The sequence below is a fragment of the Pseudophryne corroboree genome, chromosome 1 (genome assembly GCF_028390025.1).
Source record: "Pseudophryne corroboree isolate aPseCor3 chromosome 1, aPseCor3.hap2, whole genome shotgun sequence".
Lineage (NCBI taxonomy): Eukaryota > Metazoa > Chordata > Amphibia > Anura > Myobatrachidae > Pseudophryne > Pseudophryne corroboree.
Genome location: NC_086444.1, coordinates 577,669,123 through 577,741,211, shown reverse-complemented (window position 1 = coordinate 577,741,211; position 72,089 = coordinate 577,669,123). Strand labels below are relative to the sequence as shown.

Genomic DNA, 72,089 nt, shown 5'->3' with positions numbered 1-72,089 from the left:
ACAGGTAAGCACGGTACAGTACATTATGCAGAGACAATTGCACCTCACATTGTAGAAGCAACCCAGAATTATGTAATTGAACTAAATCCTGTCAGGGTGATCGCAGTCCCCAATGGGAAGACTGACGCTCAGGGAATCACTCCCGTCAGGAACATTGCTATGCATTGTCCTTGGTCCCGGACAGAATTGAGGACAATTATGTCTGAATTTCCCGATCCCAGAAAGGATCTAGTCACATGCCAGAGGTTTATTAAAGAATTAGGTAATGCCACCGAACCCACAAACAAAGATTGTCGAACAGTGCTACGAGTATGTCTACCTTCCAATATTGACCCTGCGAAATTTATTACTGATTGTAGTGTGAGAGGTGCGGCTGCGGTGCGTGTGGTGCCTGCTGCCGTGCAGGTGTAGACTCGGTACTCACCAGGCGCCGCTCTCTCTCACCTTCAGGTACCGGAACCTTCAACGGACCCGGCAACTCTTCCATCGGACCCGGACACGACGACCTAGGAGGAAGGAGATTTCTGAGTGCTGTCCTCCGGACTGTGGACCGAAACGCCCTCCGACCTAAAGAAGAATAGTGCTTTCGGGCTAGGTGAGGGTCATCCCAGGCGTCCGCCTCAGAGCCCGAATTTCACCTATTGGCACTCTCGCGCCAGGTGGAAATTCTACCTTGCACCGGCGTGCAAGGCTCACCGTTGCCCTGAAGGAAGGGAGATAGATAAGGACACACAGAAGGAACACACAGACAGATGTTACTCACCGTCCTACGTCTTGTACTCCGATCTTCTCCACTTACAGGTCCCTGTAAGGAGGCAAGGAGAGAAACAGCCGTGCAGGGCCTAACTTTAATCTAGTGTGCGTCCGCTACACTAACTGCATAACAAAGCCCTCAAACTGGCATAAGTGTAAGTGGTGCAACACAACTATGCACAAACTCTATAACAACATTTTGCCCTGCACGGTAACAACACACACATCGGAAATACAACATAAAACGGTGCTGTCCCTTTTTAATCCCTACCTACCGTTGGAAGGGGGTGGGCACCGCACGGCCTACCCACCTCCTGTGCCTTCCCTTATGTGGGCCTCAGGCCTGACTGCCTAAATACCGCAGGGTGGCCCGAGCCTAGTGCCCAGTGCCACCTTTATTCACCTTGGGGGGGTACTTACTCGCTGGGCCTAGCGCCCCCTGACTGCGCCCAGGCCGGAGGCCTGACTTCACCCATGGGCCTAGCGCCCGCCTAACTTATTGCCCGTTGGGTGACCTGGGCCTTGTGCCCAGGGTCACCTTAATATTCCCTAATTGCCAAAAATACACTAGGGCCTAACGCCCTCTGATGCCCCGCAGGCCTATTGCCTGATTTGCCCCCGGGCCTAGTGCCCGCCTAACTGGTGCCACAGGGGTAGGGTGGCTTGGGCCTAATGCCCAAACCACCTAATCAAATATTGGCCCCCAAACTCCTAGCTGCGCCACAGGCCTAGTGCCTGAATTGTGCCCTCGGGCCTAATGCCCGTCCCTGGTGGTCGAGGGAGGAAGAGGGGAGGGGGTGAAGGTTGCCTCACCGAGGCCTCACCTGCTCCAGGGAACTCCAGCGTCCTCTTCTGCCGCTGACCCGTCCTGGCCAGCGGCGTCGCCTCCGCTGCTCCGCGTCCAGCCGCCGCTGGACATCTTCTTCCCGGAGCCCGACCGCTGACCTCCTCCTCGCGCTCTTCCGCGCACGCGCAGCCCTCTCCTTCCGCCCGTCGCGTCTTCTTCTCTTCCCGCTCCTCCGCGCCGTCCTGTCTTCAGGCTCCCGCCCGGCGTCTGACGTCAGACGCCGGGGGCGGGGCCTATGACGCGGCGAGCACCGATTGGCTCGCCGCGCCCCTCTGTGATTGGCCGGCGCCCCGCGAGCCGCGATTGGCTCGCTGGAGGCGCCGGATTCAAAAAGCCGCGGGCGGCGCTTCTGATTGGCGGCCCGAGCGGCGCCAAGTTTAAAGCGCCGCCGCGCCGCTCCCCGCCGCCGACAGCCTGGTGCAGGGAAACATCCGATCCCTGCACCAGACACCCGCCGCCGCACACTCAGCGCTGGGGACAGACAAGCTGCCCCAGCGCTGCCCCCAGCTAGGGACAGCAACACGGATGTGCCCACAGGGCACATCTTTACATTTCCCCCCCCTTTTTCCTTTGTAGTCCCTACAAAGTTCCTCACGACTTCCATTGTCCGCGGGTCAGGGAATTCCGAGGTCCCTCCGGCGAGGTTGTGTTCGAGGGCCCAGCCTGGACCGGCCGTGACCCCACACCCTTCCTCCTCCAGCTCCGGGTTCCTCTTACGTCTTGACCTCCATCGGCGGATCCTCTGGGGGAGTGGCATCTCCTCACGGTCGCTCGACGTTGGCCACCAAGGGGAATCTTCCTCCACGGGGACAACAGTCACCCACTCTTGACCTTCGATATTGTCTGTGGCTTCGTCCCTGTCTTCCGGGTGTGGTATCGACCACCACCCAACAGCGGAATCCTCCGGGGCATCCGTTTCCTCCCGGGCAACAGCCACCACATGTCGCATTTCCTCGTGGGGCATCTCCAAAGGTCCTGTGTCATCCTCTGGAACGGGTCCTCCCACGGCATCGCGATCCTCTCCCCGTACGTCCGTCCATTTCGGCACTCCCGGCAGGTATTCTTGCTCCAGGACTATCTCCTCCTCTTCACGGAGGGCATTCAACTGGGAGCATGACTCCACCCGATCCTGCCAGTCACTCTCGTCGGCGCTTCCGATGCCAGAGTCGTCCTCCATCTGTCCTGGGAGAGATTCGTCGGCGGACAGCTCACCGTAGTCCGAGTCCTCCTCCGATATCTGTACTGGGGTATCGTTTTCCTCCTCAGCGTACTTAGTCTCTTCCGCTGGTACCTCTGCTTCCTCAGCGTACTCCTTCGCTTCCGCTGGCATCTTTACTTCCTCAGCGTACTCCTTCGCTTCCGCTGGCATCGTTACTTCCTCAGCGTACTCCTTCGCTTCCGCTGGCACCTCTGCTTCCTCAGCGTACTCCTTCGCTTCCGCTGGCATCGTGACTTCCTCAGCGTACTCCTTCGCTTCCGCTGGCATCTTTTGGTACCCAGGACACTCCTGTTCCGCACGTCCTGGACGTGGCCGGTTCCATCGCGGGGAGATCCCGGACGTCTCAGTCACTGGGTCTTCACGCTTTTCTTCGCAGCGTGGTCTCTTCTCCTCCCAGTCGTCCACCTCCGCCTGCTGCGGGAAAGGATCCTTCGTTACTGGGGTCACTTTCTTGGGACAGAGTAGGTCCGCGGCATCTTCCCAGGGGCACTCACTGGCCGCATGTCCTGGTCGCCGACACTTCCAACAAGGGAGGGCCACTGCCACCTTCTCCAAGACGTGTCCCTTGTCCACCTCATTCACTGGGGAATCTTCACCCGTTTGTTCCGGCTCAGAGGAAATGGGCACCTGCGAACTAACTTCCAGCAGGGTCTTCCGCTCCATTTCCCTGGTTTCCTCCTCCCATCTCTGGGCGCGACCATCCGCAATCATCCGGTCTTCATTCCACGGACAATCGGGAAGCGCATGTCCTCTCGCCTCGCAGAGCGCACACACAGGCTCTGCAGCCACCCGGTCCCAAAGCTGCTGACGAGACTCCGTCATCTGCTTCACCGTGGCCTCGTAGTCCGTCCTGTCTTCCGTCCATGGACATTCCAGGAGCCGATGTCGGGGATCTCCACAGTTTTCACACCAGGAATCAACCTCGTCTTGGCTCAACTCTTCGTCCCAGGGACAACTGTTGTGCTCATGCCCGTAGTTTCCGCAGAGCAAACACCAGGACTCCTTCTTCGCTTGGCCCTTCTGACGTCTTCGGTCCGCTTCCTGGACCACCTTCTTTGGGGACGTCTCTCGCCAAGTACACTCGCTGGCAAAGTGCCCTGTTTGCCGACATTTCTTGCAGGGCGTCACAGCGGCCTTCTTGCGCCCCTTCTCCCGGCGCTCTTCTTTTCCACGCTGGATCGACCGCTGCACCATCTTCAGGATGTCTGCCCCAGACACCGTCACCCAGTCGCTCTGGTCCGCACACATCCGGGGGTGAGTCTTCTCCGGAGCCGTCCGCAGGGAGGTCTTCTTGGTGGCGTTCCACATCGTGTCCGTGATCCGGTCTTTTTGATCCTGCCGACTACGCCAAGTGTGAGAGGTGCGGCTGCGGTGCGTGTGGTGCCTGCTGCCGTGCAGGTGTAGACTCGGTACTCACCAGGCGCCGCTCTCTCTCACCTTCAGGTACCGGAACCTTCAACGGACCCGGCAACTCTTCCGTCGGACCCGGACACGACGACCTAGGAGGAAGGAGATTTCTGAGTGCTGTCCTCCGGACTGTGGACCGAAACGCCCTCCGACCTAAAGAAGAATAGTGCTTTCGGGCTAGGTGAGGGTCATCCCAGGCGTCCGCCTCAGAGCCCGAATTTCACCTATTGGCACTCTCGCGCCAGGTGGAAATTCTACCTTGCACCGGCGTGCAAGGCTCACCGTTGCCCTGAAGGAAGGGAGATAGATAGGGACACACAGAAGGAACACACAGACAGATGTTACTCACCGTCCTACGTCTTGTACTCCGATCTTCTCCACTTACAGGTCCCTGTAAGGAGGCAAGGAGAGAAACAGCCGTGCAGGGCCTAACTCTAATCTAGTGTGCGTCCGCTACACTAACTGCATAACAAAGCCCTCAAACTGGCATAAGTGTAAGTGGTGCAACACAACTATGCACAAACTCTATAACAACATTTTGCCCTGCACGGTAACAACACACACATCGGAAATACAACATAAAACGGTGCTGTCCCTTTTTAATCCCTACCTACCGTTGGAAGGGGGTGGGCACCGCACGGCCTACCCACCTCCTGTGCCTTCCCTTATGTGGGCCTCAGGCCTGACTGCCTAAATACCGCAGGGTGGCCCGAGCCTAGTGCCCAGTGCCACCTTTATTCACCTTGGGGGGGTACTTACTCGCTGGGCCTAGCGCCCCCTGACTGCGCCCAGGCCGGAGGCCTGACTTCACCCACGGGCCTAGCGCCCGCCTAACTTATTGCCCGTTGGGTGACCTGGGCCTTGTGCCCAGGGTCACCTTAATATTCCCTAATTGCCAAAAATACACTAGGGCCTAACGCCCTCTAATGCCCCGCAGGCCTATTGCCTGATTTGCCCCCGGGCCTAGTGCCCGCCTAACTGGTGCCACAGGGGTAGGGTGGCTTGGGCCTAATGCCCAAACCACCTAATCAAATATTGGCCCCCAAACTCCTAGCTGCGCCACAGGCCTAGTGCCTGAATTGTGCCCTCGGGCCTAATGCCCGTCCCTGGTGGTCGAGGGAGGAAGAGGGGAGGGGGTGAAGGTTGCCCCACCGAGGCCTCACCTGCTCCAGGGAACTCCAGCGTCCTCTTCTGCCGCTGACCCGTCCTGGCCAGCGGCGTCGCCTCCGCTGCTCCGCGTCCAGCCGCCGCTGGACATCTTCTTCCCGGTGCCCGACCGCTGACCTCCTCCTCGCGCTCTTCCGCGCGCGCGCAGCCCTCTCCTTCCGCCCGTCGCGTCTTCTTCTCTTCCCGCTCCTCCGCGCCGTCCTGTCTTCAGGCTCCCGCCCGGCGTCTGACGTCAGACGCCGGGGGCGGGGCCTATGACGCGGCGAGCACCGATTGACTCGCCTCGCCCCTCTGTGATTGGCCGGCGCCCCGCGAGCCGCGATTGGCTCGCTGGAGGCGCCGGATTCAAAAAGCCGCGGGCGGCGCTTCTGATTGGCGGCCCGAGCGGCGCCAAGTTTAAAGCGCCGCCGCGCCGCTCCCCGCCGCCGACAGCCTGGTGCAGGGAAACATCCGATCCCTGCACCAGACACCCGCCGCCGCACACTCAGCGCTGGGGACAGACAAGCTGCCCCAGCGCTGCCCCCAGCTAGGGACAGCAACACGGATGTGCCCACAGGGCACATCTTTACATTAAATTAGAGGCAGAAGTACCTCTCACCAGGGCCGGATTAACAATGGGGCGGGTGGAGCCGCAGCTCCAGGCCCCCCATCACAATAGGCCCACTGCATCTGCATTGCTGCTGCAGCAGCAAGGAAATAAATTTCCCTGCTACAGCAGCTTGCCAGTGACAGTGTGAAGCACCGCCCCTGTAGCTGGTACTAGTAGTACATTGAATCATACTGCCGACCGAGTGGCTCCAAATGCCAGCGGCAAGCGGGTACTCACAGGGAATAAAGGAACTCGGTAGGGGGCGGGGCTACACGGACCCAGGGGGCGGAGCTATGCGGGACTCAGGCTGCCACTGCCAGGGCTTGCTGCTGCACATGGCTGGAGAAGAGGAGATCTGCCTGCTGCACACGGTGCACAACATCCAGGTCTGACCCAGCCATTGACACTGCATTGGTCTCTGCTGTAGTGTAAGGTAAAGAGTGAGTGGAAGGAATTGTATGTGACTTGTGTATCTGTGTGAGCCTCTTTTTGTTTGTGTGTGTGTGTTACTTCCATGTTAACTTCTATAGTGTGTGTCTTGCATATGAGCTTCTGCAGGGGATAGAGTTTAATATAGAGCATGAGTGAGGAAGTGTGTGAGAGTGATACAGTGCAGGGGGAGGGAGTGTGTGAGTGTGATACAGGGCAGGCTGCGGGGGTGGAGGGAGTGTGTGAGTGTGATACAGAGCAAGCCTCGGAGGGAGGGAGTGTGTGAGTGTGATACAGGGCAGGCTGCCGGGTGAGGGAGTGTGTGAGTGTGATACAGGGAAGGCTACGGGGGGGGGGAGGAGGAGGAGTGTGTGAGTGTGATACAGGGCAGGCCGCAGGGGGAGGGAGTGTGTGAGTGTGATACAGGGCAGGCTGCCGGGGGAGGGAGTGTGTGAGTGTGATACAGGGAAGGCTGCGGGGGAATGGAGTGTGTGAGTGTGATACAGGGCAGGCTGCCGGGAGAGGGAGTGTGTGTGTGATACAGGGAAGGCTGCGGGGGAATGGAGTGTGTGAGTGTGATACAGGGCAGGCCGCGGGGGGGGGGGGGGGGGGGAGGGAGTGTGTGAGTGTGATACAGGGCAGGCTGCGGGGGGAGGGAGGGAGTGTGTGTGTGTGATACAGGGAAGGCTGCGGGGGAATGGAGTGTGTGAGTGTGATACAGGGCAGGCTGCCGGGAGAGGGAGTGTGTGAGTGTGATACAGGGCAGGCCGCGGGAGGAGGGAGTGTGTGAGTGAGATACAGAGCAGGCCTCGGGGGGAGGGAGTGTGTGATACATGGCAGACTGCGGGGGGAGGGAGTGTGCGAGTGTGATACAGGGCAGGCTGCGGGGGGAGGTAGTTTGTGAGTGTGATACAGAGCAGGCCTTGGGGGGAGGGAGTGTGTGACTGTGATACAGGGCAGACTGCGGGGGGAGGGAGAGTGTGAGTGTTATGCAGGGCACAGGACAGGCTGCGGGGGGAGGGAGTGTGTGAGTGTGATACAGGGCAGGCTGCGGGGGGAGGGAGTGTATGAGTGTAATACAGAGCAGGCCTCGGGCGGAGGGAGTGTGTGAGTGTGATACAGCGCAGGCCACGGGGGCAAAGAGTGTGATAGACCGCAGGCCGCGGGGGAATGGAGTGCGTCAGTGTGATAGAACGCAGGCTGCGGGAGGAGGGAGTGTGGGGCCAATGTGTTTATTCTATTGAGACCATTAAGTTTACCCCCCCGTCCCCTTTGGGTCCAGTGTGTTTGTATTTTCCTGTCGGGTTCCAATGTGTCTTGAGAATGACGACCAGCTCAGTGGTATGAATATGAAAGTCCGCTGTTTTCTCATAACTGGAGATTCCTTATGGAGATGTAAAATTAAACAGTGGTTATACCATTTGTGTATTGGTGAGTGCCCTGTTTTTTTTAAAACGGACTGCATGTGGTCACTGTTGGTGACATTACAGATGAGTCTTTGGGAGGAGTGCATATTGCTTTAATTAACTTTATTTCTCTTACGTCCTAGAGGATGCTGGGGACTCCGTAAGGACCATGGGGGTATAGACGGGCTCCGCAGGAGACATGGGCACGCTAAAGAACTTTTAGTATGGGTGTGCACTATGGCCCTCATTCCGAGTTGTTCGCTCGGTAAAATTCTTCGCATCGCAGCGATTTTCCGCTTAATGCGCATGCGCAATGTCCGCACTGCGACTGCGCCAAGTAAATTTGCTATGCACTTAGGATTTTTACTCACGGCTTTTTCATCGTTCTGGCGATCGTAATGTGATTGACAGGAAATGGGTGTTACTGGGCGGAAACAGGCCGTTTTATGGGCGTGTGGGAAAAAACGCTACCGTTTCCGGAAAAAACGCAGGAGTGGCCGGAGAAACGGAGGAGTGTCTGGGCGAACGCTGGGTGTGTTTGTGACGTCAAACCAGGAACGACAAGCACTGAACTGATCGCAGATGCCGAGTAAGTCTGGAGCTACTCAGAAACTGCTACGAGGTGTGTAATCGCAATATTGCGAATACATCGTTCGCAATTTTAAGATGCTAAGATTCACTCCCAGTAGGCGGCGGCTTAGCATGAGCAAATCTGCTAAAATCCGCTTGCGAGCGATCAACTCGGAATGAGGGCCTATCTCCTCCCTCTATGCCCCTCCTCCAGACCTCAGTTAGATCTTGTGCCCAGAGGAGATAGGGTGCATTACAGGGAGCTCTCCTGAGTTTTCTGTGTAAAAGAATTTTGTTAGGTTTTTTATTTTCAGGGAGCTCTGCTGGCAACAGACTCCCTGCATCGTGGGACTGAGGAGAGAGAAGCAGACCTACTTAAATGATAGGCTCTGCTTCTTAGGCTACTGGACACCATTAGCTCCAGAGGGAGTCGGAACACAGGTCTCACCATGGGGTTCGTCCCGGAGCCGCGCGGCCGTCCTCCTCGCAGAGACGGAAAAAAGAAGCCGGGTGAGTATGAGAAGAAAAGAAGGCTTCAAGGCGGCAGAAGACTTCAGATATTCCTGAGGTTAGCACGCAGCAGTAACGCTGCGCGCCATTGCTCCCACACAACACACACACATGGCACAGATGGGTGCAGGGCGCAGGGGGGGCGCGCTGGGTAGCAATAAACCTAATTTCTCTAACGTCCTAGTGGATGCTGGGGACTCCGAAAGGACCATGGGGAATAGCGGCTCCGCAGGAGACTGGGCACAAAGTAAAAGCTTTAGGACTAGCTGGTGTGCACTGGCTCCTCCCCCTATGACCCTCCTCCAAGCCTCAGTTAAGATTTTGTGCCCAAACGAGAAGGGTGCAATCTAGGTGGCTCTCCTGAGCTGCTTAGAGTAAAAGTTTAAATAGGTTTTTTATTTTCAGTGAGACCTGCTGGCAACAGGCTCACTGCATCGAGGGACTAAGGGGAGAAGAAGCGAACTCACCTGCGTGCAGAGTGGATTGGGCTTCTTAGGCTACTGGACATTAGCTCCAGAGGGACGATCACAGGCCCAGCCATGGATGGGTCCCGGAGCCGCGCCGCCGGCCCCCTTACAGATGCTGAAGCAAGAAGAGGTCCATAAATCGGCGGCAGAAGACTTTCCTGTCTTCATAAGGTAGCGCACAGCACTGCAGCTGTGCGCCATTGCTCTCAGCACACTTCACACTTCGGTCACTGAGGGTGCAGGACGCTGGGGGGGGCGCCCTGGGAAGCAATGAATTTACCTTATTTGGCAAAAAATACATCACATATAGCTCCTGGGCTATATGGATGTATTTAACCCCTGCCAGTTTTCCAGAAAAAAGCGGGAGAAGAGCCCGCCGTGAAAGGGGCGGGGCCTATCTCCTCAGCACACAGCGCCATTTTTCCCACACAGCTCCGCTGGTAGGAAGGCTCCCAGAATCTCCCCTGCATCCTGCAACTACAGAAACAGGGTAAAAAAGAGAGGGGGGCACTTATTTGGCAAAATAACAGATATAAGCAGCTATAAGGGATAGACACTTATTGTAAGGTTGTCCCTATACATATATAGCGCTCTGGTGTGTGCTGGCAAACTCTCCCTCTGTCTCCCCAAGGGGCTAAGTGGGTCCTGTCCTCTATCAGAGCATTCCCTGTGTGTGTGCTGGGTGTCGGTACGTGTGTGTCGACATGTATGAGGAGGAAAATGATGTGGAGGCGGAGCAATTGCCTATAATGGTGATGTCACCCCCTAGGGAGTCGACACCTGAATGGATGGCCGTAATTAAGGAATTACGTGACAGTGTCGGCACGTTACAGAAAACTGTTGACGACATGAGACAGCCGGCAGCTCAGTTAGTGCCTGTCCAGGCGTCTCAAACACCGTCAGGGGCTATTAAACGCCCGTTACCTCAGTGGGTCGACACGGACCCAGACACTGACTCCAGTGTCGACGGTGAAGAAACAAACGTATTTTCCAGTAGGGCCACACGTTACATGATCACGGCAATGAAGGAGGTTTTGCACATCTCTGATACTGCAAGTACCACAAAAAGGGGTATTATGTGGGGTGTGAAAAAACTACCCGTAGTTTTTCCTGAATCAGATGAATTGAATGAAGTGTGTGATGAAGCGTGGGTTACCCCCGACAAAAAACTGCTAATTTCTAAAAAAAATATTGGCACTATATCCCTTCCCACCAGAGGTTAGGGCTCGTTGGGAAACACCCCCTAGGGTGGATAAGGCGCTCAAACGCTTATCAAAACAAGTGGCGTTACCGTCTCCAGAAACGGCCGCCCTTAAGGAGCCAGCAGATAGGAGGCTGGAAAATATCCTTAAAAGTATATACACACATACTGGTGTTATACTGCGACCAGCAATCGCCTCAGCCTGGATGTGCAGTGCTGGGGTGGCTTGGTCGGATTCCCTGACTGAAAATATTGATACCCTGGACAGGGACAATATATTATTGACTATAGAGCATTTAAAGGATGCATTCCTATATATGCGAGATGCACAGAGAGACATTTGCACTCTGGCATCAAGAGTAAGTGCGATGTCCATTTCTGCCAGAAGAGGATTATGGACGCGACAGTGGTCAGGGGATGCGGATTCCAAACGGCATATGGAAGTATTGCCGTATAAAGGGGAGGAGTTATTTGGGGGCGGTCTATCGGACCTGGTGGCAACGGCTGGGAAATCCACCTTTTTACCCCAAGTCACCTCGCAGCAGAAAAAGATACCGCCTTTTCAGGCTCAGTCCTTTCGTCCCCATAAGGGCAAGCAGGCAAAAGGCCACTCATATCTGCCCCGGGGCAGAGGAAGGGGAAAAAGACTGCAACAGACAGCTTCTTCCCACGACCAGAAGCCCTCCCCCGCTTCTGCCAAGTCCTCAGCATGACGCTGGGGCCTTACAAGCGGTCTCAGGCACGGTGGGGGCCCGTCTCAAGAATTTCAGCGCGCAGTGGGCTCACTCGCAAGTGGACCCCTGGATCCTGCAGGTAGTATCTCAGGGGTACAAATTGGAATTCGAGACGTCTCCCCCTCGCCGGTTCCTGAAGTCTGCTTTACCAACGTCTACCCCCGACAGGGAGGCGGTATTGGAAGCCATTCACAAGCTGTATTCCCAGCAAGTGATAATCAAGGTACCCCTCCTACAACAGGGAAAGGGGTATTACTCCACGCTGTTTGTGGTACCGAAGCCGGACGGCTCGGTGAGACCCATTTTAAATCTGAAAGCCTTGAACACTTACATAAAAAGGTTCAAGTTCAAGATGGAGTCACTCAGAGCAGTGATAGCGAACCTGGAAGAAGGGGACTACATGGTGTCTCTGGACATCAAGGATGCTTACCTCCATGTCCCAATTTGCCCTTCTCACCAAGGGTACCTCAGGTTTGTGGTACAGAACTGTCACTATCAGTTTCAGACGCTGCCGTTTGGATTGTCCACGGCACCCCGGGTCTTTACCAAGGTAATGGCCGAAATGATGATTCTTCTTCGAAGAAAAGGCGTCTTAATTATCCCTTACTTGGACGATCTCCTGATAAGGGCACGGTCCAGAGAACAGTTAGAGGTCGGAGTAGCACTATCTCAAATAGTACTACGACAGCACGGATGGATTCTAAATATTCCAAAATCACAGCTGATTCCGACGACACGTCTGCTGTTCCTAGGGATGATTCTGGACACAGTACAGAAAAAGGTGTTTCTCCCGGAAGAGAAAGCCAGGGAGTTATCCGACCAAGTCAGGAAACTCCTAAGACCAGGCCAGGTGTCAGTGCATCAGTGCACAAGGGTCCTGGGAAAGATGGTGGCTTCTTACGAAGCGATTCCATTCGGCAGATTCCACGCAAGAACTTTTCAGTTGGATCTGCTAGACAAATGGTCCGGATCGCATCTTCAAATGCATCAGCGGATAACCCTGTCTCCAAGGACAAGGGTGTCTCTCCTGTGGTGGTTACAGAGTGCTCATCTCCTAGAGGGCCGCAGATTCAGCATTCAGGATTGGGTCCTGGTGACCACGGATGCCAGCCTGAGAGGCTGGGGAGCAGTCACACAGGGAAAAAATTTCCAGGGCTTGTGGTCAAGCATGGAAACGTCACTTCACATAAATATCCTGGAACTAAGGGCCATTTACAATGCCCTAAGTCAGGCAAGGCCTCTGCTTCAGGGTCAGCCAGTATTGATCCAGTCGGACAACATCACGGCAGTCGCCCACGTAAACAGACAGGGCGGCACAAGAAGCAGGAGGGCAATGACGGAAGTGACAAGGATTCTTCGCTGGGCGGAAAATCATGTGATAGCACTGTCAGCAGTGTTCATTCCGGGAGTGGACAACTGGGAAGCAGACTTCCTCAGCAAAAAACTGGACAGATATTGCTCCAGGTCAAGGGACCCTCAGGCAATAGCTGTGGACGCTCTGGTAACACCGTGGGTGTACCGGTCAGTGTATGTGTTCCCTCCTCTTCCTCTCATACCAAAAGTACTGAGAATCATAAGAAGGAGAGGAGTAAAGACTATACTCGTGGCTCCGGATTGGCCAAGAAGGACTTGGTACCCGGAAATTCAAGAGATGCTCACGGAAGACCCGTGGCCTCTACCTCTAAGACAGGACCTGCTCCAGCAGGGACCATGTCTGTTCCAAGACTTACCGCGGCTGCGTTTGACGGCATGGCGGTGGAACGCCGGATCCTGAAGGAAAAAGGCATTCCGGATGAAGTCATCCCTACCCTGATCAAAGCCAGGAAGGATGTAACCGCAAAACATTATCACCGTATTTGGCGTAAATATGTTGCGTGGTGCGAGGCCAGGAAGGCCCCTACGGAGGAATTTCAACTGGGTCGATTCCTGCATTTCCTGCAAACAGGACTGTCTATGGGCCTCAAATTAGGGTCCATTAAGATTCAAATTTCGGCCCTGTCGATATTCTTCCAAAAAGAACTAGCTTCTGTTCCTGAAGTTCAGACGTTTGTCAAGGGAGTACTGCATATACAGCCTCCTTTTGTGCCTCCAGTGGCACCTTGGGATCTCAATGTAGTGTTGGGATTCCTAAAATCACATTGGTTTGAACCACTCACCACTGTGGACTTGAAATATCTCACATGGAAAGTGGTAATGCTGTTAGCCCTGGCTTCAGCCAGGCGTGTATCAGAATTGGCGGCTTTATCCTATAAAAGCCCTTACCTAATTTTTCATACGGACAGGGCAGAATTGAGGACTCGTCCTCAATTTCTCCCTAAGGTGGTTTCAGCATTTCACTTAAACCAACCTATTGTGGTGCCTGCGGCTACTAGGGACTTGGAGGATTCCAAGTTGCTGGACGTAGTCAGGGCCCTGAAAATATATGTTTCCAGGACGGCTGGAGTCAGAAAACCTGACTCGCTGTTTATCCTGTATGCACCCAACAAACTGGGTGCTCCTGCTTCTAAGCAGACGATTGCTCGTTGGATTTGTAGTACAATTCAGCTTGCACATTCTGTGGCAGGCCTGCCACAGCCAAAATCTGTAAAAGCCCATTCCACACGGAAAGTGGGCTCATCTTGGGCGGCTGCCCGAGGGGTCTCGGCTTTACAACTTTGCCGAGCTGCTACTTGGTCAGGGGCAAACACGTTTGCTAAATTCTACAAATTTGATACCCTAGCTGAGGAGGACCTGGAGTTCTCTCATTCGGTGCTGCAGAGTCATCCGCACTCTCCCGCCCGTTTGGGAGCTTTGGTATAATCCCCATGGTCCTTTCGGAGTCCCCAGCATCCACTAGGACGTTAGAGAAAATAAGAATTTACTTACCGATAATTCTATTTCTCATAGTCCGTAGTGGATGCTGGGCGCCCATCCCAAGTGCGGATTGTCTGCAATACTTGTACATAGTTACAAAAATCGGGTTATTATTGTTGTGAGCCATCTTTTCAGAGGCTCCTTCTGTTATCATGCTGTTAACTGGGTTCAGATCACAAGTTGTACGGTGTGATTGGTGTGGCTGGTATGAGTCTTACCCGGGATTCAAAATCCTTCCTTATTGTGTACGCTCGTCCGGGCACAGTATCCTAACTGAGGCTTGGAGGAGGGTCATAGGGGGAGGAGCCAGTGCACACCAGCTAGTCCTAAAGCTTTTACTTTGTGCCCAGTCTCCTGCGGAGCCGCTATTCCCCATGGTCCTTTCGGAGTCCCCAGCATCCACTACGGACTATGAGAAATAGAATTATCGGTAAGTAAATTCTTATTTACTGGCAATAAATATGTTTATTAGGCTGCGGAGGCAGCAAATAAATGATCCCCCGCCATTTTTTGATTATTGAAGCGGGACCGAAGCCCGCCGCTGGCTCCCCGGACTCTCCCCTGCTGAACGAGCTCAGAGGGCTGGAAAAAGAGGAGGGGGGCACATTACAGGCGCAGTGAGTGGAAATCAGTGTAATTTCATATAAAAGCGCTATCTGGGTTTATTCCAGTGTCAGTTTGGCGCTGGGTGTGTGCTGGCATACTCTCTCTCTGTCTCTCCAAAGGGCCTGCTTTGGGGAATTGTCCCCTTATAGCTATATCCCGGTGTGTGGGGGGTGTCGGTACGTGTGTGTCGGCATGTCTGAAGCGGAAGGCTTATCCAAAGAGGAGGTGGAGCAGATGAGTGGTGTGTCCCCGTCGGTGGTGCCGACTCAGGATTGGATGGATATGTGGCATATGTTAAATGCAAGTGTAGCATCATTACATAAGAGACTGGACAAAGCAGAGTCCAGGGTGTCGACAGGGGGTCAATCTACGGATTACACCGACTCACAGGGCCCGTCGGGGTCTCAGAAACGTCCCTTGTCACAAATAGTGGACACAGATACCGACACGGACTCTGATTCCAGTGTCGACTATGAGGAAGCGAGATTGCACCCTAGGGTGACAAAAAGTATTCAGTGCGTGATTATTGCAATAAAAGATGTTTTGCATATCACTGATGAACCCTCAGTGCCCGACACGAGGGTGCACATGTTTAAGGAGAAGAAACAGGTAGTAAACTTTCCTCCATCTCATGAACTTAACGAGTTATGTGAAAAAGCTTGGGAAACTCCAGATAAGAAACTGCAGATTCCCAAAAGGATTCTTATGGCATACCCTTTCCCTACACAGGACAGGGTACGTTGGGAATCCTCTCCCACAGTGGACAAGGCTTTAACTCGCCTGTCCAAGAAGGTGGCGCGGCCGTCTCCTGACACTGCGGCCCTCAAGGATCCTGCGGACCGCAGGCAAAAGACTACATTAAAGTCAATTTATACACATACTGGTACTTTACTTAGACCGGCAATTGCGTCGGCATGGGTATGTAGTGCAGTAGCAGCTTGGACAGATACCCTGTCAGCTGACCTTGATACCCTTGATAGGGATACCAGTTTGTTAACATTAGCTCATATTAAGGACGCAGTCTTATATATGAGGGACGCTCGAAGAGACATTGGATTACTCGGTTCAAGAGCCAATGCCATGGCTATTTCGGCGAGAAGATCCTTATGGATCCACCAATGGACGGGTGATGCGGACTCAAAAAAGCATATGGAGGTCTTACCTTACAAGGGTGATGTATTGTTTGGGGACGGTCTCGCGGACCTGGTTTCCACAGCTACCGTGGGTAAATCTACCTTTTACCTTTTGTTCCCCAACAGCAAAAGAAACCTCCACAGTATCAGATGCAGTCCTTTCGGTCGCATAAGTCCAGAAGAGGTCGGGGCTCCTCTTTCCTCGCCAGAGGTAAGGGTAGAGGTAAGAGAACACCTGCTTCGGCTAGTTCCCAAGAGCAGAAGTCCTCCCCGGCTTCCGCTAAGTCCACCGCATGACGCTGGGGCTCCCCTACGGGAGTCCGCACCGGTGGGGGCACGCCTTCGACTCTTCAGCCAAGTCTGGGTTCAGTCGGACGTGGACCCTTGGGCGAGGAAAATTGTTTCCCAGGGCTACAAGCTGGAATTTGAGGAAGTTCCCCCGCACCGGTTTTTCAAGTCGGCCATACCAGCTTCCTCCCCAGAGAGGGAGGTAGTATTAGCTGCAATTCAAACCCTGTGTCAACAGCAAGTGATTGTCAGGGTTCCCCTGCACCACCAGGGAAAAGGATATTATTCGACCCTGTTTGTGGTCCCGAAGCCGGATGGTACGGTCAGACCCATTTTAAATTTAAAATCCCTAAACCTGTACTTGAAACGGTTCAAATTCAAGATGGAATCGCTCAGAGCTGTAATTTCCAGCCTGGAAGGAGGGGATTTTATGGTGTCGCTAGACATAAAGGATGCTTACCTTCATGTCCCCATATATTCCACTCATCAGCAGTACCTGAGATTCGCTGTACAGGATTGTCATTACCAGTTTCAGACGTTGCCGTTTGGGCTTTCCACGGCCCCGAGGCTTTTCACCAAGGTAATGGCAGAAATGATGGTGATCCTGCGTAGGCAGGGTGTCACAATTATCCCATACTTGGACGATCTCCTGATAAAAGCGAGTTCAAGAGATCAATTGCTGAAGAACGTGTCGCTCTCCCTGAGGGTGCTCCAACAACACGGTTGGATTCTCAATCTGCCAAAGTCGCAATTGGTTCCAACGACTCGACTATCGTTCCTAGGAATGATACTGGACACGGAACGAAAGAAGGTTTTTCTACCGTCGGAAAACGCCCAGGACCTCCAGAACATGGTCAGAGACCTGCTAAAGCCAAAAACAGTGTCAGTTCATCAATGCACTCGAGTTCTGGGAAAAATGGTGACCTCATACGAGGCCATTCCTTTCGGCAGGTTTCATGCAAGGCCATTTCAGTGGAATCTTCTGGGTCAGTGGTCCTGGTCCCATCTACAAATACTTCAGAAAATAACACTGTCCCCCAGGGCCAGGGTGTCTCTCCTATGGTGGCTGCAAAGTGCTCACCTTCTAGAGGGTCGCAGATTCGGCATTCAAGACTGGGTTCTGGTGACCACGGACGTGAGCCTCCAAGGATGGGGAGCAGTCACCCAAGGAAGAAATTTTCAGGGACTATGGTCAAACCAGGAGTCCTGTCTGCACATCAATGTGCTGGAATTAAGGGCCATATACAACGGCCTTCGACAAGCGGAGGGTCTTCTTCGCAACCTACCGGTTCTGATTCAATCAGACAATGTCACAGCAGTGGCACATGTGAACCACCAAGTCGGGACAAGCAGCAGAGTCGCAATGGCGGAAGCCACCAGGATTCTTCGCTGGGCGGAAAATCACGTAAGCGCTCTGTCAGCTGTCTTCATTCCTGGAGTAGACAACTGGGAAGCGGACTTCCTCAGCAGACACGATCTCCATCCAGGAGAGTGGGGACTTCATCAAGAAGTCTTTGCAGAGATAACGAGTCTCTGGGGAATTCCTCAAATAGACATGATGGCGTCACGCCTCAACAAAAAGCTTCCGAGGTACTGTGCCAGGTCTCGGGACCCTCAGGCAGTAGCAGTAGACGCCCTGGTGACACCATGGGTGTTTCAGTCGGTCTATGTGTTTCCTCCTCTTCCTCTCATCGCAAAGATTTTGAGGATTATAAGACAGAAAAGAGTACAGTCGATACTCATTGTTCCAGGCTGGCCTCGAAGGGCCTGGTACTCAGATCTTCAGGAAATGCTCACAGAAGATCCTTGGCCCCTTCCTCGCAGGGAGGACCTGTTGCAGCAGGGGCCCTGCGTATTCCAAGACTTACCGCGGTTGCGGTTGACGGCATGGCGGTTGAACGCCAAATCCTAGCTGAAAAAGGTATTCCGGAGGAGGTCATACCTACTCTGATAAAGGCTAGGAAGGAGGTGACGGCGAAACATTATCACCGTATCTGGCGGAAATATGTCTCTTGGTGTGAAACCAAGAATGCTCCTATGGAAGATTTCCATCTTGGCCGTTTTCTCCACTTCCTACAGACAGGAGTGGATATGGGCCTAAAGTTAGGCTCTGTTAAGGTACAGATTTCGGCCCTATCTATATTCTTTCAGAAGGAATTGGCTTCTTTACCAGATATCCAGACTTTTGTGAAAGGAGTGCTGCACATCCAGCCTCCTTTTGTGCCCCCAGTGGCACCCTGGGACCTTAACATGGTGTAACGGTTCCTTAAATATCACTGGTTTGAGCCCCTTCAAACGGTTGAATTAAAATGTATCACCTGGAAGGTGGTCATGTTATTGGCCTTGGCATCTGCAAGGCGTGTGTCAGAATTGGCGGCCTTGTCTCACAAGAGCCCCTATTTGATTTTTCATGTGGATAGAGCGGAATTGGGGACTCGTCCTCAATTTCTACCTAAGGTGGTGTCTTCATTTCATATGAACCAACCATGTATTTTACCCTGAAATTAGGATTGAGAATTTGCTTTTTAAAACAAGAGGGTCTCAGGAGATACGCCAATCACTGCGTGACTGTCTGCCTGGGACTGTGGCCAATCTCTATCACCCCACGACGCACTGCAGCTTATACTAACATGCTGCTCTATGCTATGGCCAATAGATTTCCACCACGTCTCCCTCCCTCCGTAGCTGCCAGTAAGTCAGCAGCTGCAGAGGCGTCTCTTCACATCATCTGTGCGAGGGATCGGTAATGACATCACCAACACAAAGAGCAGGTGAAAAGGTGTCCAGCTCTAGCATGCGCACAGCGTCTATTCACCTAAGCAAAGCAGCGAGTGACAGGAGCCTCCCAACTACCCCCCACTGCGGGATACTGCGACCTGTGGGTGGGACAGCAGTGCGGTCCCCAAAAAAGGGACTGTCCACAAAAATAGGGACAGTTGAGAGGTATGCTATATGCTGGGTCACCTTAGAGTTACCCCTGTTCTACCCTGTCCAGATGACACCCTTTCTCCAACCCTACCCCCTCTAACTACCATTCCTGATATATCTTCTCCGTACAGCTAATGTTAAAAAAAAAAAGTAAAGTCTTTTTCTTTATTTTTTTTACATACAGAATTAGTTAACATTTGACATCAATATGCGACCTGGACCTGTAGCTTCTTTCGTTGAGAGGTTTCAGATTGACGTCATCACTAAGCGTCATTTTTCATAATACGGTTATGTTAACAAGAGATGTTTCCCTTTGTTCATTACACTATTGATATAAGTGAAGAAGGTAGGGAGATTGAGGTTTTTCAAGGTAGGCATTAGTCACAAACAACATGGCACAGGCCACACCCCCTGTGCAGACCACACCCTCACAACATCAACCACACACCCCACATTACTAGTCACATCCCCACTGCGTTTTCATATACCCTGCAGCACCATAAAATAGGCCCTTCATAAATTTCAGCTCCAGGCCCATGTGAACCTTAATCTGGCACTGCCTCTCACTGAGGAGTACACTCAGGAGAATGTACGACAAATCAATCTGCAATTAGGAGTATATTTCCCTACTGTTGTCAAATGGAACAAAATCTTTTCAATAAGACAAAAAGAAGGTGAAACGGCATCTGAATATTTCCACCGAGCACTGCAGGAAATGTCTAGATACACTGGGATCGAGGACATTAAGGAAAATATACATCACAGGGAGGTTGCTGTGTCAGTATTAATGGACGGGTTAAAAGACACACTAAGAACCAGGGTACAAACCTCTCTACCTAACTGGAGAGGTATCTCGGTGGCTGCATTAAGAGAGTCCGCTATCGAGCATGACCGTAATATCCAAAGAACCAGGGAAGCACAGGGAGAGCGGTTGATGGTGATTAGCATCCAAGCACTGGAAGAAGCATCAACTCGACCAAAACCCCAGGCCCCTGGCACATGGAGGAAGCCAAGAGTTTGTTATCTGTGTAAAAGGGAAGGGCATTATGCCAGCAACTGTAACAGCACACATAAATTCAGACCCCCTAGACAAGAACACGAGCAAAGTTATGATACACGTAATTGGGATCAGGGATCACATAGGAAAAATTTTGGGCCGCACCTGTAGTCTGCAGCCAGTGAAGTTGATTGCTAGCCTTGGTAGTAAACCTGAGGTCACAGTTGATGTAGCTGGTAGATCATTCCTTGTAGATGCAGGGGTGGTCAGGTAAACTCTGTGATTTATCTTTAAAGTTTCCTCTTCATCTCTGACGTTCACCGACAGAACTACAGCTCAAACGTCACATGTCTACTTGGTCTTTTCAGAGGTCTGCTCAACCCAAGTATATCTCACCAGCATCATTGTGCCTGGCCATGCACAGAGTGTGGAGAGTGGAAATACTGGTGAAGGGAGACTGTGCAGAGATACCGATAGACATGATGGTGTGACAGCCTGATGGTGAACGCAAATCTGACAAATTTTCTTTTTATTATTCTCTCTCTCTTTTTTCATTTTCTACGGATGGTTTATTTCACAGAACAGTTAAACACATTGTAATACAGGATTTATGTTCCCTACAGAAAGGTCGCTGACTCAGAAAGAATAGCGTATCACTAGAGTGTCTGTTCCGGGAAGACTGAGAGGCAGCACTATTGAGACGGCACCTGAGCACGGAGAACAACAAGACTAGAGGCGGTTGTCGTACCAGTTTTCTTTTTCTTTTTTATTATTTTCTCCATCTCCCATTACCCTCCTTTCCCCCCTTCCTTGCTCCTTTTTCTCTCCCCTTAACAAGATGGACTTACCCCAAGAGACTGCATTCCGGGTTTTCCTGTTGACCCTGTTGTTGACCAGAGCAGTCTATTTCGGTGAGAGTACCAGAGAGGTCGAGAAAGGATCTGGAATGGGTTCTGATGGCAAGGACGGATTTGTAGAATTCCAAGAGCAACACATCCATCGAGCAAAGGCGAGTATCAGAAAACGATCTGGTAGTCAAGAAACTAGGAGGCACTGTGAAGGGTTATTGGCTGAGGAAAATTGTATTTGTAGAAACTGAAAACATAGTTGAGGACGGGTGCATCCAGAGATGTCAGTCCAGCCTTAATATCAACATGGACCGTCATCCATTGAGTGATTATCACTCATTAGTGGGTAAGATTTTAAACCAAACAGAATGCTGGGTGTGCTCACAAGTACCTCAAGGTCAGAGCAAGTCAGGACTAGTACCGTATCCTTTAACAATAGATGAATTACTTGAATTAAGGGGTGGGAGACCGGTGGACAAGAAATTTTATATTTCTAGGCCCCCTAGTTTGAAGCTCCACCAATATCATGTGGATAGATCCTTAGTATGTTTCAACGTTTCCAATTCCCGAAAGCCGGGAAATTGGGAAGTGACATGGAATAACCAAACCATGGCATTTTCACACAGAGCCGAAATAATGCCCGTAGACTCAGAACTTATACGCCAAATAGCCGACGGTGGAAGGTATTTTCGGTACAGGTATACTCTAGGAAGTAGGACCATGCGGGTTGGAGAAGTATCACCAGGATACTGTGCGCATATCATACAGCCTGATACGTGTACTGAACAGATGAGAGAGTTAGGGATAGGATTTTTCACTTGGAAGGTTTGCAATATGGTAATGTCATATTCTGTCCCATATGTTCTCCCCGATGATGCTTATTTCATATGCGGGAGGAAGGCGTATAAGTGGCTTGCCCCAAACTCAGAGGGATTGTGTTACATTGGAAGAGTGTTGCCAGAAGTTATGACCATAACCCATAATAAGATGAAAGACGTTCACCGCAATGCTCAAGCTCCTTACACATACTCACTATGAACACATCGTTAAGAGACACCTTATAGATAGGACAGAGCACGCAGCCTCTGATTTGATCCACGAATCCACCGGGATTCAATTCCTACTCGCGTTAGATATCACCCGTACCGCCAGAGGAATTATAAATTATAGGTATATTCAAGCGCTAGCGAACCTGATAGATAATATCACCGAGATGTATGATGACACCTTCAGGTATACAGGGAGGGAGTTGCAAGCTTACAAAACGGAACTGATCCAGCACAGGATGGTCCTCAATTACATCACAGCGGTGACAGGCGGGTACTGTGTCACCTTGGCAACTCAGTATGGTGTGAAGTGCTGTACGTACATCACAAACAGCACTGATGACCCAACCGAGGTCATAGATCAAAAGATGGATGATATCTTACAGTTGAAGTGGGAGTTCCGAAGGAGACACAACCTTACCCTTACTGCTGTGAGTAATGAACTGACCGGCTCGATCTCATGGTTGAACCCACGCAATTGGTTCTCAGGTTTAGGAGGATGGGCTCAAAATGTTATCGTGAGTGTAGAAAAGTTTCTCCTTTGTATCCTGGGAGTTGTCATAATGATTGGTTTGATATTTAGATGTGTTCGAATTTTAACGCGGTGCAAGCGCAGTACCAAAGTGATGAGTTTAAGGAGCGGGGGCATTGTTACAGCAACTGATTTAATTTAATTCAATAGAGACAATGTTGTGATAAGACGTGATTCCACGGTCCGTTTCTTTCACCCGTTTTTCCTCTGTTTTCTCTTAGCAAAAATACACCCATCCAGAAAAGACTTTGATGAACACTCTCAGCAAAAATACACCCATCCGGACAAGACTTCGATCAACATCCAAGAACGATTGCACAAATGTTATGTGATTGTATTTGTGATACGTGTCTTATCTTCATCTCTACAACCTTCAGGTAGTGACACACATAGTCGACAGGTGATATATATACATATATTAGCATTCACATGTGTTTCCCCCTCCATGTATCATCAACTAAATGTGCACCCCATTTGTTGGAACAGGAAGCCAAAAAGAGCTCGGTAGTGTTTGTTGGCCCACTTACAGACCCTTAATACGGGATGAGAAGGATTTAATGTATACTTCGCAATACCTCGAAACTTATCTAGAACATATACGGCACGATGATACATGCCCCTCAGACATGGATTTCATACATACATGCTTTTACTATCCCTCTAGGTCATACATTTCCCGCCTACACCTCTCCTCCTACCATCCAATCATTTATGGATAATGTATTGTATATTTTTATCCAACCATATGTAGATATTGTAATATATATTTTTCTGTTTAATGTTTAGATAGTGGCAGTTATTGTTGACTGCCAAAGGGTGGACTGTCAAAGTTGAAAAATATTGTAATGCATATGCCTTGTACTAACCCCATGCACATGCCCGCTGCTCGTGCACTCAGTCCTCCGTGCGTGCACATATCCGCAATTTGCGTAGGATCGCTCCGGCGATCATGCCCGTGATATGGGTATTTACGGCGGAGTTTGTGAGTGCGTAGAGGGTTATTAGAACATTACATATTTAACCCAAATAGTGCATTTTGTACCCATAGTTCCCTTGCACCACATCAGCGAGTATTAATAGTTTAAACAGTTCTTGGACTAAGAGATTCGCCTTTGCATGATAGGAAGGGTCAGATAAAGGTTGGAAGGTGATGTCTAGTATCCAGCTGTAGGGTATTTTGAGGGTAACATTCCGGTGTTGGTTAGAGAAAGATCGCATGTTCCAGCGTATAGTTATGTGCAGAAGCAGAATATAGATATTAGCTGTATTTACTGTATATTATGTATGCGGCGGGAATCCAGAGGATACCACCCACAAGAGCAGTTGGGGAAAGACATCGCCCATCTATTCAAATCCACCTATGACCTCTTCTGTAATGTAAAGACACATCCCTGTGTCCAATGGACAATAAGATTACAGTGACCATTGTATTTGTGTATGCATGTTGTGTATAAAAAGCCCATTGTTGCCTGGCCGGTCAGAAGACTCTGAACGCTTTCTATCTGACTAGCGGAGGACCGGCCAGGTTGCGCTTGCGAACATTCTCACGTATGTACATTCTCTGTAGCCATTATTCTGTTTAGATTTATCTTGTTAGCCTGTAGTGTATGATTTGTACTGTTTACCTTTTGGAATTAATCCACGGTGGCCTTAGAACCCTGTGGTTTCAACTACAAATCAGTGTTGTGTCTTCACTTTCCTGCAAGGGTTTTAAAGTGTATTTATCTGTAAAATGTGTATAGGTATTGATAAGGTGTACGCACTGCGGGTACTTTATACCGTCAGTGCTACTTAAGGTTTAAGATATAACATTGTTGCAGTACTTTGCTGCTAAGGGTTTAAAGTGTAATCAAATCATTACATTGTATCATTAACAAGGTTTAAAGGTTATCAATTGTGTGTGCGCTCGCTGTGTGTACTCTGTACACTCAGCGCGGCGTGTGTACACCAAGTACGTACCACGTGCAGGACTCTGTACGCAAATAGCGTACAAAGTGCATAGCGCGTGTATTCAGTCTAGCGGCCATAGCGGCTCCACGGTAATAGTGTATCTAGAGGTATAGCTTTTCGGTCTAAGATAATATCGACATTATCAGTCGACTTGGTCATTAGGTCGACATGTGCTAGGTCAACTTGGAAAAAAGATTACATGAGTTTTTGTAAAAAAATTTGGTGTCGTTTTCTTCAAAAAGTGACTGGAAACCCCAATTAGTGCACCATGTCCACTCGCCATGCTTCAGGCAAGGTGCCGTGCTCCACTACCGCTGCGCTTAGCACAGGTTACCATTCCCAATTAGAGTGCACGTGGATCGTTAAGTATGAAAAAGGTCAAAAAATGAAATAAATTGTGAAATTCTCATGTCGACCTTTTTCTGTGTCGACCTAGTACATGTCGACCTAATGACCATGTTGACCTAGTGATCATGTCGACCTAATGCATGTCAACCAAATGTGGTCAACCCTATGTATGTCGACCTAATTCATGTTGACCTATTGACCACCATCCCATCAAAAGCTCCCCCCTCCGGCAATGTCCCCCTGAGCACACAGTGCAGCAGCTCAGACGCGCTGTGTCTCCCCGTCTGGCCGACTCCTCTGCGCATGCACGGAATCTCACTACTCACGCAAGATCCAGCGCCCACCAGGGACAATAATCAGCACATGTTTCTGCTTGCAGACTCAGTGGGGGAATTGAAAAGACAGTTGGAAATTTTGAAAACCACACGGCACAGATTTTTTAATTGGATACTGCGGGTATCGGGAACACCCATACCCATGGTAATCCAAAATTGAGCTACCCTATTCCCTCCTTTTCCCTTAACCTTGATTCATCTCCCCTGACCTTTTTCCCTCTCATTCACTACACACATCATTTCTGTTCCCCCCTTTTTTTGCTTCTATCACACAGTCATTTCTAGTGATCCACATCACATCTTGTCATTTTGGATTTTTCACACATCATTTTTGTTTTAATTCCCACATACACTACCTCACCTATGTTTCATTGTTATAGTTATTCGTCAGTGATTTTTTTATCGCAATCCTCATCAAGGGCTGTATGTCCTCCACTTACTACTATCATTACTAATATCTTTTAATCATTACTACCATTAAATAATTTTTTCACCTTTGTTAAATGATTTTTTTGTTAGCTTTTACCATAATATTCAATTATAGATTATCACCCAGAGGGTTACCAATAATTATCAATTTCATGAGTCATTGTCTCATTTACATTTATATCTTCTTAATCCTCATATTTATTCCACTCTCATTTATCTGATATTATGTTTCATTTTCTGTCACTTTTATTTAGGTATGTCAGACTGCACACAGATATGACATACTTTTATATTATATTTATTTATTTTTTCTATAGAGTGTGAATTAATGTCATTGGGACTACATCTCCCACAGATAGCGTCTGTCCGGCATAATTGTTAAGCACCGGTAGCCTAGTGTTTTCCCGGACTTAACATCCCAGGCCATCGGTTTAGAATCTCTGAATTTTAATACCTACATGGATATTACTTATTATTTAGTAACACGAATAAGCCACTTGTGGCCTTACCATACAAATCATGGAAAAGTTATGTTTTATCAAACATTTATTGTATACTCTTTTTTGGCTGTGTTTTTAAACCAAATTTCTTTGCTTTTGTGTTTGTTTTTAATCATATATCTCCTTTTTATGTGGCATCATCTGAGGGCTTTCCTTGCCGAATCCAATCTATCTCTGAATATAATGATGAGTGCAGCTGACAAGGACCTAATCCGTTTATTCACCTCAGCTGCTTTGAAATACACTCGTCCAATGATTGGTCAGAGAACCGGCTCCGACCATGTTAAAAAACCTGCAGGGACGCAGCCCACAACAGGAAGTGATCAAGCCCGGCTTATGGGTGAAACGCATCTTCCGATCTTCCACCGACTGCCTTTCTGAAGTGCCGTACATCCATCGACACCTGCCGCTGCCCTGCGCCCTTCCAGCCATGCTGAATCATCCTGCTTATCCACCGAGACTGTTTCTGACGTTGGAGTGTCCATCTCTCTCCTGCCTGCAGCACCCGCTCTCACCCGATCCGTGCAGCTGCATGAACTTCACCGATCACCTGCGGCTGTCCACTCGCCACTCCAGAGACTGACTGCCGTACGAGGACACAGACTCCCGTCTGCGCCGCACATCCCTCCATCCTAGCCGCACCTCTCGTTTTTTATCAACAGGGATCCACTGCTGCAGGACTTCAACCGGCGATTGTCATTTACAGACACGGGACGTTGGCAGTTACCTGCATTTGGTGCTTTCCCGTACGGCCACCACGGGCATCCCCTTCAGTGACGGAGATTCCATACATCAGGATCGAGATTCTTCAATTAATATTCACTGGGGTAATATCGGTTCATTGACTTACTCACCCCCAGCATTGCAATTTCTATCCCTTCTTGTGCGGTTTTTCTCCCCTGTGAAACCCCAACATAATTAATCTTTATTTTCCCAGAATAAGTTGTGGGTAGCATCAGCCTATACGTTTATCTAATTTTTCTATTGCATTGCTTATCCTTAATTTGACTGTGTTTAAACTTGCATCATATTCTTGCATACTGTCTATATGTACTCACAGTCTGAGTATCAGTTACATTGTCATCTCCCCTTTTTTGGGCTCAATTACTGAGACTTGTCTGTATCTGGTACTAGAGACATATTTGCTACATTACAGTCCTGATACTTTGTTATCTTTATCACTGTTGTGCAGAATCTGACCATAATCCATCTGATTTATTTACAGTCAGTATAGGTGCCTGTTAATCTCCATTATATGCCATTAACTGGTAACAATTATTCAGAAAAGTGAATTGATTTTCTAAAGGTCAGTAAGGGCATCCTTTGGCACGTTTACTTGCTCTCCATCTTCTTCTTATTTATTTTTTTCTTATTCTCATCTATCTATTTTCGTGGACTCTCACCACTGATTCAGGGTTCACCCCTGTCTAACGTTGGCAGCAGATCCATCTTTCTCCCTTATACTACTTATTTCGTGAACTCTCATCAGTGATTCCAGAGTTTCTGCTGTCGTTCGTATCTCTCTACTACCATACCACACTGGAAACGCCCAAAGCCGTCTGATCTTGGAAGCTAATCAGTGTTGGGCTTGGTCAGTACTCCAGTGGGCGACCCTTGAGGAAGACCCAGTGTAGTAGAGCTCATATTGGTCCATCATGCTCAGAGTCTAACACTGACAGCAGATTCACCTTGCTATCTTATCTCTTACTGTTTTTTCTCTTATCAAAATTGGCAAAATTGCAATCTTCAGTCTCCAACATCCCAGCCTTACAACTGTTTCATTTTGGATGAATACGGGGGCAATACATATTGGCAGCTTACGTGTCTTTAGAACAATTTATGTTAACTCCTTAAAGCACTCTTATTGCATTTTGGCAGCTGGTAACTTATTATGCTATTATCAGCATTTAATTGTTATTAATTGAATTATTATCCAGTTTATTTCAATTTTTCTTGTGTTATCAAGTATCAGCATTTACTTGCTAGTTACTTCCTCGCATTATCTGATTGTTACCTTATTGACCACTGACTATTTTTATTCTATGATATTAATAAAAGTTATATTTTACATCTATATTGATATTTATCTGTAATATTTCATATATTATATCATTTAAAAGTAAAGAGTGCGCCCACAAAAGAGTCTCTTTTTTTCTCCATACTGTTGTTGTTAGCAGCCCCATTGACTCAGGGTGCACCACCAAATTATGATTAGAAAACCATGTTTTCTTTGTATCCTTCATTTTGGTAATACAAATTGATACTCTATACCTATTATACACCGGTGCGGTACTCCTCCAAATATAATCCAAAATTGGGTGCAAGGTCTGCAAGGTTTTTTTACCTCGCTAAACCTTGCACCAAGTTGAATCCCCCCCTTAGTGGATGATTTGACAATTAAGATTATAACATGCAATGAGTTTAAAAACTCACTGTTGCAATGGAGCTCCAGCCAATTAGCTCCTGTCATCTGTTTGAAAAATGAAAAAAAGTTGGGAGCTGATTGGATGAAACAACATTTATCATACGCAACAAGTTTAAAAACTCATTACATATGATAAAACTCTGATAAATGAACCCCTTAATGAGGTATTTTTTACATAATACAGTAGATGATTTCAAAAATTTTCAAGTTAACATGTCTACAGGGTTCTGCTGAAGAATTTCGCAATTACAACAAACATGTTATATTTGCAAGTAATATTTAATGGAAAATATAATTTTCCAAACCAATGTACTGTACCGTTACACCTACTGTATGATGGTATTTTTACAAATTACTCTTTTTCTTGTGAATCTTGCACGAGCTGGGTGTAGTTAATGTTTTTCCATTGTTAATTCATTTGTATAGATTACACATAAATTTTGATGATTTGGGCAATAACCTACTGGACAATTCCATAGGCAATACTGACCACACATGCACACAAGCAGGAAACATGTTAATGACTAGTATAATAATTCTGGCTACTGGTCGAGCTTCTTCTGCCAAAATTCCAGTGAATCATAATCGGGTGGAAGTACAGGTACAGTTCTTCGTCTGTCCAATAGCTGCCAAATTGCATAGCTCCTCCTCTTTTTCTAACAACGTCATTCCCACCAAACACAGTTTTTATTTGAAAGCGTTCTTCTTTCTTTATGAGGAAGCTTCGGTAACAATTTGCCATAATGCACTTTTTCCCTCGCAATTTTTGTTCCCTTTAATTAATGTCTGAGTGACCAAATGTTTTGTTTGACTCCCTATCTGATGCAGCAAAAATGTGTTTTCATATACTGGTTGATGATATAATGACTTGCCTGGTCATTTCTACAGCTAGATAGGTAATGGAACTAATATAAGTACAGAATAAGTAAAAATGTTTTATTGTATGTCAGGCACTGCTTCGTAACAATTGCATTAACTGACATAACTAGTGTATGGGGAAGCGATTCCAACACTAATCAGGAAATTTGCTCTGGAAAACGTAGCTTTCTCCACGTAAACTACTAGGAAAAAGAGGTGAAAAATTATCTGTGAAACAGAACTTTTCACGTCTTCATGAATAGAGCCCTTAATCTTTTGTTATCAATAACACAAGTGTATTTTTGAATAGTTTAAGCTGAAGTAAATATTTGAATTTTTTAGATGTTTTTAACAAGACCTCACACATGTATAATGTTCTATATTTAATTCTCATTTCCTGCCAGGCCAGAGCAGGTAGATCACTACTTCCCCTCACGGCCATTACACTGCGCATCATATCAGTCATACTGTCCTAACTTCAGTTGTAAAATGGCGGGGCAGGCGGAAATACTGTTAAACATTGAAGTGCATAGAACTTTTGCGTCTAAAGGGCACATCAGCAGCCTAAATTCATTGCCAACTTGTCGATGAGTACCATAATAATGTCATGTCACGGCCACAGGTTTGGGTTTGGTGCACTGCCTTTGATAATGGCAAGTCAGATGTTCAAGATGAGAAGTGATCCAGCCGCCCAAACATGTCCACCACAGGCAGTGCACCAAACCCAAACCTGTTTCCGTGACAAGACATTATCACTGTATACCTTGACAAGTTGGTGATAAATTTCAACTGCTGATGTGCTGTTTTGAGTATTAATAATATAAAATCATACTTGTTTGCATTGCTGCAATGTACCCATTTAGTAGGTCCGTGATGGCTGTAATTGTCTGAGCTTGATGTAAATGTCTCTTCTTTGGGGTTAAATAGCAATGCTTTATATAACATTCTTGGATGTCCAGCTATGTGTAGTACAGTACTGATGGTGTAATGGTTAGCGTTACCGCCTCACAGCACTGGTTAATTGGCTCCCAACAAAATTAACCCTAGTGTGAATGTGTACCTGTGGTAGGGAATATAGATTGTAAGCTCCACTGGGGCAGGGACTGATGTGAATGGCCAAATATTCTCTGTACAGCGCTGCGGAATATGTGTGCGCTATATAAATAACTGATAATAAAGAAATAAATGTGTACTGAGGATCTTCTTTTTCCATCTGCTGCCAGTATGCTACATAATAGCAATTCCATGCTCAGTACTATTGGGCTAACCTTGGCCATGGAAGTCAGCCAGAATCTATGGTTATCTGAGAGGTTTTTATCTAAGCATATGTGGTGAACTATAACTGACCACACTAGTGTTTTCCAAAAAATGCTATTTACATGCCACAATACTACGTCAGTATGCCACAATTTTGACAAGTGGTTAACCAAAGTTGGCTCTCAGACTACATGCATCTCCCTTGTACATTCTATTGCTGAACTTTTTTAACTTGGACAATATTTTAATTGTATTCATTTAACAAAGATTTTAAGCTGTGATTGTCTGCAGAGCTGAAGTACAAGTCTTTCATTTCCTGTTTCATTGAGTTAGGGAAAAGTTTAGGGAAAGTGTTCTCAATAAAATGTTCCACCACTCTACAGGCCAGTACACACATCCAGAGATGTGTGATGAGCGATCTAACCGTGACCACTCATCACACATCTCTCCCTCCGCTCAGCACAGCGCGATGTGTGCTGAGCGAGAAGGGGGGGGGGGGGGGGGAGACGAGGGGCGGCTCATTTCACCCAGCGGGTGAATTGAGAGATGTGCTAGATTGTACATCATTTATCCTGGTTTGTGCAATTTGGCTTCATTTATCACAATTTTTATAGTAGCATATTTTAACTTTAAATCAGTCTCAAAGCACAGGCATTCACTTAAGCCTAACCTTAAATACGGGTGTAGTATGGTATGCCGGCTATCAGGGTCCCGGCGCGCAGCATACCGGCGCCGGAATCCCAACCGCCGGCATACCAAAAGCGTGGCGAGCGCAAATGAGCCCCTTGCGGGCTCGCTGCACTCACCATGCTGTGGGCACGCCGGTATACTGTGCGCCGGGACCCCTTAAATACCCCTGAAGACCACCCCTTAAATACCATTACATTTACTGTATTTTAATCATTAAAACGTCATGGGCTATATTCAGTTAGCCCTGGTAATTAACTGCTGGCTAATTGATTAGCCGGGGGTATTTAATTACAGCCCGCAATAAGCCGACAGGCTGCACTTAACCTGGATTTCTTTTCTGGCCTGAGGGAAGCTCGAACAGAAATCTACAGTGAGTGCCCTTATGCCGCGAACACATTAACCCATAGCTCCAGGTACTTTTCCCAGAACCTATGTGTTAACCCTCTTTGGGCCTAATTCAGGTTGGATCACAAATCGCGATACAACCAAAATTTTTATGATCGGCTTGCGGGCACATGCGCAGCGCCCATCCTGTGCATGCACCCGTCCTGCGAACATGCCCGCCCTTTTTGCGGGGGAGCCGCGGAAAATGTGATTGTCTCTACCTGTCAATCAGGCAGAGGCGGTCACGGGGAGTGGGGGGTGGGCACCGCTCCATTTCCAGGAAGGAGACGGAGTGTTGCGGGGGCGGTGCGGCGCAAATGGGGGGCTGAGGCGGACGAACGGAGGAGTGTCGGGGACTTGATCAAGGAGACTGCGTAGCATCACATGGAGCTGCTGCGATCAAGAATGTGGGAGCAGGACTCCTGCGCCGGCAAGAGCCGTCCTCTGTTTCTGCTAATAAGCAGAAATTGTGATATGATTGCAATTTCCGTTTGTCGAAGGGGGGGGCGGCGTTCAGCATGCTAGGAAAAGGATTGCAGAATTTGCTGACCATACTGAATTAGGCCCATTAGCCGCAACTTTACAGTGCAAAGTAGAGGGATTGTAATTGAATGGCCTTGGGCATAAAAGTCGGAGGCTACCACCATTTTCTTTGCTCAGTAACTTAATGAGGCTAATTGAATTTGAAGTCTTTCTTCAAAAGTAAGAAATTAGAAAATGACTTAATTCATTAAGCACAGTGACATTGAACATGATTATTTTTGCTCCTAAATCATGATTTAAGAATCAGAGTCCTAAACCTTATGCTAAACGTGTTTGTGTGCCTAACTGTGGGATTGTTACAATAGTTACATTATATTCTCTCTGCAATGCATCTGTCTCCTTAAGGTGGGTACACACTGGCCGATATATCGGCTGTTCTATTGAACGGCCGATATATTGCTGGTCCGTCGGTCAGTGTGTACGGGCGATATGTCTGTGAACTCCATCGTTCACAGACATATCGCGTCAGCCCCGCAGCACAGCCGAAGGCCAATATATCTACCGATATATTGGCACATCACTGTGTGTGTACGGGCGACCAGCCGGCCGCCCGTGCACATGCTGCGGTGGCTGGCGGTGATTGACAGCTGAACTGGGCGTGCGTGTGTACACGCCCGCCCAGTTCATGACGTCAGTCCCCGATGGATCGGGCAGTGTGTATGCACAGCACACTGCCTGATCCTTCCATAGATATATCTGCAGATCAATTGATATGCAGATATATCTATCAGTGTGTACCCACCTTTAGTCTCCATATTTAAAAAAAAAACTTAAAACTTGCAAATAATTAAGAGGACTTCCAAAAAGTGATAGTATGAAGATACTTGTAATGAAATAAGCCCACTTGTGGAAAATTAAATGCGCAGAACACTTTGTATAATTTTGGTGTTGCTTATTTGGGGCTATTTATTAAAATTTGTGTTTTTATGATATCAATTTGAAAATTAGGGCTAGGCTGCGGCAGATGTGTGTTAGAGTAGGGTTAGCCTTAGAATACAAAAAATTGCCAGCATTTTGACCATCAGGATCCTGCTGCCGACATACTGACAGTCAGGATTTTTACCATCAGGATGCCGTACCCAAGCTTTGCCACCAAATGCCCTATCACTCCTGGATGTTGTAAGTATTTTATTATTAGTTTTAGATATTTTCACTGATATGGGGGGTTACAGATTTAAGTGGTAAATCTACTTTCTGCAGCAGGTTACATTGGTTTCCACAGGGAAACATTGAGGTAGAGTGATCCAGAGGCACCAACAGGCTAAAGTTTTAGGCTGTCCCAAGATGCATTAGGGCCTTCTCTATAACCCCGCCTCCAGGCACTGTGAGGTCAGTTTCAGTTGGTGTCTGCAGCAGCAGGTCACTTAACAGGTAGGCTGCACTGGGCAGCCCTAAAAAAAAGCTTTTTCTGACAGAAAATTTATTGAAACTGGGCTGTCAGTGCTGTACTGTATGTCATTTTTACACTTCAGCTCTGCAGCTCCATCACCTCCCAAGCGGCGTTGCATACTCCTGTGGCTCAGTTCCCGGGTACTTGCGGCGAAGACGCTATAGCATTAGGCACATGGTCACAGACGCTCTCCTGGTTCGCGTGGCGGCTACGGGGAGGTGGTAAGAGGGTTCCCCAGGCAGAACTCCGCCACTAAGTCGCGTTCTGTCTGCAACCTAGGGAGACGGGTCACGGAGCTGGCATGGACACTGTCACCAAGCAGGTACCCCACTAGACCGCCAGGGCAATAGATCACAGGTTGGGTGTACTAACTCCCCATTTAATAAGGCTCTCTAGTACCTGGGGTGGAAGTCCAGCATAGGGGAGTCGGCGCTTGACCTGTAGCTTCTCCCCAGCCCAGGACGTAATCTACTGCAGATTTTCCCACACTGGAGCTGCCTCACACTCTTCTTCACTCCCTGACTGAGACGCTGGGTGCCATTTTCTAAGCATAGTTGAGGCTGGTCTCTGGGACTGCAGGGCAAGGTCTCCCTTGTAAAGCACCTGTATACAGTGCTGTGTCTTTACAAACACTTGAGTATTCTACATGTCTTTATACAGACAGCGTTAGTTAAGAAAAAAGTGTACCTATTGCAGGATATATTGTCCGAGTATTCTGATATACAGTATACCTCTGGTCTAGGACCATGCCATGTTTATATATATATATATATATAATCTGTACATATACTAGTCGAGTTCAGTTTTATTGTCGTAACAATTATCTGCATTGCCTGTGACTGTGTGTGCCTGTATCTGCTGTGTGGTTTCACTTTCAGTGTTTCACAGATATATCTATCACTACATTCTGTACCCTAAAGCAGTGGTTCTCAAACTGTGTGCCGTGGCTCCCTGGGGTGCCTCGGGACACTTTCAGGGGTGCCCTGGATTGGTGGTCCAGGACTAATTAAAATTATTTATGTCTATGTAATAGGAAAAACCAGTGCTGGTGGCTGCCAATCAAAAAATATGTGGATAAACAGAAGCAAATCTGTCCTTCACCACATAACTGAACCTAAGGATGACATAAAGGGCCTATTTCAAAGTTGATCACAGCAGCAAATTTATTAGCAGTTGGGCAAATGCATGTTGCACTGGGGGGGGGGGGGATATAACATTTGCAGAGAGAGTTAGATTTGGGTGGGTTATTTTGTTTCTGTGCAAGGTAAATAATGGCTGCTTTATTTTTACACTGCAGTTTAGATTTCAGTTTGGACACACCCCACCCAAATGTGGGTGTGGGTTGATAGATAGACAGTGTCTAGTTAGACAGTCAATAGATAGACACCATGGCCAAAATTTACTAAAAATCCGAGTTTGTCCGATTTGTGTTTTTTTTCTAAGTCCCAGCACGGGAACTCAATAAGCACAAATCTCGGCAGTGTTTGGGCTATTCGTAATGGTTTGATTTGCAAAGTTCAGAAATACGAATGAATAGACCATCGGTCAAACGCGGCTGTTATTTCATACAACACGGGTATTCACTATTCATTCGTATTTGGGTGTTAGTCTCTGAGTGGTCAAGTGCGGGTGTATTTTTTTGCGAATCGTTAAAAAAAGCAGCAAAAACATAGACCTGCTTTTTCCAGTCGAGTTTGGATAACCATGCATGGATCAGTGAGATCTATGCATGGTTATCTATGGGAAAGGGTCTGTTTACTGTAAAAACTTGGAAACATTTTTGCGTGGGGTCCCCCTCCTAAGCATAACCAGCCTCGGGCTCTTTGAGCCGGTACTGGTCGAAAAAATATGGGGGGGAAAATGACAGGGGTTCCCCCATATTTGATCAACTAGCACCAGGCTCTGCGCCTGGTTCTGGTGCCAAAAATACGGGGGACAAAAAGCGTAGGGGTCCCCCGTATTTTTGAAACCAGCACCGGGCTCCACTAGTCAGAGAGATAATGCCACAGCCGGTGGACACTTTTATATAGGTCCCTGCGGCCCTGGCATTAAATTACTAACTAGTCACCCCTGGCTGGGGTACCCTGGAGGAGTGGGAACCCCTTAAATCAAGGGGTCCCCCCCTCCAGCCACCCAAGGGCCAGGGGTGAAGCCCGAGGCTGTCCCCCCCCATCCAAGGGCGGCGGATGGGGGGCTGATAGCCAAGTGTTAAAAATCAGAATATTGTTTTTAGTAGCAGTACTACAAGTCCCAGCAAGCCTACCCCGCAAGCTGGTACTATGAGAACCACAAGTACCAGCATGCGGTGGAAAACCGGGCCCGCTGGTACCTGCAATACTACTACTAAAAAAATACCCAACAAAAAACATGACACACACACCGTGACAGTAAAAGTTTATTACATACATGCACACCTCCATACATACATACTTACCTATGTTGTCAAAGAGGGTCCCTTCAGCCAATCAGTGAGCGCCACGTCGTGGCACTCTCCTGATTGGCTGTGTGCTCCTTTAGTGTCAGTGAGGCTGCACACGGCAGAGATACAATGTTGCGCCTATGCGCTCCATTGTATCCAATGGTGGGAACTTTGCGGTCAGCGCTTGACCGAAAGTAACCTCACCGCTGACCACAAAGTTCCCACCATTGGATACAAAGGAGCGCATAGGCGCAACATTGTATCTCTGCCGTGTGCAGCCTCATTGACACTAAAGGAGCGCACAGCCAATCAGGAGAGTGTCACGACGTGGCACTCCCTGATTGGCTGAATGGACCCTCTTTGACAGGAGTCAGTGGGGGTCCTGGCAGTCGGGGAAAGGGGTCCCATGTGTAAACATGGGTCCCCTTTCAGTGCGTGGTCAGTTTCCGGTTTGTTTTTTTGCCAAGTACGTGGATTAGACAAAGAACAGAAGATACACTGGATTATGTGAGTATAATTTTTTTCACAGGTACCCCGAGGATTCTACATGAATAGGACCGAGCCTCGTGTGAACATAGGTAAGTATGTATGTATGGAGGTGTGCATGTATGTAATAAACTTTTACTGTCACGGTGTGTGTGTCCTGTTATTTGTTGGGTATTTTTTTAGTAGTAGTACTACAGGTACCAGCGGGCCCGGTTTTCCACCGCATGCTGGTACATGTGGTTCTACAAGTACAAGCTTGCGGGGGAGGCTTGCTGGGACTTGTAGTACAGCTACTAAAAACAATATTCAGATTTTTTACACTCGGCTATCAGGATGGGGGATCCGCCGCCCTTGGATGGGGGGGGGGACAGCCTCGGGCTTCACCCCTGGCCCTTGGGTGGCTGGAGGGGGGGACCCCTTGATTTAAGGGGTCCCCACTCCTCCAGGGTACCCCAGCCAGGGGTGACTAGTTAGTGATTTAATGCAAGGGCTGCAGGGACCTATATAAAAGTGTCCCCCGGCTGTGGCATTATCTCTCTGACTAGTGGAGCCCGGTGCTGGTTTCAAAAATACGGGGGACCCCTACGCTATTTGTCCCCCATATTTTTGGCACCAGGACCAGGCGCAGAGCCCGGTGCTGGTTGATCAAATATGGGGGAACCCCTGTCATTTTCCCCCCCATATTTTTTCAACCAGGACCGGCTCAAAGAGCCTGAGGCTGGTTATGCTTAGGAGGGGGGACCCCACGCACTTTTTTCAGATTTAAAAACAATTAAAACACCTTTTTAAGGTACACAATGAAGCCCTGCACGGATCTCACAGATCCGACCGGGATTCCTTGTGTTTTGTCAGGCAGTGTTTTACTCATCACTCCCGTAAAACACTGCCTGACATTACGAATCACATCGACATCGGAAAAGACAAATGTTGCAAACTCGGCAGATTAGTAAATGACCGTATCAGGATTCAAAAAGTTGCAGTAAAATGCACCCGATACCATTCAAGTTCAAACACCCTTAAAAACGGCAAAAACATGAATATTAGTAAATATACCCCCATATGTTAGACAGACATTAGGTCAACAGGGTCAAAAGGTCGACATGAAAAAGATAGACAGTACAAAAGGTCGACAGGGTCAAAAGGTCGACATGAAAATGGACGACACGAAAAAGGTAGACACCATGTTTTTTTACATTTTTGTGGTTTGTGTGGATAGTTTTCTCATCTGGGACACTAAATTGTAGATAGGCATCCCCTTGTGGGGCTCACTTCGCTCGCCATGCTTCGGGCTCGGTGGCTCGCCACAAGGTTTATATCCAACTCTATGCCAACATGGATAGAGATGGTATGAAATAGTCCAAAAACATGTAACATTTTTAAAGAAACGTGTCTATCTTTTTTTATGTCGACCATTTTCATGTCGACCTTTTGACCCTGGCAATATTTTTCATGTCGACATTTTCATGTCGACCTTTTGACTCTGTCGACCTAATGTCTGTCTAACATATGGTGTCTATCTTTTGACTGTCTAACTAGACACTATCTATCAACCAGATACCCCAAATGTAACTCTCTTTGCACATGTTATATCTGCCCCCCCTGCAGTGCACAGTGGGGGCAATTCTGAGTTGTTCGCTCGTTGCTGATTTTCGCTATACTGCGATTAGTCGCTAACTGCGCATGGTATGCAGAGTGCATGCGCTTAGTTATTTTACACAAAACTTTGCTATTTTGCTGTAGCATCTGCGGCGCTTTTCAGTCGCACTGGTGTTCGGTAAATGATTGACAGGCGGCAACTCAGCGTTTTCCCGGCGTTGGGTTAAAAACGCAGGCGTGTCAAGGAAAACGCGGGAGTGTCTGCAGAAACGGGGTAGTGGCTGGCCGAACGCAGGGCGTGTTTGTGACGTCAAACCAGGAACGAAACGGGCTGAGCTGATCGCAGTGTAGGAGTAAGTCTCGCGCTACTCAGAAGCTATTTATTCGCAATTCTGCTAATCTTTCATTCTCAATTCTGCTATGCTAAGATGCACTCCCAGAGGGCGGCGGCCTAGCGTGTGCAATGCTGCTAAAATCTGCTAGCGAGCGAAAAACTCGGAATAACCCCCATGGTTTTGCTCAACTGCTAACAAGTTTGCTGCTGCGATCAACTATGAATTACCCCCTAGGTGCATCAGGGTCATATATATATATATATATATAGGGGGTCATTCCGAGTTGATCGCACGTAGCAACTTTTTGCTGCTCGTGCGATTAACCTGACGCTGCCTATGGGGGAGTGTATTTTAGCATAGCAGGGCTGCGAACGCTTGTGCAGCCCTGCTATGCTAAAAAAGTTTCAAGTAAAACAAGACCAGGGCTGCAGTTGCTCACCCAGTGTGACGGATCTAGCGATAAAGGTCCCGGTCCAGACGTCAGACACCCACCCCCCAAATGCCTCAACACGCCTGCGTTGGACTCACCACGCCTGGAAAACGGTGAGTATCCGCCCCGGAACGCCTCCCGCCTGTCCATCTTCTTGTGATTGCTGCTGCGATCACATTTCTCGCTGGCGTCGTCGTTGCCCGGCGACGGTCGTCGCCAGGCAACGATGCGCGTGCGCAATGTGTCTGCCGTGCATGCGCATTTCTGACCCCCGAAGAACCACTGCATGCGAACGGGTTGGACTGACCCCCATAGTGCGTTACAGTATTTACTTATTACTTGTATTCTACTGTGTACTCAGTCACATAATACCGCATTTATTCGCTGGTGCTGTGTACTGTGTCTACAGTCACATACTAACAGATTTATTCACAGGTATTGTACTCTGTCTGGCTTTATCGTACTAATTCGCTCTGTTGTTGCATTTGTGTACCATGTCTAACAAGAAGGGCAGTAAGTCTGTGGATGCTCCTGTATCATGCAGAGTATGCACCAAAGATTTACCAGAGGGGTAAGCTGTGTATGATGGTCTGTGTACTATGTATCATACATCTCCCAATCAGCCCGCAGCTCCTGTAACCAATCAGGAGCCACCCATGGCTGCGTTCACAAACCTACTGGGTACTCTGGTGGAATGCCTTACGCCCCTTATGGGACCACCTGTGCCATTACAGCTACAACTTGTCCCTATGGTTAATCTCCCTTGGGCGGAAAATTTGTCTAACCAGTTGCAGCAATTAAATCATTCCTTGGTCAGACAAAAATCCACTCCAGGTCACTCTAGTATCTCTGGGTCATCTAAGCGGGCTGCTTTCTCCTTACAATCCACAAATCTCTCAGATGTTCCATCTGAAGAGGAGGGGGAGCATACTGTCCTATCAGACACTGAATCAGGTGTTTCTGATGAGGATTCTCCATTGCAAATTGATGTCCCTGCCCTTGTGGTTGCTATTAAGCAAATCGTACAAATCACTGATGATGAGGAATCCACTACTGTGGCTAAGAAAACTGATATGTTTAAACGGCAGAAGGTGAATAAAAATCTATTACCCATTCTGACCATTTGGTGGACATCATGAAGGAGCCCTGGTCCAATCCAGGGAAGAAATTTCCTCTGTCTAAACAGGCCTTGGCTCGCTATCCTCTCGCTGCAGAGTTATGTAACAAGTGGGAAAATTCACCGCCGGTGGATTCTCATGTCACCCGCCTAGTGGTGTCATCCACTCTGCCTATCACCACTGTCACTTCACTGAAGGAATAGACAGATAAGCGTGTGGAGGGATGCCTGAAATCTATTTACTCCCTTACAGGTGCTGTACATAGACTCACTTTTGTGGCCTCTTGGGCTGCAAAAATAATTGAAGCATGGGTTCAGGCATTAGGGGAAGAGCTGCCTGAGGATATATCTGACAATGCAAGACAATACCTGTTTCACATTACCACTGCCGTCTATTACATTCAGGAGGCGTCCACTGAGGCGGGTGTGTGGGCAGCCGAGGCGTTGACTACATCTGTCCTGGCTCGCCATAGTCTGTGGTTGAGGTCATGGAAGGTGGACCTAGACTCCAAAAAGACCTTGGAGGTACTCCCCTTTAAGGTGGACATTTTTGTTTGGGTGAAGACCTAAATAAAATTGTGTCTGAATTGGCAGCTGCTAAGACTGCTTTTCTCCCAAATACTAATCCTGCACAGAAGGCTAAAGGTACCACTTTGCAAAAGGTTGTGATTTATCTTCTGAAAACGGGAGTGGTAGTGCTGGTTCCTCTGGCCCAGAGAGGCAGAAGTTACTACTCAACCCTGTTTCTAGTTCCCAAACTCAATGGGTCTTTCCGTCTTATCCTCAACCTCAAATCACTGAACAAGTTTGTGAGAGTGTCCAAGTTCTGTATGGAAACACTGCACTCAATTATACTGGCTATGGAACCCGGAGACTATATGGTATTCCTGGATATACAGTATGCATACCTGCATATACCTATTGCCATGTCGCATCAGCAGTATCTGTGGTTTGCTATTGGCAACCTCAACTATGAGTTCCAGGCTCTGCCATTTGGACTGGCTATGGCTCCTCGGATCTTCACCAAGGTCATGGCCGTAATGAAGGCCCATTTCCGTCTCCAGGGAGTCAGGATTCTGTTGTATCTGGATGAATTGCTGATTCTGGCAAACTCCCACGATGTCCTCCTCAGTCATCTACAACTGATGGTAAGCTTCCTACAAGCCCACGGGTGGCTCATCAATTGAAAGAAATCCTCGCTGGTCCCAGCTCAGAGCATGGTGCACCTGGGGGCACTCCTGGACACACACATTCAAAAACTCATTCTGTCACCAGAAAAAGTCCTGACACTTCAAGACAGGATAAGATGCTTCCTTTGTCACACCAGAGTGTCGATACACTCGGCGAAGCAAGTACTTGGCCTAATGGTATCGGCATTCAACATAGTAGAGTACGCTCAATTTCATTCTCGCCCTCTGCAAAGGTTAATCATTTCCAAGTGGGATGACCTATTTCATTGGATCAGATCTCAAATGACCACTTTGACTCCGAAAATTCGTCTGTCGCTGACCTGGTGGCTACAGGACCAGCAATTGAGCAGGGTCCATCCCTTCTGGATACCCGGACGCCAGTCTGAAGGGATGGGGTGCGGTGTTGGAGCAACACCCTTTTCAGGGTCGCTGGACCAAGGAGGAGTCACTCCTCCCAATAAACATTCTGGAGTTGCGGGCAGTGTTCAATGCATTGACTCTTGCCCTGCCTCTGGTACAGAAAAGGCCGGTTAAGTACGGTCAGACAATGCCACTACGGTGTCATACATAAACCATCAAGGCGGCACTCGAAGGTGCATGGCTATGATGGAAGTGTCAAAAATCCTTTGTTGGGTGGAATGCCATCTGCCAGTAATATCAGCAGTGTTCATTCCGGGCATCCTAAACTGGGAAGCAGACTTTCTCAGTTGCCAGGACGTGCACGCCGGAGGGTGGAGTCTTTATCCAGCAGTCTTTCAACTCCTAGTGGACAAGTGGGGCCTACCAGATGTAGATCTGATGGCGTCTCAACACAATCACAAGGTTCTGGTGTTCGGATCAAGAGCCAAGGATCCTCAAGCAGCATTCATGGACGCACTGGCAATTCCATGGAACTTTCAGCTGCCATACGTGTTCCCTCCAGTGTCACTCCTGCCCAAACAAGAAGGAGGATTTCTACTTCTAGTTGCTCCAGCGTGGCCTAGACGGCATTGGTTCTCAGACCTGCAGGGTCTATCGAAAGAGAGTCCTCTTCTAAATCTTTGGCGCCCAGACCTAGTACAGGGCCGTTGTCTTTATCCGGGCCTGGCCAGGCTGGCTTTGACGGCGTGGCTCTTGAGGCATCACTCCTGAGAGCCAAAGGATTCTCTGAGGAGTTTATCCAAACTATGTTAAAAGCCCGTAAACCGGCATCTGCTCAGATTTATTACAAGGTCTGGAATTCTCACTTCACCTGGTATGCTGATAAGAATTACAATGCATACAGATTCAGAACTTCCTGAATTCTGGCTTTTTTTGCAAAGAGGCCAGGACTTAGGCCTTTGTCTGGCCTCCCTCAAGGGTCACATATCTGCCATGTCGGTATGGTTTCAGGGAAAAATTGCGTCTATACCTGACGTTCATACATTCACTCAGGGTGTCTTATGGATTCAGCCTCACTATGTCCTTTCTGTGGCTCTATGGGATCTGTCTGTTATTCTGAATGCCCTGCAAGAGTCTCCATTTGAACCTCTTTAGATGGTGGACCTTAAATGGCTCACAGCCAAGGTCTTTTTTTTACTGGCTATTGCCTCTGCAAGAAGGGTGTTGGACTTAGGTGCATTGCCCTATTGTCCACCCTTTTTAATATTTCATTGTGACTGGGCAGTTCTTAGAACTCGCCCAGGTTATTTACTTAAGGGGGTATCATCTTTTCACCTTAACCAAGAGATTGTGGTTCTGGCCTTTATCTCTTCTGATTTGTCCTCCAAAGATCAGACTTTGGATGTGGTACGGGGTCTCCGTATATATGTGGAGAGGACTGGCTCTATCAGGAGGTCAGATTCCCTTTTTGTTTTGTTTGGTTTTCACAAACATGGCTGGCCTGCGGTAATTGCACAAGCTTATGCGCAGGATGGTCTCCCAGTTTCTGCTGTTATTAATGCCCATTCTACTCGGTCTGTTGGACCTTCCTGTGCGGCCCGCCGTGGCGCGTCCACTGAACAATTGTGCAAGGCTGCTACGTGGTTCTCTGTGAACACGTTTATTAGGTTCTATGCCTTTGATAATTCCAACTGCCAGGATGCTTCCTTTGGATGCCGGGTTCTCATACCCACCCCTTGAGGAGCTGCTTTAAGACATCCCCTATGTTTCCCTGTGGAAATCAATGTAACCTGCTGCAGAAAAGGAGAGTTATGGTAGACTTACCATTGTTAACTCTCCACCCTGATGCACCTAGCTTCTATGGGTTTGTATGTCATTAGCTGCTGGTCCCTTCTCCTGTCGTAAGAATGTGGTTCTATGTGACTAACATCTACCTTCTCTCTTACCTGCTCCTGCATTGGACTGGTTGATGAAACTAAGCTCATAGGGCCTGGAGGCGGGGTTATAGATGAGATCCCAATGCATCCTGGGACAGCCTAAAGCTTTAGCATGTTGGTGCCTCTGGATCAAGATCCACTCTACCTCGATGTTTCCCTGTGGAACCCAATGTACCTCGCAGAAAGAGAGTTGACAATGGTAAGTCTACCATAACTCTCCTTATCAGCAGTAGAATAGCAATTTTATCTAACAATTCAAGTCATTCAACAGACTCTTTAATAACTACAATGAAATGAAAGCTATTCTGTAGATAGCAATTCTGCAGGATCCAGCTATGGATTGGCTGTTTTGGGGGGAGGAAAGCAAGTAGAGGAGCAGCTGGGAGACGGGCGCTCCTCCTCTGGATTCTATTTAGAAATAATGAAATTTGTGATTTGTGATTACGAGAAGTAGACGGTTATACAGGAAGAAGTTTTGACACAAATGAATAATTGCATACGTCATAACCAGTGGAAAGCTATATGAGCTTTAGTGTAAGATGGATTTAGTTTGGGATTTAACAGTACTATTTACGTTCCAACTATTTGTAAACTACTTTTCCCCCTTGTGGAATAATTAATTAACTGGCCAGAATATGGAGATTGTCATAAAAAAAGGGGAAAAAAAAGTGTTAGAACGCATATATCAGGCAGAGCCGTAACTACGTGTGTGCCGGGTGTTTCTGGCACACAGCGCAGTTGCCCTGAGTCGCAACGGCCAGTGGCTTGTAATGAGTCAAATTGACTCATTACAAGCCGCCTGTGCTGTGTGTTCCCGTGCGCTGCGCTGGAGGAGAGCAGCAGCGCCTGAGGCAGGAGAGGAGGGAGGGGGACTGGAGTCGCTGCAGCGCTATATAATTGGTAGAGGCGCCGCTGCAGCAGTCCCCTCTCCTTCCACATTGGCTGCCCGGCGCTGCTGTGAATGCTGGGATGCGCTTCCCTCATCCCAGCATTCACAGCGGCGGCGGGCAGCCAATGCGGAAGGAGAGGGGACAGCTGCAGCAGCGACTATACCAATTACATAGTGCTGCTGCGACTCCAGTCCCCCTCCCTCCTCCTCCTTCCCCCCTGCACAGGATCTGCCAGCACCGAGGAGCCTGCACCAAGGAGCCTGAGCTAGCGGGGAGAGATGGTAAGTATCTCTCTCTCTGTCTGTCTATCTATCTATTCTGTCTGCCGCAATGTGTAAAAAGGGGGACTGGCTGCCATAATGTGTAAAAAGGGGGGCGCTGTTTGCCGTAATGTGTAAAAAGGGGGACACTGTCTGCTGCAATGTGTAAAAAGGGGGACGCTGTCTGCCATAACGTGTGAAAAGGGGGACGCTGTCTGCCGTAATGTGTAAAAAGGGGGACGCTGTCTGCCATAATGTGTAAAAAGGGGGACGCTGTCTGCCGTAATGTGTAAAAAGGGCACGCTATCTGCCATAATGTGTAAAAAGGGCACGCTGTCTGCCGTAATGTGTAAAAAGGGGGACGCTGTCTGCCGCAATGTGTAAAAAGGGGGACGCTGTCTGCCGTAATGTGGAAAAAGTGGACGCTGTCTGCCGTAATGTGTAAAAAGGGGGACTGGCTGCCGTAATGTATAAAAGGCGGCTCTACCTGGTGTAGTGACGCTACTGTGCGGTGTAATTTGAATAATGGAGACTACTGTGCACCGTAGTATGAATTGGTATAATTTTGTGGCCACACCCCATCCCCATGAAGCCATGCCCCTATATATTTTTTGCGCACCTACAGCGCGCAATGCCCCTATATGGCATGGGGGTGGGGCAACAATGCCGTTTCTTGCACACAGTGCTAAAATGCCTAGTTATGGCACTGATATCAGGTACAGGTGAGCCCATATATACATTTCCGCAAGTCACGCAAATAGCTCCATTTAGTGCGCCACAGGTTTTGTGACTAGGTTGCGCCATGCTTTTCACCACAAAGTTTTGTGCATGTTTGATGCATTGGTTAAACAAGAGTACAATGAGTACCCTAGACACTATTGCTGGCAGTGCATGCAGAAATGGGGAGCAACTAAGTGGTGCCTGGCATCTTATGCCACATGGTGCAGAAAGGATAGGTGAATGAGTATATATCCGTATGTACAGCATGACTAAAGTACATTAGTATGGCTAGTTGATATATATACTTTGACCAAACCACCATTCATAAAGGACCAACGGGTGTGGTATGTTAGGTAGATTAGACTTAGGTCGAGAGTGTCTAGGTCAACCACTATTGGTCGACAGTAAGTAGTTTGACATGGTTTCTAGGTCGACAGGGACTCTAGGTTGACATGTACTAGGTCGACATGAGTTTTTTTACTTTTTTTGGTCTCGTTTTCTCCGTACAGTTACTGGGAACCCCAATTAGTGCACTGTGTCCCCTTGCATAGCTCGCTTCACTCGCTATGCTTCGGGCAAGGTTGCCATTCCCAATTGTAGTCCACATGGATCGTAAAGTATGAAAAAGTTCAAAAAATGAAGAAGAAAAAATGTGAAAAACTCATCTCGACCTTTTGTCATGTCGACACAGAGTCCCTGTCGACCTAGAAAACATGTCGACCTACTTACTGTTGACCAATAGTGGTCGACCTACTTACTGTCGACCTAAAGACTGGATCCCGGACCACTGATTTCCTGAAAAATGTATATTACAGGAGTAGTTATAGTTGGTCAGTGTAAATTTCTTACAATGCTGTATTTGTATTTTACAGAATTTTCTATGTTTCTTAGAATGCAAAAACACTTCTTCATCAGACACATTTCTCAAAGAGATAACAGTTTCTTTTATTAATGATGACAGTTACATCCTGAACTAGCGGAAATGTTACCCCATCTGGCAGAAGATGATTTTCATATGATCCAGTTGCACACAGATTTTTATCCCCAGACATATGTCTAATTCCTGAGACTCAAGTTCCATATATTCAGACTGCAATATGTTCCAGTTTATTCAGGACACACCTGCTTTTCACACGTAATATGTATGAGGATCAGTGGCGTAACTAGAAATTTTTCTCCCCCAAGCCAAAAAATATAGTTCGGCGCCCCCCCCCCCCCTTCATGCTGCATAATTGGGAGCAAGAAAGGGATAAATATGCGCGCGCCAAAAAAGGGGCGTGGTTTTGTTGGAGTGGGCGTGGTTTTGCATAAAGGGGCGTGGCATTGCAGGAAAAGACTACCTTATACCCCAGTTTTGCAACCTGCACGCCCATACGTTGGCCACCACAGGAAAGAAAAATAATCCTGATTCATGCCCCTTACATTATTTGTCGTCATTTTTCCTCCTTATAGTAATGCCCAGTATACATTATGCCACATACTGCAATGGCCCTTAGACATTATGCCGCACACAATAATGCACGACACAATATGCACACACTGTAATGCCCCCGACACATTATGCCACACACCGTAATGTCTGTGACACATTATGCCACACACCGTAATGCCTGTGACACATTATGACAGGAATCGCAATGCCCGTTATACATTATGCTACACACTGCAATGCCCCTGATACATTATAGCACATACAATGTCTGTGACACATTATGACACACACCGCAATGTCCGTGATACATTATGCCACACACTGCAATGCCCGATACATTATAGCACATACAATGCCTGTGACACATTATGCCACACACTGCAATGACCTTGAGACATTATACCACAATGCCCGTGATATAGTATACCATACACCGTAATGCCTGTGACACATACCGCAATGCCCTGCCCGTTATACCCTATGCCACACATCGCAATGCCCGTTATGTATTATGCCACACTGCAATGACCCTGAGACATTATACCACATACCACAATGCCCGTGATATAGTATACCACACACCGTAATGCCTGACACATTATGACACACACCGCAATGTCCGTGATACATTATGCCACACACTGCAATGACCCTGAGACATTATACCACATATCACAATGCCCGCGATATAGTATACCATACACCGTAATGCCTGTGACGCATTATGACACACACCGCAATGTCCGTGATACATTATGCCACACACCGTAATGCCCATTACACATTAAGTCCTACAGTAAGGCTTCTAATTACTTTTCAATTACCTGCTCGTTGTCAGGGGTTTCATGCACTGGGTGTCATGCTCGTTGCCAGGGGTTTCATGCTCTTGGTTCCATGCACGGTGCCAGGGGTTTTCATGCTCAGGGTGTCATGCTCGTTGCCAGGGGTTTCATGCACTGGGTGTCATGCTCGTTGCCAGGTGTTTCATGCACTGGGTGTCATGCTCGTTGCTAGGAGGTAGTCCTCGTTGCTAGGGCTGTGCTCCCAGTGCCACATATGTCCCCAGTGCCAGATATTCCCCCACGGTGCCAGGTACTTACATGCCCCAGTGCCAAATATAGTCGTCGTCCCCATGTGCCAGGTACACATATGCCCCCAGTGCCAGATATTCCCCCCCAGTGCCACATATGCCCCCAGTGCCAGATATGCCCCCAGTGCCATATGTTCCCCCCCAGTGCCAAATATGCCCCCAGTCCCATATATGCCCCCAGTCCCATATATTCCCCCCCAGTGCCAGATATTCCCCCCGTGCCATATATGCCCCCAGTGCCAGATATTCCCCCCCAGTGCCAGATATTCCCCCCCAGTGCCAGAAATTCCCCCCGTGCCATATATGCCCCCAGTGCCATATATGCCCCCAGTGCCAGATATTCCCCCCCAGTGCCAGATATTCCCCCCCAGTGCCATATATGCCCCCAGTGCCAGATATTCCCCCCCCAGTGCCATATATGCCCCAGTGCCAGATATCCCCCCCCCCAGTGCCAGATATTCCCCCCCAGTGCCATATATTCCCCCCCCCAGTGCCATATATTCCCCCCAGTGCCAGAAATGCCCCAGTGCCAGATATTCCCCCCCCCCAGTGCCATATATGCCCCCAGTGCCAGATATCCCCCCCCCCCGAGTGCCATATATGCCCCCAGTGCCAGATATTCCCCCCCAGTGCCATATATGCCCCAGCGCCAGATATCCCCCCCCCCAGTGCCAGATATTCCCCCAGTGCCAGATATTCCCCCCCAGTGCCATATATTCCCCCCAGTGCCAGAAATGCCCCAGTGCCAGATATCCCCCCCCCCGTGCCATATATGCCCCCAGTGCCAGATATCCCCCCCCCGAGTGCCATATATGCCCCCAGTGCCAGATATTCCCCCCCAGTGCCATATATGCCCCAGTGCCAGATATCCCCCCCCCCAGTGCCAGATATTCCCCCCCAGTGCCAGATATGCCCCCAGTGCAGATATTCCCCCCAGTGCCATATATGCCCCAGTGCCAGATATCCCCCCCCCAGTGCCAGATATTCCGCCCAGTGCCATATATGCCCCAGTGCCAGATATCCCCCCCCCCAGTGCCATATATGCCCCCAGTGCCAGATATTCCCCCCAGTGCCATATATGCCCCCAGTGCCATATATGCCCCCAGTGCCATATATGCCCCCAGTGCCAGATATTCCCCCCAGTGCCATATATGCCCCCAGTGCCAGATATCCCCCCCCAGTGCCATATATGCCCCCAGTGCCAGATATTCCCCCCCAGTGCCATATATGCCCCAGTGCCAGATATCCCCCCCCAGTGCCATATATTCCCCCCAGTGCCAGAAATGCCCCAGTGCCTGATATTCCCCCCCCTGCCATATATGCCCCCAGTGCCAGATATTTAAACCCCCCCCCCGCCGTCGCTTTTTGGAGGGACACGAAGGGCACAGCTCGTCTCTCCTGTGTCCCTCCTGCTGCATCATCTCCGGCGGCCGCGGGTCTAATAGGGGGAAGTGCCGGTTCGTGAGCCAATTAGAGCTCACGGACGGCACTTCCCCCTATTAGACCCGCGGCCGCCGGAGATGATGCAGCAGGAGGGACACAGGGAGGCGCGCTGTGTGCCCTCCGTGTCCCTCCAACAAGCGGCAGAGGGAAGGAGACTGCAGACTGACATGCGGACGCTCGTCCGCATGTCAGTCTGCTGTAAATCAGTGGCGCCCCCGCAGCGCCTCGCCCCCAAGCCACCGCGAGGACTGCGGGGGCAGTAGTTACGCCACTGATGAGGATGTAAATTAACAAAATAACTAACTATAATGAAACTACAGAGTGTATAGAGTGGAGTGAAGTGATCTGCTTCCTTAAATAGCCACCTGCTATAAACACTGGCAATTACAGAATTTGTATGTTACCGCAGTAGCGCTTGCATGTTCACACCCAGGGCATAAAGTGGTCATCTTCCCTGCCGACCTAGACACACAATAGGCGGAGCTACTGAGAGATGGTCCCTTGAGGTGCAACTAGGGGTGATGGTGTCCAGAGCAAATTAAAATAAATGTTCCCTTTTGAAAATTGTTCTTAAAATTCTGTTTGCGTAATGTACTTATTTTGATACTGAAATACACTTTGGAAACAAATAAAGGAAGTGCAAGATCAAGGTGAAACCTCAATAAAACTTAGCGAAATACCACAAACACACTATAGAAACATTTAAAGTGAATGTCCAGGGCCCCCCAGATGGTTTAGGGATTATGATAGTATAAAATACATTTAAGATTTCTTTTTTAACACTGCTGACACCAGCTGAGACTACAATGTGAGGTCACTTTCAAAGAAAAAAAATAGTTCTATGCTATCCAGGGCCGGCCCCACGCATATGCACGGTACATGGGCGCATAGAGTGCCAGACTCAGGAGGGTGCTGCTCAAACAGTGAGTGATGTCACTCACTCTCTACACTGCACCGCCGCGGCCGCCTGCCTGCCCGACACAGGCCTCTCTCTGATAGCGCTGCTGTGCATCCTCCCAGCTCCCAGCCCTCCAGTGGTGCCGGCGAACTGGAGGAGGGAGGCAGTCAGTGCAGCATCTGAAGAGGAGGAGATGGAGCTGCAGTATGACAGAGGTAGGAGGAATGTGCCTCTGCATTGCTGCCAGCTCACCCTGTATAATGTGTGTGCGTGTGGCAGTGTACCCCTGTACAATGTGTGAGTGTATTAGTGTGCCCATATACAATGTGTGTGTCTCAGAGTACCCCTGGGACCTGTACATGCCTCCAATGCAGGGCCAGCTCAAGGGATGTTAAAGCGCAGCAGCTGGGCGCAGTTTCTACTGTCAGTGCTGGGACCATGGGACTACACTCTCCAGAGCCTTTCACTGTCACCAGGGGGCGTATCTACCCATAGGCCAGGATGGCACTCGCCAGGGGCGCCAGGCAAGGAGAGGGCGCCGCCTGGCAGTGCCATATATAGCCAGGAGGTAGAATCCAGTAGTACTGGCAGACTTGGTGACTGTCTGTTAGTGCCGGCGCCAGTGTCAGGCAGCAGCGTACCGCACCTCACTTGTAATCAGACTCAACTTAAACTACAGCTCCCAGCATCCCTTGTTACCGGGAGCTGTAGTTTATATTAAGTCTGATTGATCACTAGTGCAGTGCTGTGCCGCTGGACACCGGCGCCGGCAGTAACAGACAGTCACAAGATACAATCTGGATTAAGTGAGGGGAGGGATGGCACAAGACTGCACTGCACGGCGCTGACCTTCGGGAAGTGGACAGCGTGGAAGCAGGGGGGCGGGGCTGCACGGCACTCAGTCAGTGCCAGGCAAACCAGCAGCATGGAGGAGAGGGGGAGAGGACAAGGAGCTACTAAAGTACATGCATTTAGTGCATACTTGCCTACTCTCCCGGAAGCTGCGGGAGGCTCCTGTTTTTTGGGGTAGCTCCCTGCACCCCCGGAAGAGTAGGCAGGTCTCCTGCATCCTGCTTGCACCCTAGTGATGTGAGCAGGATGTAGAGATAATCTCCCATATTCGCGGGTCACGGGGTGGGGAAGGGGTTAAATGACGCAAATTGCGGCCTTATTCCGATGTGGGGGTGGGGCTCGATTATGTCACAGCCCGGCCTCGCCCCGCGAAGTATGATTGAGTGTACCCTGTCTGTGAAGTGAGGGGGGTAAACGCTATATAGTCTGTCTGTATGTATGTTTGTGACTGCATTTATGTATGTGATTACATGTGTATGTATGTTTGTGTGTGTGTATAAGTATCTACTGTATTTATTTATTTCTGTATTAGTGTGTGACTATGTATTTATGTGACTATATATGTGTGCATGTGTGTAACGATTTGTATATACTGCATGTGTGACTGTACTGTATATCATATGTACTGTATGTTTTGTGTGTGACAGTATGTATGTAAGTGTATATGTGTGTGCCTATGGGCAGGATCAGATGTACTAATGGCAGTGGGGGTTATTCGGTAAGGATTGCAGATTCTTCTAAAAAGCAGAATCTGCAATCCTTTCTATTGCATGCTGGGGTATGCTCATCCATCGCAGGGTAAGGCCGTCCAGCATGCTGAATGGCCTGCTCAGCGACTGCGACCACAATTTAATTGTGGTTGCAGCAACTGTGGAAGACCTTTTGCAGCTAGGCTGCGTATGCAGGTGGTCCGCCGCCATTTTTCACATAGGGGTGGCTGCGTGTGATGTCACTCAGCCGGCCCGACCCCACCAGCCCTTACTTTGCCAGGGGCGCTCGGACCCCTAGATACACCCCTGACTGTCACAAAGCAGTCTCAGGGAAATCAACGGCTGACTTACTGCAGGTCAGAGGTCTCTCTCCCCTTATCCTCCTCTCTCCCCATACCCTTTTCCTCTCACTCTCTGCCATCTTTTGCTCTCTTCCCTCTCTCCTCTCAGCTCTCGTGTTAAAAGCCTTTGTTTTTTTCTGCCTGTTTCCCCCACTAATACTTTCCCTTCATGGCCCAGTGAGCCCTTTCAGCCCAATTTACCTCCTTTACTTCCTCGTACAGAGACCTCAGATACCCTCTCCCCGTCACCCTCTGCCTCTCACCCACTTCCTCTCCTTGTCTCCCTCTCATCACCTCTACTCTCCCCGTCACCCTCTGCCTCTCACCCACGGCCTATCCCTGTCGCCCTCTCCCTGTCACCCTCTGCCTCTCCCTGTCACTCTTTCCCTATTACTGTCTCCCTGTCACCCACTGCTTCTCTGTTACCCCCTGCTTGTCACCTTCTCTCTCTCTACCCTGTCACCCTCTCTCTCTCTCTCTCTCTCTCTCTCTCAATGACCCACTGCCTACTGTGGAAATTGTGTTCAAGTTGCATTTATGGCCCACGCATCACACATCCTGTGGGGCTACGCTCCTTGTAGTGGGACCATGCCCCTTTCTGGGAGCTCGCGCCTCCGGTGCACACAAATATACCTCTCACTGCTATTCAACCCTTTCCTCTATCATGGTGCTCCCCTGTCATTTTCTTCTGACTCTGCCCTTGTATATGTGTCAGTGTTATTGTCAATAGTTACTATATGCCATTTATAAATTAGTCTAGTTTATTTAAAGCCATTTCTCAATAATATGTAGAAACCAGCGCTTAAGCATTCTTATTGCATTCCAGTCAGTGGCAGTCCTAAGGGTGGGCAACATGCAATGTGCACAAGGAGCTCTACCATGGCATAACGTGTAAAAGGGGCTCTACTGAAGCTATAAAGTGTGTAAGGAGTACCACTGTGGTGTAACGTGTACAAGGGGCTCTACTGTGTTGTGTAATGTGACTAACAGACACTACTGTGCGGTGTAATGTGAATTGGTACTATTATGTGACCATGCCCCTTCCCCATGAAACCACACACCCATATATTCCACTGTGGGGCGCCAAAATATATATTTGCATATCAAATAAATTAGGCTTGGCCGGCCCTGATGCTATCAGTGTACTCACTGAGATGCAATAGTATCTCTCCGGCCCATGCAGTACAACCCCTGCATGTGCGCACTACAGCGGGAGCTGGGGGAATGCGATCGCATCGCAGCAGTGTTTGCTGCTGAATAAGGTCCTTTATCTCCATCCACTTTATCTCTTTACAATTCTTAGTACATAAACACCTTTGTCACTTGAGTGCACAATGTTTATTTATTGTTTTTGCAACCCTTATGTATCTCCTGTGCATGAGTTCTTTCTTAACTACATAGTAGTGTCTCTGCAATGGGGGACCTCTGAATAATATTAGCCTTCATAGGCAGTGTCTTGAGCCAGTATTCAATAAGTACAAAGATCACGCGGTACAGAAGCCATCTGTTTGCACAGGAATAATATGTAATCTCTACAGTGACATCCCCCCTGGTTCTCATCAGTGCCAGGCCCCTTGTAACTCACCAGCGTCACCCCCCCCTGCGTCTCTCCAGCGCCACCCCCAAAAGTTTCTCCAACACCAATCCCCCTGCAACTCCTCAGCAACATCTTCCTGTGTCCTTCCAGCAGCTCATCCCTCACTGTGTTCCACCAGCAGCTAACTCTCCACCCTTCTCCTTACGGCAGCCCCTCCCCGTCCATCCAGTAGCTAACTCCCCCAATGTCCATCCAGTAGAACAACCTCTAGTAGGCGGCACACGGCATCAACACTCTCAGGCGCAGGTATGTATACAACGTTTCATAGTTTTATTCCCACTTCATCATGTTACAAACACAGACAGTAACAAACATACCTTTATACCAGCCATCTCCACACCTCGTGAAACCGCCACTGCGCGAGTCCCCAGCATGAAGACGCCCACAGATGACGTCATCATCCGGCGGCTGGTGCCATGGCTGCAAAATAAAACAAAGTGACGTTGCTGTAAACAAAAAGGTCTGCAAGAGCACCAATACTAGACATAAACACATACTCAAACACTTCATATAAATGAAATATTGCATGATACAATATACACAATGCTGCAGAACTGATCACTCACTGTACACAGCCTGTTATAAGTGCCACGGCTTCTAGTTACCATGGCCACCGCAGCCACATATGTGTGTTAAGGAAGAATCCCTAACACCCTTCCTTAAACAGAACAACTGTGCAGTCTGAATGATTAAATTACACCTTACTAGGGTAAAAGATTTAAACAAGTAATAATCATGTATCACTTTATGTTAATTACAATTGTTTAGCTGTACACAAGGCATGACAGATAGACCATAAAATCAATAGTAATACCAAGAAGCAATTATAAAAAGCAATGTAACCCCAACATCTCATTGAGACCATTGGGGGCCATAGTCCTCAATCAAAAAATCCAATTAGACTCACACCTTAGTAGCCTCAGGGCCCTAACACCTCCACGTAAATTCAATGGCACATGATCTATGATAATATAACGTAAACAGGCTAGGCTATAACCAGCCTGAGTGAAGTGCCTGGCAACTGGCTGTTCACTCTGTCCAGATGCAAGAGCTGCTTTAATGGAAGAACAATGTATAGCAATACGTTCCCGCAGTGTTCGCTCAGTCTTGCCAACATAGCAGAAACCGCATGGACAGGTAAATCAAATATACTATATACCTAGTGGTGCATGTCACCTTGTGTCTGATGTGATACTTCCTACCACTATGAGGATGGCAAAAATAAGAACCAGCTGTCAAAGCTCTAGAAGTAGTACAATTCAAACAGCGGTAAAAGCCAGCCTTTCTCCCAAGGAAATCAGTCTGTTCACTCTGGGTATGCTGTATCAGTTATATCTGTTCGCATAACACAGTCCCTGATGGCATGGTTGATGTATGTGCCAACCCAAAATTAGGGTCAGAAGTCACAATAGGCCACCATTTTTTGGCCACTCTCCATATGCCATCACTGGCTACACTGTAGTGATTAACCCATGGCATACATTCTCCTTGTTTATTCCTGACCTTTTTGGATAATAATTGGCTCCTCGCCTGTTTCAGGGCCTTAGTTTTTGCTTGAATTAACAAATCATGCTCATAGCCCCTTAACAAAAATGTATTGATCATGAGATCAATTTGCTCGGTAGCTTTGCCAATATCAATGCTAATGCGAACTGCTCTAATGAATTGTGAGTAGGGTAACCCAAATTTCATAGTTCTAGGATAACAACTGCCTGCGTGTAGCAAAGTATTCCGATCGGTTGGTTTTCTATATAATTCTGTTTGAACACTCCCATCTTTCAAGGACACCTTCACATCAAGAAAATTAACTACATGAGGGTCAATGTTGTAAGTAAACTTGACAGGGTGCTCAGTGGAATTATGTTGGGCGATAAGTGACTCAAATAAACTAGCAGTATTAGTCCAAATGATAAACAAGTCATCTATGTATCTTATGTAGAACCCGATGTTGTCTGCAAATAGCGGATTGCTGAAAAAGATGTCCTGCTCAGTTACAAACATATACGCATTGGCGTACGATGGGGCCACATTCGACCCCATCGCGCAACCTGATTGCTGTAAGAAAAACTTCCCATCAAACAGGAAGAAATTGCAGGTTAACATCATCTCCAACAAATCCAAAAACAGCTCAACATTGGGTCCTACGTACAAACGGTTATCACTAATCAGAGACCTTACTGCCGCCAAACCCTGAGCATTGGGAATTACTGTATATAAGCTTGAAACGTCTATACTGCAAAGAAAACTACCAGCAGTAACCTCACAAAGGGCATTCAATTTGTTCAAAAATAAGGTGGTATCCAACAGATACCTAGGATGGTTCACAATACAGGGTTGTAAAATAGCGTCAAGATATGTAGCTATTTGCTGGAACAAACTACCATGGGCCACAATGATGGTTCGCCCAGGTGGCTTGACAAGAGATTTGTGTATTTTAGGTAATGAATATAGTAATGGAACTACTGGATGTTCTTGTGTCAAAGCCGCCATGAGCGCCCCATCAATAGCCCCATCATCAACAGCCTGTTGCAATCGATTAGAAAGACGTTTAGCAAAAATACCAGTGGGGTCACTATTCAATAATCGGTACACCTTGGTGTCACTTTATTGATTCTCTAATTCAACACGATAATCAGCAATATCTTGAATAGCAATTGCCCTGCCTTTCTCAGCGGGGCATATAATCTCAGAACAACGTGACAAACCATGCATCAAATTCCACTTTGCTCAAATTTTTATGCATACTAAATTCAGACACTGTAGGTATAACCTCAGATGTAACAGACATGTCCAATAACTTATTAAACGTCTTAATAGCAGCGTTATTGGAAAGTGGATCAAACCTAGATTTTTTTCTGAAGCTTTCTCAACTGCATCGGAATATTGCTGTCGACCTGTCTACTGGATTCAGCTTTAGGCCCCTTAAAAAATTCCTGCAGTTTTAGCTGACGGTTTAATCAGTATTTTTCCACTACCCACTGTAATCCATCAAACTTGACAGTTGGTACAAACAAAAGTCCCTTGTTGAGGACCCTAATTTCTGCATCAGATAGCTGGTATATGGATAAGTTAAAAATAATTTCTTCCGCGGGTGCGGGGGTCTCCCTGGTCTTCCACGTCCTCGCCCGGGCTTTCTTACCACCCTCCTCGTCCATCCTCTGTTGCCCCTCGTCCTGTCCTGGTACGCACCCCTAAAGGGGATCCCCCCCGTCGCCTGGGGCACATCAAAGGGACCATCTGAGTCACTGCTAGTGACCCTTTCCTGAGAGGAATCTGACTGTCACAACTGTTTGTAGTTATTTTGGCAAGATGGCCAGAAGCGTTCTCTACGTGTACTACTCGCCCGTTGATACACCCTATTTTGGTCATAATCAGCATTTACCTTAACCAATTTTTGCTTTTTGAACTGTATGAGATCACGTTTGTAACTGGTTATCTGGACATTGAGTTTGTCAATCCACTTAACATCCACATCCTCCTCAAATGTTTTGAGGTGTACCTTTTCAAACTCAGCAATTTTCTCACAAGATATTGTTAATTCTCTGGCTGATTCTTCGATTTCCAGCAACAACAAATCAAAACTACATTTGTTCAACATTGCTATCCAGCGTTTGCAAAAAGCAGTGTTGAACCTACCTATAGTCGGTGAGTTTCTAATGCGGAAACCCCTGGGGATTTTTTTCTCCTTATAGTAATCACTCAGGGTGATCCCGTGGTAAAGGTAATCAATTTCTTTCTGTTTGAGTCTCAACCATTCCTTGTAAAGATGTTCAACTGGCTGTGCATCTATATTGTCCTTGAGCTACTGCTCAAATAGGATTGGTTCTGCTTTGATGTCAGTAAACGTCAAAGTAGTGCCTTGCGTCAGTATAGCCAAACTGCCACTCACTAAGTTATCAGCAACCACATCAGTGTCCACATCAGTCATAGTGCCACAATCATTACTACCAGTGCAAAACAAAATACTGACACATAGGGTGAGATCCAAATGACATATCATGCCCAATTTCCTTTCTAAAATGATCTCCATTATGGCACATATTGCACCCATAGTAATCAGGTTTAGCTGTGTAAAGGGTTGGGTGCCTCCCTACTCCGGGGGTAGCGAGCTGAAATAATGATACAACGTACCTGAGGGCAGAAACAGAATTGGTGTGGAAAGGGGTGAAAATAATTGAATCCCGCCCATAATGTAAGAAATGTCCAAATTCAATATGGGTGCTGTGCTTCTAGCAGTCCTCCTCCTGCATAGGGGACAGCTCATAGACACTCTGTATGGTGAAGCAGCACTCCCAATACACGATACCTGGTCCGGTGCCTCTCCTTAGGATACCTCTGTGGGGATCCAAATATACATGTCTAGTAGGCGGCACACGGCATCAACACTCTCAGGCGCAGGTATGTATACAACGTTTCGAAGTTTTATTCCCACTTCTTCATCAGGTTACAAACACAGACGGTAACAAACATGCCTTTATACCAGCCATCTCCACACCACATAAAACTGCCGCGGTGCAAGTCCCCAGCATGAAGACGCCCACAGATGACATCATCATCCGGCGGCCTCCGCTATGGCTGCAAAATAAAACAAAATGACATTGCTGTAAACAAAAAGGTCTGCGAGAGCACCAATACTAGACATAAACACCATTCCATTCCACCAACCGAGCGGGAATAGAACCTGCCGTTAAAGCATACCGGAAGTGAGGTATCGCGGACATTCGGCGGGAGCAGCGGCAGACGGAGCGGGCGGCGGCGGGACACACCGGGGATCAGGTATTTAAATGTCACTGTGTTGGATGGGTGGTTAACATGGCTGGTATGTCCTGAGGAAGAGGCTGATGCCTCGAAACATGTTGATATGATACCGCTGATGCTGCATTAATAAACACCGATGTAAGAGGAGTCCTGTGGAGTGCCGTGCTGTATTGGAGAAGTGTATGTGATTTGCACTAGGCACCTGGACCGGTTGAATACAAGCGTGGAGTGCCGGCTGATTTGGAGGAGTGTATGGTGCACTTGTTTGATTACTAGAGCACGCAGTTGCATGGCACCATGGCTATAGAAGCAATTTGATATTGGACATGTGACATATGAAAAATATCTTTTAGGATACTGGGATGCTTTAGTACCACAAAATCTACCACATAACCTATTAGTGGGAATTTGCTGCAGCAACATGGAATCAACTACAGAAGTTTCTGATATACAAGATGCAGCTGGCTGCAGTGATTTCAGAGTACCTACTAACGAGACCTTCAGTTTTACAGCTAATCAAATAGAACAAATTTTGTTCACAGAGGGAGTGACTATTGCAGATGCAGTGGATGATTTGGATGATATTCACCATCAGTTGTGAAATAGATTATTTGATGCACTGAACATCCTTATCGGACTATTTCAGGGAACGGAAAATGCCGCAAGGTTTTAGGGTAAATAATGTGCCCACCATCGGGAGACACAACCTGGGTTTTGTCCGCAAGTGGATCGGGATTCTTAATAAATGTGCACCGGACCTGATGGTTCTAGTGATAGAGGAGGCTGGAAGAGAATTACAGATCACACGGACAAAGATTCAACAATTTGAAAGAGTACATCAGAGTATTCTTGAAGATGAGGCTAACACCAACTGGCTACATAAATTACAACAATAATGCGAACAATATAAAAAGAATCTGATAAAGTTCAAGAAGAACAAGAAATATACGGTTAACAAAGACTACGAGGAGAACCGGGTATACAGATGGCTGGCTGGGGGTGGATCTGGAGAACGCCAGAGTGCCTTAGAAAGACGACGTAGACCATGGCAGCTGCGACGCCCACAAAATCTGAGTCGCCCGACGGCATCTCAAAGCAATAGTGATAGTGAATTTGCAGTGTCAGAGACAGAGGAGCCTACATCATCAGCGGGTGTCCCTTTAGGAAGGGGACCTGCGACCCAGGAGGGTGGAGGAAGGCCACCCGCAGGGGCAGGCAGAATCAAAGAGGTACGGGAAATCAGAAGAAATCCCTCTCGCAAAAAAATAGCCTAGTTTTCAATCTGTCCAAGAGAGTGTTGACAGCGACGGAAATGCATGTACTACAAAAGGGATTGACATTCGTGCCGACGAATGGTCACGACGAATTTACGTGGAAAATGGATCATCATAAATTCTCGCGTAATCTTCGTTTGAAGGAATATTTCCAACATCATCCCAATGTTGCAGAACCTTCACAATTGGATACTTTTTTTAAGTGTAAATCGCAGTCTAAGTTTGACCCAGTATCGGTAAATCCATCGCTGAGAACTTTGAATCGGTTATTGAATGAATCCGTTACAAAATTCACTCTGGCACCTGGAAAAATTCACAAGAATCTATCAAGAGATGAGGCAGCTGCGCTAAAAAATCTTAGTACATACGAGGATATCATCATTAGGCCCGCCGATAAGGGCGGGGCCATAGTGGTGCAGGACATTAACGACTACCGGAGAGAAATTGAACGCCAGTTATCCGAGAAAGGGGTATACATCAAGTTGTTAGGAAACCCAATGATGAAATATCAGAAAGAACTGCTGGAGATCCTAAATATGGCTGTACTTCAAAAGCAAATTACGGCTAATATGTGTAAGGCCTTGGAAGTAGAGCACCCGAGAGTGCCGGCACTGTATACCTTTCCTAAACTTCACAAGAACAGTAGTACCCCTCCAGGTTGTCTGATAATATCGGCTCGTGGTTCCCTGTACCACCCAATCGCAGAGCTTCTAGATCATCTTCTCCAGCCGTTACTGTTAAAAAAGGAGGCTTTTCTGAAAGATACAACAGAATTTTTGAAATTGCTACAGGATATTCCTGAACTTCCTAAAGGCACAATAATGTGCTGTTTAGATGTATGTAGTCTATATACATCAATACCCCATGTGGGGGGACTAACAGCAATGAGGAATTTTATATCGGAATTCTTAGATCCTATGTTATTCAACCATGACCTGTTCTTGAAGTTGTTAGAACTGACCCTCTGCAGGAATTATTTTCTGTATGATGGGCATTACTATCTTCAGCAACGGGGGGGTGCGATGGGGTCACCCGTGGCCCCATCGTACGCCAACGTGTATATGTTCGAACAAGAAGAAATGTTGTTTTTGAACCATCCAGATGTATCAGGGTATATTAAATTATACACCAGATACATCGACGATATTTTTATGTTGTGGACAGGGAGTATGAATAGGTTTATTTCAGTTATGGAGGAAGTGAATGGTGGCGATTCGGCCATTAAATTTACTTATGTCTGCAGTGAGGTACAAGCACATTTCCTTGATGTTCAGGTGGCCATTCAGAATGGTAGGATTGAAACAGAAGTTTACAATAAGGATGTTGACAGGAAAACGTTCCTGTTAGCATCAAATCACCACCCAGCATCATTGAAGTAGGGGTTGTCCCTATCTCAGATGATGAGGGTGGCTAGAATAACAAGTGATCCTGTAAGAACTGCGGTTTTGATAGACGGTCTGATAGCAAAATTTAAAGTCAGAGGTTACAACTTAAAGAGGCTATTGGAAAACAAGGAGCGAGTGCTTAAAATGTCGAGATTACAACTGTTGCAACCTCGGGAGAGATTACCTGAAAAAGTTTTACCATAGGCAAGCAGTTTTACTACTGCTAGTCCGGTTATTAAACATGCGACTAAGGCACTTTGGCCAATTGTGGTGTCAGATCAGGATCTACCATCCCTTAGGGATGTATGCCCTGTGGCAGCTTTTAGACAAGGACGTAATCTCAAAGATAGACTTATGGTGACTGACATCACAGGTAGAGGCATCCCACGTATGCCTAATGTATACACTAAGCCCGCAGGATGTTATAGTTGCTATAACTGCACCACCTGTAAATATATGGTGACTTGTAAGACCTTTCAGCACCCTCATTGTCAAAAAATGTATGACATTCAACATGTACTCACGTGTACCTCATCTTTTGTGCTATACGTGATTACATGTCCTTGTGACCTGTATTATGTAGGCCAGACTTCACGGAAATTCCGTGAGAGAATGGCCCTCCATAGGTCAGCTATTCAGCTGTCGGCAGAGGGCAGGTCTTGTGATCAGCCAGTGGCCCGCCATTTTAGAATGGTAGGTCATTCGTTAACAGATTTAAAATATTTCATGATCGACCATGTAATAGATTCTCCTCGGGGTGGAGACAGAATGAAGTCCCTATTATTAACAGAATCCAGATGGATATTCCGTCTGAATACCATCATGCCTCAAGGGTTAAATTATAAAATCAACTGGAATAGCCTGATGTAGTGTAGAGATGAGTAGACAGGCAACTGATCTGCTATAGTTCCCCCCGGTGCTAATTTATTGAGTATTAATGTTAATAGATTGAGTATTAATTGGTGAGACAGGAGGTGGCAACTGAGGGACTGTAGCTGATAGGGGTAGTCAGTACTAATATTTTATGGATGGTATGATAGATGCTGATAGAGTATGTGCTAGGTGGTAAAAGAATGTGGGTTGTTTTTAAATGTATTGTTTTTAATGTATTGTATTATTTTGTATCATTGTGTTTGTGTTTTTCTCTGCAGCCCCGCTGTGAGATTTGTCAACCGGACCTCCCTGACTGGAACGCATGCCGGGGGTTGCTTAGCAACAAGAGCTGGCTCCTATCCGGAAGTGAGGTATCGCGGACATCCGGCGGGAGCAGCGGCGGGCGGCGGCGGGACACACCGGAGATCAGGTATTTAAATGTCACTGTGTTGGATGGGTGGTTACTTGGCTGGTATGTCCTGAGGAAGAGGCTGACGCCTCGAAACATGTTGATATGATACCGCTGATGTTGCATTAATAAACACCGATGTAAGAGGAGTCCTGTGGAGTGCCGTGCTGTATTGGAGAAGTGTATGTGATTTGCACTAGGCACCTGGACCGGTTGAATACAAGCGTGGAGTGCCGGCTGATTTAAAGGAGTATATATATATATATATATATATATATATATATATACAGGTTGAGTATCCCTTATCCAAAATGCTTGGGACCAGAGGTATTTTGGATATGGGATTTTTCCGTATTTTGGAATAATTGCATACCATAATGAGATATCATGGTGATGGGACCTAAATATAAGCACAGAATACATTTATGTTTTATATACACCTTATACACACAGCCTGAAGGTCATTTTAGCCAATATTTGTTATAACTTTGTGCATTAAACAAAGTGTGTCTACAGTCACACAATTCATTTATGTTTCATATACACCTTATACACACAGCCTGAAGGTCATTTAATACAATATTTTTAATAACTTTGTGTATTAAACAATGTTTGTGTACATTGAGCCATCAAAAAACAAAGGTTTCACTATCTCACTCTCACTCAAAAAAGTCCGTATTTCGGAATATTCCGTATTTCGGAATATTTGGATATGGGATTCTCAACCTGTATATAGAAACATGATGAGGCAGCACTCCAGGCGACTGGATAAAATCACTCTTTGGCACATGGTTTCCAAGGCAACGTTTCAGTGCCGTTTAATGGAGTGGCACTTTCGTCAGGTATCCTGACGAAAGTGCCACTCCATTAAACAGCACTGAAACGTTGCCTTGGAAACCATGTGCCAAAAAAGTGATTTTATCCAGTTGCCTGGAGTGCTGCCTCATCATGTTTCTGTATTAATTTTGGCTGCGGGCACCCGGCGCAATTAATTAGAAAGTGAGAGAGCCAGGCCACACTGCTTGTTTGTATATATATATATATATATATATATATATATATATATATATATATATTACATTTCATGTGTCTTATACTGAGTATATATAACTTCTTCATGTATAAGAGTAAATTAAAAGACTCGAACTATGGATGAGGCATGGCACACCCCTTCGTGGCATTATTTTCTCCACTGTAATCTCCATAAAAATCACTTTCAAAAGTAAGGAATGGATTTTTTATTTTTAATATTTGCATAATAAGTTTTTTTTTGTAAATTGTTCATTGAGTTTGGGATGGATGCTTTTTCATTTTGGCAATATTGGATATTAGGACGGTAGGTGCAGTGCTGCAAGTATGGTGGTATGGGGCGGTACAGCGCACCTGTAAGAAAATCCCAGCAGCTACGCCGTACCGCCGGGACACCACCTTGCAGACACCGCGTGTTGGAGATAGGAGAGCGCCAGTTCAGGAGGCCGGCGCCAGTTCAGGAGACCGGACTGAGGGCAGGAGAGGGACAGCAGGAGCACGTACTGCGCTCTCCCTTCCCCAGCAGCAGGCCAGCAGCAGAAGATAGTGCCAGCCTAAGGCAGCAGCAACAATGATGAGTTGCACTGCTGGGGCATATCTGGCACTCTGTGGGCATGTGTATCTGGCACTGTGGGGGCATATCTGGCACTCTGGGGGCATGTGTATCTGGCTCTGTGGGGGCATGTGAATCTGGCACTGTGGGGGCATGTGAATCTGGCACTGTGGGGGCATGTGTATATGGCACTGTGGGGGCATGTATATTTGACACTGGGGCATGTATATCTGGCACTGTGGGGGCATGTATAGTTGGCACTGTGGGGGCATGTATATTTGGCACTGTGGGGCATGTGTATCTGGCACTGTGGGGGCATGTGTATCTGGCACTGTGGGGGCATGTGTATCTGGCACTGTGGGGGCATGTATATCTGGCACTGTGGGGGCATGTATATCTGGCACTGTGGGGGCATGTATATCTGGCACTGTGGGGGCATATCTGGCACTGTGGGGGCATATCTGGCACTGGGGGCATATCTGGCACTGTGGGGGCATATCTGGCACTATGGATCATATCTGCCACTGAAGGGGCATATCTGGCACTCTGGGGGCATATGTGTATCTGGCACTGTGGGGGCATGTGTATCTAGCACTGTGGGGGCATATGTATATCTGGCGCAGTGGGGGCATATCTGGCACTGTGGGGGCATATGTGTATCTGACACTCTGGGGCAATGTGTATCTGAAACTCTGGGGCAATGTATATCTGACACTCTGGGGCAATGTGTATCTGGCACTGTGGGGGCATATATGGCACTACTGGGGTCATTTCTGTATCTAGCACCATGGGGCAATTGTGCATCTGGCACCATGGGGCATTTGTGCATCTGGCACTGTAGGAGCATATCTGGCACGGTGTGGGGGTGTATCTGGCACTGTGGGGGCATATGTGTATCTGGCACTATTGGTATCATAAGTGTATCCGTCCCCCCCTTATGTGTATCACGCCCCTATTTTCATTGCCCACACCCATTTTTCGGCGCGCGCACATAGTACCTATGAGACATTTTTTCTACTTGCACCACTGGGTAGGTCTAACCTCCCATGAGGCTTAATTCCTATGGACCTATTTACAGTACTTCTGCTGGTGTATCTATTCTATACCTACACAGAAATTCATCTGGCATATTTTAGGCGCAGTCAAGTGCCGCATTGTGTTTCACTGGAAGTCACACTTACCCCCTTCCATGGCCTCTATCACAGAGGTGGTCTGGTTTACTTATCATATGGAATTCATTTCTAGCATAGTCAACAATAAAGCAGCACTCTCTTCCACAACCTGGTCTCCCTGGCTGTACTTTCAAAAATCTCATAAGTGGAGTTTATTCTTATTATTTTCAGACTGTTATCTAAGTAACACTTCATTGCTGGTCTATTGTCATGTAGTAAATTAATCTGTGATCTGGTGGGTGTATAATCACGCTATCCCCCACCATCCCCACACACACACACACACACACACACACACACACACACTCACCATTTGCCCTCTGTCCTTCTCTCCCCCCCTCCATTTATATTGTTGAAAACGTTCTTCAATAAAAAGTTGATGCATAAGGAAAAAAATTGACAATTGATATAAAGAAATGTGAAAAATTTAAGTTTACCAGGTTTAAGAACCATTGTACTAGCATATTTCTTAGGTCATACAATTCCAAAAGAATTAGAAAGAAAATTAAATACTCAAGATCTAAATATAATTGTTGATTATTTAAAAAAAATTATTATAATAAAAGTAGTAATAGTAACATAGGAAAACTGTCAGTTTGTTTCTAATCTACTGCCTGGAAATTGTCTCTGTTACACAACAGATAGAACTGTGGAATGTTTCACTATAAACAGCTCACAAAGCTTTTGGCTCATTTTCAGTACAAATTGAATTTGCCAATATTTTTTAAGGCAATTACATTTTAAACAAAATTTCTGTAAAATATTGTAAGAACTGTCTTGTTTTTCCAAAGTTAAGTTTATTTAAAATTCATATTATTAATACTAGTCACATGCGAAAACAAGTCTCAAACATCTTTAAATGGCAGTCTACTCTCAGACAAATATATTCTGCACCAAACTAAGGTGAAGCAGGGTGTCCCCATTGAGTCTTCTCTTACCTGTCAATTGTGCCACATACGTATACTGCTGGAGCAAAAGCTGCAGGGAGAAGGACAGGGATCATTTGGACCCTTTTCTGGGGACTAGTTGCTGTAAGAAGTTCATAGTCTTCTACAGACAATGCCATCTATAGATGATGTTACCCATCGTACAGAAGTTCTAAGAATTAAAGTTTTCCAGAGCTTGCTCCATATGGGCACACTGCAACCCTGACGACTTCTATGGGGCTTGATGTGTCACTGGTCCGCAGCAGATATCTTCGATGTCAGCTGTGGACATTTTTTGGCGAGCCATATGTATTACTTTAATATCCTAAAACTGCAGTTTTCGAAGGTTCTAGTATCTCACATTAGGCTATTTGGTAAAATGTATCTGCAATCTACAATACCTGGCTGTTGCATGAACTACAGCTCAGAGCCTGCAGTAGTGTCAGTTCAGAGGTTGGATTCCAATAGCTGGTTGTTGAGGTGTTATATTAAGCCAAAGCCAAAAGTACAGTACATAGGTAAGCAGACAGGAATATGTTGACAGAAACTAAGGGATGATGCAAGGACAAGGTCAAGGACAAAGCCAGGGAGATCAGGGCAAGAATGGAAGTAAGAAGAAGCCAAGTTCCAAAGTCAAGGAAGTCAAACAACAAGCCAGGAGATGAGAAACAGCTATACTAGAGTGTAAGCACAACAAAAAGGCACTGGTTCTCTAGTTTTCCAAACTTATATATCCCTAGCTTGCAGGGTAGTGTAGGGTCACTGGTCCTGAGCTTGCAAAACCTGTGATTAAATGCCATGGTGTGCATTAGCATTTTCTCTTATGAGATGGTGACAGTGAAAGTAATACTATTCTAGATATTTACTGAAGTGAACTATCTCTATCACAAACACTGAATTTGCTGCAATAGAATAGAACTAACCTTTGCCTGTGGCTCAACTTTTCATGCAAAAGAGATCTTGTCTGTCTGTCTATCTATCTATCTATCTATCTATCTATCTATCTATCTATCTATCTATCGATCTATCGATCTATCGATCTATCTATCGATCTATCTGTATTTATATATGAATACTGTGACAAGGATCACATACACCGGGTAAAATTCAACCAGACAATTTATTCTTTCTTCAGAAGTTGGATCACTAACAAGGTTGTATAGCAGTGTGCAGCAGGTTACAGCTCACAGCGTATCAATCCATATTCAGAAAATCAAATAGAGTACAGACTCCAATGGCTCCTAGCGTAACCCCAAACACCCAGCCTATCACGTGGCTAGCTAGTCCAGCATCATGAGTATTGTACCCGTGTATAGACAACATTCTTAAAGGCAACTAAGTAATCGGTGCTAGTAATCAACTTGGCTGTAGTTTATTCCTGACCTAAGGAAAACCTGGACTGGATCCATGTTCAAATGCTGTTACATGCTAATACAGGAAAATCCTGCTGTCCCTGCCACAATACAATATATAACTCTTCACGTCCATTGTGTGCAATATCTGTATAGTTTCTTTCTAGGTCACCAAGTTATACAATAGTGAAAATGCAATCCAAATTCAGCCATTCGTTTTTTTGTCTCCGTAGTTCATAAAAAGTCCCTAGAAGTATATTTAAAAAAAAAAAAAATGTCCTATGCACAGACACAACCCTTACAGTTTTATTATATGTATAGATATATAAAATATTGAAATACACCTACAGTATACAGTAGTTTCCAAGACTATACAATATGGGGACTTCTGCAACGTTACAAACAATACAAGGGGCCTAATTCCAAGTTGATCGCAGCAGGAATTTTGTTAGTAGTTGGGCAAAACCATGTGCACTGCAGGGGAGGCATATTTAACATGTGCAGAGAGAGTTAGATTTGGGTGTGGTGTGTTCAATCTGCAATCTAATTTGCAGTGTAAAAATAAAGCAGCCAGTATTTACCCTGCACAGAAACAAAATAACCCACCCAAATCTAACTCTCTCTGCAAATGTTATATCTGCCCCCCCCCACCCCTGCAGTGCACATGGTTTTGCCCAACTGCTAAAAAATTTCCTGCTGCGATCAACCTGGAATTACCCCCAATGTCACATGTTCTAAATGGGAATGTAGCATAATACCAGTGCCGTAACTAAGCATTTTAGCGCTGTGTGCAAGAAACGGCATTGGCGCCCCCCTATGAAAGATAGGGGCAGTGCTCGCCGCAGGTGCGTGCAAAATATATAGGGGCGTGGCTTCATGGGGAAGGGGCGTGGCCACAAAAGAATAATACCAATTCATACTACGGTGCACAGTAGTCTCCATTATTCAAATTACGCTGCACAGTAGCGCCACTACACCAGGTAGAGCCCATTTTTACACATTACAGCGGACAGTGTCCCCTTTTTACAAATTACGGCAGACAGCGTCCCCTTTTTACACTTTACGGCAGACAGTCCCCCTTTTTACACATTACGGCAGACAGCGTCCCCTTTTTTACACATTACGGCAGACAGCGTCCCCCTTTTTACACATTACGGCAGACAGTGTCCTCTTATTACACATTACGGCAGACAGCATCCCCCTTTTTACACATTACGGCAGACAGCGTCACCCTTTTTACACATTACGGCAGGCAGCATCCTCCTTTTTACACATTACGGCAGACAGCGTCCCCTTTTTACACATTATGGCAGACAGGGTCCCCCATTTTACACATTACGGCAGGCAGCATCCTCCTTTTTACATATTACGGCAGACAGCGTCCCCTTTTTACACATTACGACAGACAGCGTGCCCCTTTTTACACATTACGGCAGACAGCGTCCCCTTTTTACACTTTACAGCAGACAGTCCCCCTTTTTACACATTAAGGCAGACAGTGCCCCCTTTTTACACATTACGGCAGACAGCGTCCCCTTTTTTACATGTTACGACAGACAGCGTCCCCCTTTTTACACATTACGGCAGACACCGTACTCTTATTACAGATTACGGCAGACAGGGTCCCCCTTATTACACATTACGGCAGACAGCGTCCTCTTATTACACATTACGGCAGACAGCGTCCACCTTATTACACATTACGGCAGACAGCGTCCCTCTTATTACACATTACGGCAGACAGCATCTACCTTTTTACACATTACAGCAGACTGTCCCCCTTTTTACACATTACGGCAGACAGCGTCCCCCTTTTTACACATTACGGCAGACAGCGTCCCCCTTTTTACACATTACGGCAGCCAGTCTCCCTTTTTACACATTATGGCAGACAGCGTCCCCCTTTTTACACATTACGGAAGACAGCGCCCCCCTTTTTACCCATTACGGCAGGCAGCATCCCCTTTTTACACATTACGGCAGACAGTGTCCCCCTTTTTACACATTTCGGCAGACAGCATCCCCCTTTTTACACATTACGGAAGACAGCGTCCCCCTTTTTTCACATTACGGCAGCCAGTCCCCCTTTTTACACATTGTGGCAGAAGAGAGAGAGAGACAAAGAGAGAGAGAGAGAAAGAAAGAGAGAGAGAGAGAGAGATACTTACCATCTCTCCCCGCTGGCAGTCAGGCTCCTCGTGCTGGCAGATCCATTCCCGGGCAGCCGAAGGGGAGAAGTAGGAGGAGGGAGGGGGACTAGAGCCGCAGCAGCGCTATGTCATTGGTAGTAGCACCGCTGCAGCAGCCCCCTCTCCTTCCGCATTGGCTGCCCGCCGCTGTGAATGCTGGGATGAGGGAACCGAATCCCAGCATTCACAGCAGCGCCGGGCAGCCAATACGAAAGGAGAGGGTAGTGCTGCAGCGGCGCTACCACCAAGACATTGCGCTGCTGCAGCTCCAGTCCCCTCCCTTCCTCCTCCTCCCTGCATCCGGTGCTGCTGCTCTCCTCTAGCGCGGCGCACGGCAAAAAACTGGCGGCATGTAATGAGTCAATTTGACTCATTACAAGCCGCTGGCCGTGCACCCTCAGGGTAACTGCGCTGTGTGCCAGGCACACCTGGCACACAGGTAGGTACGGCTCTGCACAATACACAATGTTTTTTGTTCTGCATATACTGCAAGTGCTTTGCGATATTTGAAAGTGTTAATAGCTGGTTAGATGTAAAAGGAATATAAATGCTGTAAATTAGGTTTTCTTCTAATGGATCACAATTTTTTTTACAAGATTTCTTGTGGTAAGCCTTAAAGTGCAATTAAGCATGTTGGCAGACGGACCCAGAGGAATCCTTAATGATACATATGGGATTATATGCTCTATTTAATGGTTTATAAAATGTTGTTTATTAGTAATAATGTCTGGGAATGGGATAGGCTGTCTTCTGGTACACTGTTAAGGCTAACCCCGATTCTCACTATGCGACAGGGACTAGGTCGGCATCGCAAGCACATAATGAGTGTGCTTGCGATACTGACTATGTGCGATTTTGGCTAAGTGTCATTTTTGACTATCTTTTCTATGAGATAGTCAAAATTGACTTGCCTGCACAGTCTATCTAGGCTTGCGATGCCGACCGCGCGGGACCGCGCATCGGCATCGAATTGGGATCGCAAGGTGACTTTCACCTTGCGATCTGCCCTAACTTTTCTTACGATTTTGACTATATAGTCAAAATCGTAAGAAAATATCTCCCCGTGTGTACACACCATTACAGTATGTCACCATATGCATTCACAGAAATGAATCATGTAAAACAGCACTAACAGACATAATAGAAACTAGAGACAGTAAAATGTCAGTCTTGAAATTGTACTTCCAAATACAGTGGCGGCAATGGAAACAATCTGTCTGCTACAGAATAGAGAAAATAAGATTTTAAACCTACCGGTAAATCTTTTTCTCGTAGTCCGTAGAGGATGCTGGGGACTCCGTAAGGACCGTGGGGATAGACGGGCTCTGCAGGAGACATGGGCACTTTAAGAAAGACTTTAGGTCTGGATGTGCACTGGCTCCTCCCTCTATGCCCCTCCTCTAGACCTCAGTTAGAGAAACTGTGCCCAGAGGAGACGGACAGTACGAGGAAAGGATTTTTGTTAATCCAAGGGCAAGATTCATACCAGCCACACCAATCACACCATATAAATTGTGTAACAAGTAAATAGTTAACAGTATGAAAACATAACGTAGCATCAGACCAACCTGATGGAACTATAACATAACCCTTTGTTAAGCAAAACTATATATAAGTCTCGCAGAAGTAGTCCGCACTTGGGACGGGCGCCCAGCATCCTCTACGGACTACGAGAAAAAGATTTCCCGGTAGGGTTAAAATCTTATTTTCTCTAACGTCCTAGAGGATGCTGGGGACTCCGTAAGGACCATGGGGATTATACCAAAGCTCCCAAATGGGCGGGAGAGTGCGGATGACTCTGCAGCACCGATTGAGCAAACCTTAGGTTCTCCTCAGCCAGGGTATCAAACTTATAGAATTTTGCAAAGGTGTTTGAACCCGACCAAGTAGCAGCTCGGCACAGTTGTAGTGCCGAGACCCCTCGGGCAGCTGCCCAAGACGAGCCCACCTTCCTAGTGGAATGGGCCTTGACTGATTTTGGTAACGGCAATCCATCCGTAGAATGCGCCTGCTGGATGGTATTACAGATCCAGCGAGCAATAGTCTGATTCGAAGCAGGGGCGCCAACCTTGTTGGCTGCATATAGGACAAACAGTGCTTCCGTTTTCCTGACTCAAGCCGTTCTGTCCACATAAATTTTCAAAGCCCTGACTACATCAAGGGACTCAGAATCCTCCAAATCTTGTGTAGCCACATGCACCACAATAGTTTGGTTCATATGAAAAGATGACACCACCTTAGGCAAGAATTGAGGACGGGTCCGCAATTCCGCCCTATCCATATGGAAAACCAGATAGGGGCTTTTATGAGACAAAGCCGCCAATTCCGACACTCGCCTAGCCGAAGCCAAGGCTAATAACATGACCACCTTCCAAGTGAGATATTTTAACTCCACCGTTTGAAGTGGTTCAAACCAGTGCGACTTAA

General features: G+C 47.5%; 1 pseudogene; it reads left to right on the top strand.

The window, feature by feature from the left end:
- The first annotated feature begins 27,613 nt into the window (after positions 1–27,613).
- Positions 27,614–27,732, top strand: LOC134936310 (5S ribosomal RNA; annotated as a pseudogene).
- Positions 27,733–72,089: the final 44,357 nt, after the last annotated feature.